This window comes from Netta rufina (genome assembly GCF_964035555.1).
Source record: "Netta rufina genome assembly, chromosome: 12".
Lineage (NCBI taxonomy): Eukaryota > Metazoa > Chordata > Aves > Anseriformes > Anatidae > Netta > Netta rufina.
The window spans coordinates 4113673-4173955 of record NC_140135.1 but is presented as its reverse complement, the minus strand read 5'-3'; the positions used below and the strand labels follow the sequence as shown (position 1 = coordinate 4173955).

General features: G+C 43.5%; 1 protein-coding gene across 4 annotated transcripts; it reads left to right on the top strand.

The window, feature by feature from the left end:
• Positions 1-12992: 12992 nt before the first annotated feature.
• CHRDL1 (chordin like 1) lies at positions 12993-50954 on the top strand (the record flags this gene model as incomplete). Of its 4 annotated transcripts, none has more annotated exons than XM_084293793.1 (11): positions 12993-13110; positions 14612-14724; positions 17790-17883; positions 36753-36898; positions 37876-37969; positions 41459-41526; positions 42815-42989; positions 46267-46461; positions 48204-48371; positions 49514-49603; positions 50824-50954. In XM_084293793.1, exons 1-11 carry the CDS (start codon positions 13014-13016, stop codon positions 50952-50954), a joined length of 1371 nt encoding a protein of 456 aa, XP_084149919.1. In that variant the 5' UTR covers positions 12993-13013. The 4 variants fall into 4 exon arrangements, with proteins under 4 accessions (XP_084149919.1, XP_084149917.1, XP_084149916.1 ...); XM_084293791.1 differs by having other exon boundaries at positions 13013-13110; positions 48207-48371; XM_084293790.1 differs by having other exon boundaries at positions 13013-13110; positions 46267-46473.
• Positions 50955-60283: the final 9329 nt, after the last annotated feature.

Here is a 60283-nt window from a genome sequence, read left to right as displayed (position 1 = left end):
AGTTCCCACTGATAAATATTTGGATGAGCCGGAGTGCGAGACAAGCTGCTGTTGACCTAACCGTGCCTGTGACCAGAAAAGGTCACACATAACTTGGCACCGTCTGTAACACCAGGCCTCCAGTTTCACACAATGGATTCCTCGTATTCAGCCTGAGGACAGTTTGACGCCGTGTATCTGCCCATCCTGACAGAAATGCGGGGGAAAGACAGAAAACCAAAAAAGGAAAACGTCCAGGAAACCACCTGCTCTTTGGTTCAGAGTACCACTGCTGCTGCCCCAAACCATTTCCTCCTGCAGAAGGGAGACGTTGGCCTTGGGAATTAGCCAGCCATCAAAACCTTCCCAGGGAATTCCTCCTCCTGAGAGGCACCCGCAGATCAGAGGAGGAAAGGCTGTCTAAACACACCGAGCCTCCGCTGCCTTGCTGGGTTATTTGCTTTGTCCCTAGGGGAGCTCTGGCCAGGGGAAGCTCCAGCTTTAGCAGAGGGTGGCTTGGTTTCCTCCCTGTTTTTACAGCATGAGCAAGCTACAAAGGCACCCTTTCGACAGCGTCAGCTCTTCAGAGTCAAGTTCTCTGCAGTACTGGAGCATTTTCTACTTCACTTCTGCCTTCGCTGCAGTTTGACTTGGCTCCTGTCTTTCTAGCACAGCTGGCACACCAGTACCCCAATGCAAAATGCACTGAAGGCAAATAGTGAGACATTGCATGACCCTCAGCCTGTGCTCATTGCAAGGGAGCGCTGACATCCCATACAGAATACTGCCTGCGTTCAGCAGGTCAGAGAGGCACCAGCAGTGCTCACTAGAGACCCAGACTGGGCTTTCCAGTGCCCAGAGGGACAGGGAGCCAAAGGAGTAAAGGTTTCACCTCCTGCGAGCTGGGCTCCAGACAGCTGGATGCTGAACTGTCCGCTGCAGTTCAGATGCCATGCCTGAAGGTACTTACAGGGAAATTGTGTGTATCAGCATTAAAGACATCAGAATTGGATTATACTTGGACACATGCTGGCGAAGTATTTGCAGTAGATTTAGAAGAGCTGGGAATTGGCCGCAATCACATAATTTTCCTAAAGTTGGATAAAATTTAACAGCAGTAAATTAGGAAACTTTGCCAACTTCAAAGCACTACCCCAAACTTGGGCCAAAACGATGCACTGGCACTCAAATGCTCTGGAAGGATTTTTTCCTCCTGCCAAATGCTGTTGATCAGATAAGAAGAGCTGGGCTGTGGACCACAGGAATAGGGATGCTGTTGCTGGAGGAGGCTGGGCTCTGGAAAAGAGCCTTTGTGGCGAAAACTAAGGAAGCTGTGATCAAAAACTGAAATACTTGCAGAGTTCTGTGGAAGAGGCAAAGAAGCAGGGCTGCTGCAAGGCTCAGCTGCAGAGGCTCTGGGCAGTGGATGTTGCTCAGGACCTGCTTCTGAGCTCTCCTTACCACCACGCTGTATTCCTCACTGACAAATCTGCAGAGGAGAATGGGAAACTGAGCTGTTATGTACATAAGAAATGTTCCTTACAGAGAGGTATCTGGAGCACCATGGGAGGGGAGAAGGAGGAGAGAGAAAAAATAAACAGCTGTAAAGGGAAGACACAAGCTGATGGCGCCTGTGTCTTTTGTCAGCTCTCAGCCCTAATGCCCGTTGAGCTAAGCAGTGAAATTCACATTTTATCTCCCAGACCTCAGTGAGACTGCTTGTGCACGACAGCGCTCCCCCAAACAACGACACGTTGCCCTGTCTGGCCCGCTGGAAGGAGGGGAGCGACCCCACAAACCCAAAGGCTTGCAGGCAAGCAGCACGGAGCAGGAGCGCAGCCCTGCAGGAACCCTTCCCTCTGCTTCGGGATGATTCAACGCGATACTTAAAAGCTTCTCCCCATCTCCTGGACGCGAAGGGGGGGAGGATCTGTCTGATTGTATCTGTGACCCTGGCAACTCTTCACAAGCAGAGACAGCTGAGTCACTAATATTTAGAAAAATAACATAATTGACTGTATTCAGCCCTGCGGAGGACCCCTGCTGGGTATTCACAGTTGAACATTAGCAACTCGGTCATTTCTGGCAGCCTTTGTGAAGGGTTGCCAGGGCTGTAGATTCAATTAGATGACCTCCGACAAACCGATTTCCCCCGCAAATATCTTTTAAAAAATACATTAAATCCCCAATAAATACAGTGAAATTGGAGGAGACAGCCCTTCCTACCTCATTGAATGGCCCTCGTCACCCTACAGCCCCAGCTAGATGCCTTGCCTGACTGTCATGCATGCACGGGCTCTATTATCACCAGTGCCTAATGTGATTTAGCCCTGTCTGTGGATTGCACTCTTTACATCTGAGAATGTGACACTGTCGCAGTTGGATGCAGATTAGGATATAAAATGATGTTGAAAAGCTAAAAACGTTTGCATGCATCGTGCTTTTATTTTTTTGGGTAGGAGTAACTATTTTTTTACCACTGCTTTTTTATCCTCTGACAGCTTTTTTCCATTACTAGTCCCTGAATTATTTTGATGTAGGAAGCATTAAGATGAATTGCTAGATCCGATGTTTTGTATTATCCGTTATAATACACTGCAGCAGAGCATTGCATCGAGCTGGGATATTTACTTTCTTGCCATAAAATCTATACTAAAAGTGATTAACGCACGACTGAGGCAACTAGAAATGGGATTTTAAAATTCTGCTTTGTGCATAGGTTTTATGATAAGCCCTACAGTAAAACACCTTATGTGGACACTATTTGTTAACACTATCATAATGAAATCAGCTAACACCTTAATTACACCTTGTAACTGCTTCTTACAGCATGTAAGACATTTCTAATTCAGCTTTTAAATACCTCAGTTGTAAAAGCTCTTGTCTGTCCCCTCAGAGTGCCAGATTTCATTTCAGGCAGCATATTGTGCCCTAGTAAATTGGTTCTTAGCTGCTCAACTTCTTTGTTTGGTTCGTTTTATATCCTAAATAATTCTACCAAACCCTCACTTTTCTTGCACACATCAATGTTAGAGGAAAAATAAAGAAGCAGAGCAGTGCTGGATTCTCCGCACGTCCCTCCGGAGAGAAGCTTAACAAAACAATGTTTTAAAATAATACATCCTATTGTGTGGGTTAGAATAAGATAGGAATTTAACATCAAAAAATTATAACTGGATAAGAGCTATTATGAAATGATTATCTAGAGAGCCAGGAAATAACATTTTCTCAAATGGCATTGTCATTATTCTTTGTACGCGGTGCAAAAAAAAAAATGTACTGAGGGTAGTTAGAGAGGGGAAACTTTTCTTTACGTATCGTGTAAATTGGGATATGGAACAGAGACGCTGCATGGAGTTTAGTCCTGATTTTTTTTTCTTGAACGTTCCCTGCTGAGCAGTGCCACAATTAATCAAGCTTTCTAGGTTTTAGTTAATTGCTGGACCCCAATAAATTGGTTTGTACTGGCATCAGTCCAGGTCTGATAATTTCACAGCCTTGGAAACTGCTGCATGTTCACACAAGAACCTTGCAAGCAGGGAGCCAGGATAAAAAGAAAAAAAGAAACTCTTGTTCTGTGAGGTTCTATTAATACTTTAAAAGCCAGCCCACTAGCAACAGTGTCTTCGCTGTTTGTTTATTTTCTCCATGTGTTTTATACTGCTTTTTTTAATGATTAAAGGAAATCCCCCTTTTCCTTCTTTTAAACTCCTTCTGTAGATAATTGTTCTCAAAGAGACATTTCCAATTTCAGCTGTATCCTCTTGGAAATTTCCACTCTACCCATCCTTTGCTGAACACTCATTGTGGCTTTTTGTGAAAGCTCGGCTATTTTTTCCCCCTTTCTGCAACTCTGTTCATGTGAAAGAATCACCATCCTCCGGTGAAGACAGGTTCAAGACCAGCTTTATGCCCTGGACAAGAGAGATGAGGGCTCCCACAGCTCCCACTGGCCTAACTCCCTGCTGGTGAGTACCCCTTGTGGTCAGACGGCTGCTACAAGAGGACACCATGGCTCTTCCCAAGCAGGCAGTTAGAAGCAAGCAGACTGGTGTTGCAGTTTAGTGCAAGTCCGATGCATTAGGGGCTGTTACGAGCGAACACACAATGCTGTTATCGGCGTGGGAGACAGGTTCACAGCTATTAGTTCATTTTACAGCTGGGCTCAGTTACAGGAAGGACTTTGCATCCTCAAGTCTCACTGGTAGCGATGGGATTTGCGAGCGCTGAGCCCCTGGCAGGCTCTGGCTCCATGCTGGCACACATTTGACTTTGTTCTCCTCAGGGAAGGCTCATTTGGCAAAATCAGTTTTACTAATGGGTTTCAAAAGCACTCCCATACCAGCAAGTTTCAGAGGAAAAGAATTACATAATACCCGAGGTGTTCGGTAACCTCCTTGTTATTGTCTTTGGCTCACCAAGGCCAGATTAGCAGCACTAATCACAGCTGTATAAAAGTGTATTTGAATTGCAAATGGAGCCTCGTTCAGTCTGCCTCGACTCCCTCTGTCACGCCTTGGAAAACTGGACCGCAGAGGGCTTTTCTGGTGGATCTCAGCTGTAAAGCAATGCATCAGCAAGTAAAGTTTTATTGTGGTATGATCAATCTGTACGATTTGTTACTGCTTCTCCTACAGACCTCATAGATCCTCAGCGAGTGCAGATCACCAGGATTCTTTGAAATGCCTGCACATTTGTACCAAGTGGGATTCTGGTCAATAATCCCAATGGCATCTGCTGTTTTATGTGAGCTGTACTGCTTTTGGCTGTTTTCAAGACTGAGGTACTGAAAAAACAATCAAGGTGAAGCTCCTCCCAGAACCTCAGAACAATCACTCCCAAGGATTGCTTTATGCTGCTTTTCACTTACTGAAACAGTTGCCGAGACACTACGGCATGCCGTGCAGCATTACACTCTGGGAGAAGCAGGAACGGTCCGCTGTGCAGGCTTCATCCCCGAAATGCTGTCCTTACAAGAGTTATAGCTGGGCGTTTGGGATGAAGAGTTGGACTTGATGTCCAAATCAAGCACAAAGGGGTGTTTCAGCAAACACCCCTTCTAGTTTGCTGAAATACGTGGGATCAGCTAGGGATTTAGAGCTCTGCTTTCAACTGCTTTATCAATGCTATGCCTTCAACATCCATTACAAGATTAAATAATGCAAAAGAAATCCATTACTGTTGTTAATACTAGAAAGTGAGAGAAAGATGAGTCTGACACGACTAACAACTTTCTTAAATAAACAACAAATAAACAAACAAGTAAATTAGATGGATAAGCACACAAAAGAGATGAATCAGAAATCAGTGGTTTCTGTCAAGAGGTTACAATGCACCCCTGACAGAAAGATGTATCTGGTCAAGAATTTCCCAACTTGAATTGGGAAATCTCAAGACAGGACAGACACGAAGACATTCTGGGAATGTCACGAAGATCAGCACTTTCACAATTTAATTGTAGTTCATGTCAATTCCTTGGGCTCATTTGAAAGTTTGAGTAATAATTGCTTCTACATATCTTGGTGATGACACTGAAATTTTTCATTACTATTTCACTCTCAGTAAACCACTGAGTACTGATGCTTTGACGCACTGTGGTGAAGGATATTTTATATGCAGCTCATGAATCTACAAAAAACACGGATTGCAACCAGTTGTCTTGCTGGTTTTCTTTGAAAGGTAAAGGTAGAAGAGAATTACAGGATTATTGTTACAGCTGTGCACACTGCTGTGGTTATAGAAATAGAAATATAGAAATATCTAGGTTGGATTGGATTGGATTGGATTGGATTAGAAACAGCTGCAGGTGAACACTTTGAGACCAATGCAAAATTCAGCCGAGCCTCCTCACCTCTGAGCACACGTCTGTCTGTTCTGTACCCGTACAGTGCTGTTCTCAACACCACACCTAGCAAAGCACCATCTGCTCTAGGACAGGATGAAAAACTGGTGGTTCTCTTCTCCTGCATTTTCATATTGGTTACTGGCAACTGGTGACTCTCTGTGCACCTCTGTATCTGGAAGTGAGATTTAGAAATGCGTATTTTATTAGCATTTTTTGACAGAACATTGAAAGACTTCCACCTACTCTTCAGTCTCAGAGGAACATGTCCGCATCAAGGTAAGGAGGACTGGACAGCAATTTGATGTCTTATGTAATGTTGCTGTTGTTTTTAGCAAACTGCATTCAAGGATCTCAGATTTACTAACTCCATCTGTCTCTGCTAAATAAGTAAATTAATTTCTAGTGTTAGAGGACTGAAACCCCACCACAGATGAAGTCAGTGCAACAGAATGAACAGGAGGGTGGAGAATGCTCATGACCATCCTATGCCATAATCACAAAATCATGCACATCTGAAGTCCTTTTTGTTTAACAGCGTATGTGGAGACTGCTTGATGAACATCCAGATTGTATTCCCAGTATGATAGTTGTAGGGCTGATCCAAACCACAGAAAGTAATTTAGAGATTATTATAAAATCCTGGGAATAATATTTAGCATTTTAAGATACATTTTCCAAAGGGCTCAAAAGAATTTATAGGAATGTAAAAACTAAGACATTCATTAGTTTAAGAACTTCTTTTCACACATATTCAGAATTGAAAAATTGACCGTAGATAATTATTTTTTTCTTGAAAGGAAAGAAAAAAAAGACAGGGAGGTAAATGGAAGTTGTATCACATCTACTGTCTCTCAAAACTCCATATCTAATCCAGTTAAGAGAGCTTTGCATGGTGTATAAACATGTTAGCATTGGCATGAATCTTTTATCTTGCTTTTTTCCCTCACAAGAACTGAGAACTAACAGTAGGATACCCGTGTGCTGTTAAGTCACTGCAAGGCACAGCACGAGGAAATGGACTTCTACTGTCAGGGTCACACTTCATTAGCTGTCCAAGTTCTATTACCTCTAATGAGAATTACATGGCTAAATTGATGTGCTCTTAAAAACGTAGGGCATCCTTGAATCCCTAATGCCCACTGCTGGGAGCAATTCTTCCCTCTCCAATCACGAGGACACTGAGCACATTCAAACAGTGAGCTCTGCCCGACAGCGTGAAGGGTAACAGCTATGTACTTGCTGCTCCTCTGGAGCTCTCCGTGTCCCACGTGTGCAGCAGCCCTCACCTTCAGAAACTTCAGTCCCAGCCCACTGCTGGGCAAGAGCACAGGGCAAAGTGTTTCCTCAGTCGTGGCAGCGCTGTGCTCTGCAGGGAATAAGACAGGCTCCCTGACTCGGGGCTGCATTGGCTGCAACACCCAGCAAAGCAGAGTGGGCAACACACAAAGGGTACCAAATGTAACCGTACTCACTCCTCAGTGGTACTTTGATGGAGCTGGGAAACGAGGAAGGGCGCAGGCATGGGTGCAGCTTTACCCACATCCAGCGGCATCAGCAAGCTCAGCAAGCTCAGCAAGGGTTACTCACCAAGAGGCCACCTGCGATCACTTCATTCCTGCACAACACCCAGCGTGTGTCACACTGCCCTCTGCACTGACAACCGTGGAGATGCATGGCAAGAAGCAGAGGCAGGCTCTGTACCTGCCTGGACCAGGTCAGCACTCAGCTGCCTGCAGGGACGCCCCAGGCACGCTGCCCAGCTCCCCGAGGAGCAGGACCAGGACTAGCGGTGAGCCTGGGCCGCACGGCCATGGGTGGGTTTCCACCGTCTTGCCCACCCACAGAGTCCCCAGTCCCAGGGAAAGGCTCTTTCAGCCAATTCTCTCCAATCTAGGTTTGCCAAAGAGTGGGAGGAGGTCTCCTTTTTGCATAGTTCAGTGTTCAGCAAAGGTCTTACACCTAAATTAGTATCTCCAGAAGCCGCCAGATACCGTCACCTCTGAACCAGCTTCGCAGGATGCAGTGTAAAGTGCTGGCATCTGCAGTGACCTTCACAAGGCACTCTTCAGGCCAAATAAGCAATTTCTCTTCAAAGAACCTCTCTGCAAAAGAGTTCGGGTCACAGACTATAGAAAATATTTGATTTCTCATTACTATTATGCTGACTATGCATAAAGAGTACTACAAGGACTACTGCTGCCCTTATCCATGCACACCGGACTTTGTGCCAGCACGGAGGAGGTCGTGCGGGGGAGGGATGTGGTCTAGGGGAGGCTGAGAGGGGTCGGCAGTGTGGCAGGTAAGTGGGTCTGGAGGATGCCCAGGGAGCAAACCTGAGCTCTGCCAAGCACCAGGCTGTGCCTACCAGTCACACAGATGCCATAAAACCAAACTCTGGAGCCTCTGTACAAGGACCTGTGGATTCCTGCCCACAAAGATCTGCAACCTCTTTTCCTTCCTAGACAGAATTGCAAACTGTGTGTTTGGTCTTAAGTAACACTGAGGACAACAGATACTCACACCCCCCAGGAAGCTTAATGCCTTTTGAAAAGCTCACCATATGAACACTCACTTTGCCTGCTGCCAGCCATAAAGAGAATACAGCTTCTGAGCAGCAACATCGGCAACAGAGCAACAGCCCAGCACAGAGACCCCAGCCCTCACCCGCAGCAGTGACACGGGATTTCAGAAAATCAAAACATCCTACCCGAATTGTGAGAGCCCACGCAATGCCCCTTTTCCATAAAGTAACATCATTTTAATGATGTTACCGAGGGCATTTCAGTGTCTCGTTAACTCCTCTGAAATCTGACGTCTATCAGTTTAGCTCTCTCTACCTAATGCTGGAGGGAATGGATTCTTTTTTGGTTTGGATGGAGAACTACCAGGTGTGGAGTCTCCAGCACAACTTCAGCCTCCTGTGAGGAGTGGGACAAAAGAGCAGAGCTTCAGTTGTAAATGCTGCACTAGATCCAAGAAACAGCTCTGGCGATGCAATCTGGTCTCGATCCAGAGCTGTGAAGGGGTGTTCAGAGCCTACCACATCCTGCTGGCCCACCCCAGGAACAAACTCTTTCCCGTTCACAGCGAGAGCTTTATCTCATTTGACTTTGCTGCCCTTCGGCGTTACACCCTTCACTTTGCCACCTCTTGGTGGGGTGTGAGCCCAGTTTCTGAGACATGATCGGTCTTAAAGGGGTCCTGGATCAGGATTTACCCCGGGGGAGATTTGCTATTACCCCACACCCAGCACCTGGCAGCCAAGGGCAGCTCCTAGGCAAGTCCCCGCACCCGGGGTCAGTGCCAGCGGGAGGACTCGGGCGGGCTCTGGCTCTTTGCAGCATGTGACGGGACTGGCGCCGTCGCAGCTCCCGGTGCACACGCTATCTGCACGCAGTGTACTTTGCCAGCTGAGCCCACGCAGCCCAGCCCGGTGCAGCAGCTCAGTAGCAGCGCTGCTGCAGCCCCACCACGCCGAAGGGGGGTGCGTACACTTCTCCCAGGAGCGTGCTCGTACCTTGGCAGGGCCAGGGCTTGCACAGCCCAGACTCTGCTTTCAAGCGCAAATTACAAGAATATTTCTGATTCACAATAACCACTTTTTTTTTTTTTTTTCCATATGCCCATTCTTATGTCACCAGGGGCTCCTCCAAAACTATCAGCCTGTGGCAGCAGCTTAACTCCAGAATGCAGCTTCTTTTTATTTCCCTTTTTAACATTAAGAGGTATAATATTGCTTTTTGCTAACACACAGCTCTGATTGCTCGTGAAGTCACACCAGATCGCCCTTAGAAAGCCACCTCCTCTCCTCGTGCCAGCACAAGGTTTCACCACGTGCTGTACTTTCGCTGTTTCATTAAAATGGAAGAAATGACAAGTTCTGCTCAGTTTTCAACCGTCTGACCTCCCAGCAGTGCTCCCCAAACACCCCGCTCCCAAACTGGGGGAAACAGGTTGGCGTTTCTTTCTCCGCACGGTGTCTTTTCATCCCTCGCCCTTTTTCTCAGACCATTTGTCGAGGGTTCACCGCTCGCTTCTTATGAGTTACACGGGCTAAAACCAGAGGGAGCGGGGCCGTTTGACCGAGCACGAAACGTCACGAGCCAGGGGGTTCATTCAGCCCCTCCGGGTGACCCCGAAACCTCCCGAGGGAACACCCGACAAGGAGGGGAGAGGGGGGCTCGCCTCTGCGGGCGGCGGGGCTGCACCCGACCAGCCGGGGGGGGGGGCTCGCAGGTGGCGGCCGCGACCCCCCGGCCCCCCGGGCGCCCCCCGGCTCCCCCCCGGAGGAGCAAACTCCACCCCGGGCCGCGGCCCCGGGGCCGGGCGGCGGCAGAGGAGGGGGCCGGGGCGGGAGGCGGATCGCCGGGCCGCTGCCTCCCAGCGCCGCTCCTCCCGCTGCTCCCAGTGCCGCCGCGGCTGCAGCGGGCTGCCGGGGCACGGCCGAGCATCCTCGGGCCGCCGGCAGCGGCAGGAGGCGGCAGGTGGCCCGGGGCTCGGCGTGGTGCGGCCCCAGCTCCTCGTCCCCAGCTCCTGGGGGTCGGGGACCGGCTGCGGGACCCCCCCCGTCCTCCCTCCCCGTCCCGTCCCTTTCCCCGGCAGCCCCGAAAGGGCGGGCGGAGATGCCGGCAACGTGAGCGGGGAGCGGAGCCCCCCGGCCCCAGCCCGGCCCCAGGTGGGTGAGTTCTTGCTTTGCTTCGCTTCGCTTTGCTCTGCTTCGCTTCGCTTTGCTTTGCTTCGCTTCGCTTCTCTTCCCTCGCCGAGCCCCGGAGCCTCGGAGCCGGGGCTGACCCCGCTGCCGGCCCCATCCCCGCCGCGGATGCGCCCCGAAGCACGGCCGGGTGCCCCCAGCCCCGGGGCTCGGGCAGCGAGGTGCCCCCGGCCGGCTCCTCGCAGGGCGAGGCGTGAAAAAGAGGAGCCGGGAGCCTGGGCTCGGCGAGGAGACGCGTCCCTGCGGGTCCCCGCGGTGCCCGTGCTGCGCGGAGAGCACGCCGATGGTGAACAGGTTAATAGAGCGGGGCTGCGCTGAGCCGGGGGGAGTTTTCGGGACGTTGCCCTTTGGGGATGTAAAGGGAGTGTGCTAATAGGGAAAAGTATGCGCTTATATTTGGAGTAACAACAAGACCGAAATTAAAGAGAATTAAGGAAGACATCAAAAGTCCCCGTCCCGTTGCTGCTGTTAACTCCTCCATTTCACTGCCGGGAAGCGCTCCTGAGCGTACGCAACCCCAATTTCCAAACGTTCCTCCTTTGGAAGACGTGACGTGTAAAATGGATGGGTTTCTAAGCTCCTTCTATTCGAGCTAGCCGAGCTAGCCGACAGGTAAAGTGCTGCACAAAGGATTATTGTGCTCCGTTTATAAATATTGTTTGCTTAAGCAACCCCCAAGAAGGCCGAAGTATTTGACCGTTCGTATTTCTGCCAGTCCCGCTGATGTGCTACTGTTGTTCTCAGCGATGTCCTGAGACTAAACTGCAAGGTTTTCATTTTAAACAAGTTTTTAGAAGTTTGTTTGGCTTGAAAGTCTCCTGTGTGATTTGAACATGTTGAAAGGAAAAAGTGACTTAAACCTTTCTTCTGAAATGGGAATATTATTTTCAGCTTCCAAAATAAATGGAAAGTTATATTTTGTTACTGCCATAGGGAGTGTGCTTTGAAAACAGCATTATGTTTTTGAATGCTTTCAGATGCAGTCTGCATTATTTTGAATGACCCCACTGAACACAGAGCTCGCTGAAGACAGACGTGTTAGTTAGGGCACATATCCATTTTGTTGTGGTTGGGGAATATGTAGAGAACCTCCCGACAGTAAAGGTAATAAAAACACTCTGATAAAGGATCCCTTGCTCTTTGTTAGGGTATCCTAGAGCACAATAGTTTTAATAGGAAGATTTTTTTAAGTGGCTGTTAACTTACAGTGCCTTCTCCATTCTTCTTACAACGGTTGATTTCTCTAAGCTCTCCACCACTTAATCTCGAATACACATACCTGAATTATTCTTTCTGCTTTGCTTATCTGTCAGCTGAAACACACTCATGTACAGTTCTAGTATTTACATGAAATCTGAAGAGGTCAAATTAGTTTACGAAGCTGATTGTTTATTTTTCCAATAGTGAATCTTTTTTTTTGAACTTTTATAAAACTGTGAATCCACTTCAAGACTCTTAAAACCAAATCTTTTCTACATTGTAAATTGTGGACAAATGTATGCTGTGAAGATAATGCTTTTGCAGTGAATGTCTGATAAGCAGTAAAGCATCTTCAGATTTCCTAAATTAGAATTTTACATTAGCTATCATCAATAAGTTTTACCTTAGTTATTTACATTTCTCCCTGTTTTATTCATTATAAAATAATTCATCTTTTAAAAGCCAGAAAAAGATAGAGAATGGTGCTTGCAGCAAATACGATCCCATCTCAGCACCTCTCAGAGAATACATTAGGCTTTGCTCCACGTGCAAGACTTTGACACTGAGGATCTACAAGGTGGAAGGGGGCACGTTTCTTCCCCTATTGTACTTACAGATTTCAAGGCAACGAACGGGTTAACACTAGAAAAATTAATTATACCCAATCCCAGAACAATAGTAGTTGGGAGATGGGAGGAGGGGTGAGTTGAATAGTGGTGGGAGCCTGTTAGATTCAGTGAGGAAAACTCCCCTCGCCCAGAGCCTGGCCAGCATTTCACCCAAAGCAGGGATTTCCACGGTGCAGGGCCAATATACCAGGTAAACACAAGGGTAATTTTACAATGAGACAAACATGTTATCACTGACACCTGTATTTCCTAAGTTACACCCAAAAGAGCTGTTCTACAAGAAAATCTCCCAACCTATTTTTCTTGTGTAAGAATTTAGATTGCTTACATGCCCGATTTCTCCCCTTTGGAATCAAACAGGACTTGATGTCCACTAGATGTCCACTTTTCAGCTTTCATGAATGAGAGTGTGGTCCCTTTTCCAAAAACGGGATGATTTGAGGCCAAAGATGTTTCCATGAAATGAAGATCTATGATATTGACAGATTTTTTGCTTCCTGCAGTTTAGGATTGCTGGGTGCTGGCCGAAGGCATGTCAGAGAATTTAAGTTATCTCGCAGGATTCTAGTTTAATTCATTTCATGTTTTCTTCCCGACAGCTGAACATTCTCTACCTTGGAGGCTTTTTCTCTCCCTTTTGTTGATAAAGATGAGAAAAAAGTGGAGATTGGAGGATTTTCATTTTATCTTTTTTGGTGTGGTCTGTCTCCTTTTCGTAGATGGAGGTAAACTAGAACAAGTAAAACGTAAGTAGACTTCTAAACAAAGCCTTCACATTCACTCAAACCTGACATTTTCCTGCTATTTGACAAATGTGGATCAGAAAAGATTTTCAAACAAGAATGTCCTAAACTGCAGGACTGCATTCAAAACCTTCTACCATTCTTCCTCCTCCTAATCCCGCGTTTAGTGGAATCAGGTCACACCCATGTTTGGGGCACATTTTCCTAAAGCTGTACAGGTTTCACTGCTTCATAAAGAACATAACACATCAGTTGGAGAATCTGTTTTATTTCAAATACCCTGAATCAAGAGAGTGCTTAATTCTATTTTAGTGACCTCTGTAAACATCTGACAGATTATCTGGATTTTGTCCCATGTGTAAGACTATTGTGCTGAGGTTTTCAGCTAGTGTAAAGCTCGTCCAAGACTGTTCCGTTCTGTTCCAAAAACAACCTCATATGAACTGGATTAGATACATCCTTTGAGAAAATTAAGAGTCTAAGCACTGTCAAAAACTTGATGAGAAGCATTGAAAAGAATACAAACAAAACACAGGGAATGCTTCTACAAAGCCTGTAGGAGTTACTGCCTGCTACAGCCGTGCCGCTCACAATCTGGAATGCTCTCCCAACCTGTTCAGGCTGCATTTTGGCCTTTTTCTTACAAAGCACATCGCTTGCCCTTAAGAAATTGTTAAAATTTTCAGCCTCACTGTCAGCAGCTTGTGCTTCTACAGATAGAGGAAAAGAGGAGAGGAAAAGAAGAAAGGAGAGGAGAGATTTCAATCCCTTCCTCTTGCTACTTTCTCGTAGCCCCGTAAATGTTAAGAATGTCCTTGCTGAGATTATCTCTTGGAAGGCAGGTATTTTGTTTGATACCCTGAAGCATCAGCTATACAGAGAGTGATGAATCAAATGGAATTCGGACATCATAAAGGTATGGCAAGGATTCCTCTCATGGCAACACAGAGAACCACATCCTTTTACTGAGGAGATTTGAGTTTTCTCTATGAAACTGGAATGTGACAGGGAGAGATGGGGCAGTGATGTCTGTAGGTAGACGGAAATCTGCAAAACTGTACCTGCAAAATTACAAGTATTTAATGAACATAAAGATCTTAATTTGGAAGCTGATGCGTGTATAAATCAGCACAAATTGCTCTGAAATACTAGGACAAGCTTCTTTTTTATCAGGTTCTTACAACGTGGGGATACTCCATGTGCAGTGTAAATGCAACGCATGGATCTTCCTTCTGTAGTCCCCTTGTTCAAAATCTCTGCTGTACAGCTTGAGATTTTCCTGAGTGCAGCCAGTTGCTTTGGTTTTGTAATGAAAAGGTTTAGTATATAAACCTGTCTGAGCAATCAAGCACTTCCATTTTGTTACCTAAATGGGATCTGAGCCTACGCTTTTGAAGCTCAAAGAATAAACACACCCTGTATGAAAGGCATTTTGTCAGCTATTTTCCAAGTATGGAATGGGATTGTTCATTCATAACTCTTTCAATTCTTCTCTGGTTTACAGATTCAGATACATACTGTGTGTTTCAAGACAAGAAGTACCGTGTAGGAGAAAGATGGCATCCTTACCTAGAACCCTATGGACTTGTTTACTGCGTTAATTGTCTCTGCTCAGAGGTAGGACTATCGAGCTATTCTCCCTACGACTTCTATTTGCTTAACTGGCCAGAATCCTCTGCATTGTATCTACAATTTGACAAAGCCCAAACCAGTTTTCACTGGTGGGTCCTGATCATGCTGCAGGAAATAGAGGCAATGAAGGGAAAATGTCCTTGTGAAGGGAAAACATTAACAAAGAAGGCTAACAGTGGCAAAAATGCTTGTACAGTGTAGCCAAAAAAGCTCCTCAACTAGCCAGAAGCTCGGTCAGTGCTGAGCATTACCCCTTGAATAATTAGACCCCACTACTTAAACACAATCCTTGTACTGCTGTCAGTACGGAGGATTATGTTGAACCCAAATTTCATTGTGTTCTGATGTACATACACTGCCCATGTCTTCTTAAAGGCATTTCCATAGTCAAAGCACCTGCTGCCTTAAAGTGTTGAAAAAACAGTGGATAATAACAATAAATGGATAATAACATTTGTAAGACTCTAGGAAGGAACAATGAGATGACAAAAAATGAGGAGTGGGCACAGAGGGCAGAGAGAATTGGCCAGGTTAGGAAAGGACAGGCCCTGGGCTACCATCAGTTGGTGCTTGATACCCAGACACAGCAGTCACAGACTCTCTAAGTATGTTGTACAGTGCTGGGAGGACAGGAGAATGAGAGCAGAATATGTCCCTTGGAGTACTTTATAATGACTAACACATGAGACACTCCAGATGCTGAGTTTTGTCTGCTGTATTTAATGTAGAATACATTTTTCTTGGCTATTTCCTTCCCCTGCAAGTGTAAAATACTGGGCCCCTGTGCAGCATTTGCTCTGGGGGATCTGCTACTACAGCTCTGTGCAGAGATGCACAAACAGTAGTCCTGCAAGGTTGGCTGCCTCTCCCGTCTGTGCATCTGTGAGAGCAAAAGCATTGTGCTACAAAGAAAAAAGTCCCTGTGTAAAACAAAAAGGAGTTGCTGCTCACTTCTGCTGATCTATATGCAAAGTTGTAAACTCCCTCAGAGTCAGTATGTGATAAAACACTCGTTACATTGCTGGAAAGCTGTGTCTTGGGTGGGGATGAAGTTCGCTAGAAACCCTGGAGATCTGGATACAAGTCATTGCTTAATGATTTTTAGGAAGATGTGACAGTGGAGGGATGGGAAAAACAGCAACCTACTCCTGCACACTTCAGAGGAAAGTAAAAACAAGCCCAGGGGTCTACATAACCGGTGTGACCAAAATTTCTTTTGTGGCCTCAAACGTCATGATCCATATGATCTCCACACAAAACAAGTGACACCAGCCAGGCAACAGAGAGAGATTTCTACACAGACACACACTTGAATGTTGAAGAGAAAGTTAAGACACATTAACCAGCTAAACAGAGGCCAAATTATTCAGCCTGAGATTAAAAAAAAAAAAAAAAAAAAAAAAAAAAAAAAAAAAGCATTCCTGGTTTTGTGTATGTAGTATTGTATTTTTACGAGTTATAATTTACATACTTAAACCAGAATAAACGTAAACAGAATTCAGTGTTCTTGCCCCATTCCTCCTTTCCTGCACACGCACTGCCAACCGCCCCCTCCCTGGCCAGAGTCAGATCTGCAGACTTCAGGGGTTAAACCCAACGCTCTCCCCAGGCAGCACCACGCCGCAGCTCAGGAAGAGAGCTGCCTTGTTACACGTCGTGTCGGGCGCAGGAACGCTTTCCATGGCCCTGACTCACGGAGCTTATGTCCCACTTTAGTCAGGAGGGCTTAGATTCCCAACTATCTCTGAAAATCTAGGCGTAAGATCAGTTAAATAGGTTTGCAGAAGCACCAAAAGTACATGTTCACCCAGGAGGTTCTGCAGGACGAGTAAATAAAAAGGGAGAGAGGCCACGGGACAGGCCAAGGAAGCGGCACGGAGCCAGCCTTTCTTTGGCAGCAGTGCTTCACGGGCTCTTGGACCCTGGTCTGCTGGGCAAGGAGCTGTGCAGGCCAACAACAGTCCTCATCCTGCAAAAGCCTGCAGCCTAGGACTTTCTCCCCTTTTATACAATCAGTACATTTAATCTCAATCACCATTGGAAACAGATGGCTATCATTTTAGTGTCTCTTTCTGGAGAAGATGCATAAATGTTCGTGGGTAGTAATGGCCTTACAGCATGGCTCCAGCCTGCGGTCTACAGGTATGGAGGAGTCAGGGGATTGCTTCGAAGGCGACGGCTAGAAAATCCTATACAACGGAAATCTAAGGGAGCCGGCACCTCTGCTGGAAACATTTCAGTGCTCCAGAAGACATATGAAAATGCAGTGGGTTTATTCCCGACACCACCTGAACCGACATAGTCACAGCACAGTCACAGCATAGTATCAATGCTCATGCTGAAAGATCTTTCTTGCTATAAACATGAGCAACTCAGAGCCAAATTAGGAGGATGAATTATAGATGGGAAATGGGAATCTGAAATGGATAGTCTTTTCTGGTTACAGACACTGGAGAAGGAAAATTCCCTGTGTTTTAATTATAAATCAAACTTAGATGTGGTCAAATAGAATATTATGTTAATGACATGAGTAATGAGCACTATTCCCAAGACTTGCTCATATTTCTTAGAAAAATGGCTACTTACCAACTGGTGTTCTTTGTCTACTGGGGAACCCATAAAATGAAAACAAAAGACTCTCCACAGTTTTCAGGAAAAATTACAGACACTATTGTCTCTTGCGGTCTTGAACTAACCCTCAGTAGGGGATATCTCAGAGACCTACCATTCATTATCTGTGTCTTAGTTTTGGAAATGCAATTTCCAAGCACAATCTGCTCAAAAGAAAACACAAATGAAGATTGTTGCAATCCATTTTTAGGCAATTGCTCTGATTTTAAGATTTGCATGGGTTTCTGTTACAATCTGACCCCCAGCTTAAATTCAGAGGCAGTGAAAGTAGTCTGGGCGTACGCTGGTGTGACAGGAACCAGAATGTTGTAAAATGGCATTTGTTTTTAAAATATCCAAACACAGAATAGATAACACAGACACTTGTAAGGTAGCCCGTTTCATTACATGTAAAGTATCGTATTATTTTCTGCCTGCAGAATGGAAATGTACTGTGCAGCAGAATAAGATGCCCGAGCCTACACTGTCCTTCCCCTGTGCATGTACCACAGCTGTGCTGCCCACGATGCCCAGGTAATTTATATTAATGACATTAATTCATATTAATGGCATTTTCCTTTCTGAAACAGCTATTTGATATGCTGAGTAACAGCAAAATGCAATGTCTGTGCTGGAAAACTTCTGTGAAGTAGACATCCTTCCATATCTATTTAGGTCATGAGAAGCTTGTCCTACAGTAATTTAGAGTATTTTCTGTGGTGATTGCTTTTTAGGAAATCAAAAGTATGTATCTGGGGAGGAATCAGGTACACCACCAAGCCCAGTCCCCTGCAGTCCTGGCAGAAGGTAGCAGAAGTTTCACAGATGGGGTCCATGGGCTATCTGCTCCCCACTCCTTCCCTTATCTCTAAACTCCATCACAATAAAACCCTATCCCACAAATTTCCTAGGTTTATGCTTTTGGCCCTTTTCATAAGAGCAGGCTAAAATACACAGCTATTCGCAATGGCTCTCTGTTAATGAGCAATTACAAATTGCTGTGGCAAACGTGCATTTGTATAGTATCACTGTACAACCAGTCTGGTAAATTTTGCCTTCTACATCTCATATCCAGGCATAGCTTCATTAGTAGGGACTGTTGTAAATCATAGAAGCAGTGCTGTGGAAGTTTATGACTATATAAATCCAATTGGATACTGTATAGTAAATTCCTCCAGACTGTACATTTATTATATGCTCATTATTAAGAGCTACTGTATGAAAGAGACTGGGCAGGATCTTTCATGAGGCTGTTACAGCATTCCCGACATGGCCTAATGGCTGGTAGATTTGACTGCAGCTTTTCCCTAAATGTCTGTCTTAGTGGCACCCCTCATTTCTTATAAAAGAGTATTCATGCAGCATCACAGAAAGGGGTTTTATTTGACTTTCTCCAGAGAGAGTTTCATTGTCTGAGGAAAGCAGCTGTTCCCTGACCAAAACCTGGGAGCAGGGGGCAGTTTGCAGTGGTGGACATGAGCACATGAGTCAGTTTGCTGTTCAGCAGGGACTGGAGTGTGCTGGTCACACTTACTGGAGAGTAAATGGCACCCACTGGTAAATTTTCGGTAGGATTAATCTGTCCTGACAATTATACCCATCTGTCTATCAGCTGCCTACATCAATATCTGAGCTAAGTATCTAGAATCCTTCTTTAATCAGAGGGGAGGAGGAGCCTGTGCATAGCTCATCTGATGCCATGACAGAGATCTGAAGCATTTGAGTTGTATCCTGGAACTGCTGCTGTATTTCTGTGAGCTACAGCCAGAATTACAACACTGCTTTGGATACGGACAGCTACACTGTCACCGTATACAACTGAGGGAGATGAGCTCCGTCCTTCCTGAGGTCTGTTCCTGCCTTTGTCCCAGGGTACGAGGAGTCCAGGTACTGTAAGGTACTAACAGCGGTCAGTCCACGAGGCTGGGTTTCACACACACCGCAGCAGCACAGAATCATTAAGGCTGGAAAAGACCTCCAAGGTATCTGGTCCAACCATCCCCCTGCCACCACTATCACCCACTAACCATGTCCCTACGGACACGTGCCTTTAAATACCAGTCATCATTCAAGAGGTGCAGAAGCTTCCCAAACACGATACATTCCTGCTCATCAGTGCAGCACTGTTTTCTCCAAGACATTTCCTAGTGTTCAGTCTTTTTTATAGTTATACCCCAAGCACTGTGTCTTCCCATATACCTCTGTATAGTCAAAGAAAGCAACCTGATCCCATTCACAGAGGAAACAATTGGACGTATACCATAATTACAGTCAGCATGCCTTAATGGCTTTCTGCTCACAGGGGCAGTCTCCCAGCAGTTCTCAGAACAGTTTTCTCCACAGTAGCCTTCTATTGCCATGATGTACCCCAGCAACGAGCCTGAAACCTCAAGTTTGTTTCTCCTGTCATTAGTGGTTTTATTGGTGGCAGCCAAGTCTCAGGAGCAGTCTGCAGGTCCCCAAAAGATTTGAATTAACTTAGGCTGCAGCTAGACTTCACCTTCTTGTCTAGCTTTGACTTATTGGGATACTGGTTGCACTTGGATGTGTTATGGTCAGTTTGACTGTGACTTTGGCATGCTGTCAGCCACCTCTGGCTCAGGATGTTATATTCTCACTTTCAGTTGAGGTAACTATTGGACATTCTTTGGGTATTTTCACTCTTCTTGCGTTGTGGGACAAGATTCATCCCATGCAACTTTAGGTCTAGTATTTCGGCATCTAATTGATAGTAGGGTTTTAGATACGATGGTCTAATACACAGGGAGGAAAGACTGTAAGGGAGTATCTTTTATTTGACCAACTAGTACTGTTAGATAAAATAGTAAGATGCTAGGAACATGAACATCACTTCAGTTTTCAGATCAAAAGGAAGAGTGGTGTGCCCAAAAGCTCATCTGTTTTTCCAACTAATCTAAACTCCATTTGGCAAGGGAATCATCTAGATACCCTTTACAGCTGTTGGAAACACACCGTCCCCAGAGGGTGATTCATCCTGTTATCCAGAATGAAAAGAATTTTTCCCTGGAGATGCCTGTCTCTCTCTGCACTGATTACTGAGGGAGCACAGGCAACTAGCGTATGCTAGATGCTTACTTTTTTGACAGCTAAAGTTAAATCAGAGAAATTCCACTCTCGGTATGTAATTAACAATTGGGGGCAGGACCAGTTGTTTTTTTATGCGTCTCTGTACAGTATTTAATATAGAAACACAAATGCTTCTGGATTGATTGTTTCTGCTTCAAGTGCTCTTTGGCAGCAAACTCAGTGTTTTTTGTTTGTGTTTTTTTTTTTTTTTTTTTCTGTTCATGGGGATGTAAACGTGATACCAGTCAAGATTTTAAAACATTCCTCATTAACCTAGGAAGAGTAAGGAGCTCTGTAAACTCTCCAATCCTATCAAATTAAATTTTTGCCATTTGATGACACGGTCATCAGCTAGATTTTCGTACTGTGTGTTTAAACCAATAAATTCAGAAAATTATCAGAATAAGCCTTTCCCGGATTGTGATCCTTTATCTGCTCTCCACTCCTAGGATCTAAGTATAGTCTACGTGCTATGTATATGATGGGCTGTTGAGCTGCTAGCTGGTGGAAGCTCATTAAAAACAGGATTGCTACTAAGCTTCATTTTTTCCCCTAACTGAATCTGTAATTCACATAGATCTGCACCAATGTTAGGCAAAACAGCACAAGGGATTTCTTGTGATTTCAGGGGTTATTTGCATTCTGCTTTCTGCAGTGAGTATGCGTATCATAGTCAGATGCTCTGTCGTCAGTGGTAAATGTTCATGCCTGATCTAAATAGGAATTTCAAGCATTCCTATACTTCTTATGCCAGCTTTCAATTTCTGTGTGTCCAGCAAACAATGTCTTGTGTGCAGCATCCCATGCTATGGAGTAATGTCATTTCTCTGGTTCCCCTGATTATTTTTTGATGGAAGGTGTCTGAGCTGTGGCCCTCTAGCCATTCATCTAACTGCTTTCGTAAATACTCATGAAGTTATGTCACTTATGTTTCTCCTCCGATTTTCAAGCTACGTTTCAGAAAAGAGTACTGCTAGTCACAGTGACTTTGGGCTCTTCCTCCTGGCTTTTCTGCAGGCCTTGTAGAGCGTAACTGCCCAAATAACTGCCTCCTTATTTAACGAAGCAGAGGTAATGCCAGGAGTCAGCGACTTTCGTTGGAAACTGAACTTCATAACCACCTAAGTGGAGGAGCTGTTGAAGGGATTCCTTTGAGAAAAGTTGGCACTGCTCTCCCTTTGGAATTAATGTCTCCCGCATCCATAGTGACACTGGCCTTGCTGACACAAAGAGATGCAGTGTTTGTATCCTGTCTCCCTGGCACCAGCTACCAAGAATCTTAAGTAGTTGTCAGACATATGTTATGAAGCATCTTCTACTTTTCACCAGCGGTTCATCCCACCAGCTTCTGCCACAGAGTCATTGCTAGCTTTTTCGCATCTTTTCAAAACTTATCCTTCAACTATTTTGTTTTACTATCTGAATTAGATTCTTATCTTCACACACACAGCATCAAAACAAAAAACTAGCTTCGCGTTCCTTGGGACCCTTTTTACACAGATTAGTGAGATCCAAAAGGACATCACATGCTCTGGGACTCCTTCTAGCAACCTCCGGTCAGATTGCTAAACTGGGCTAAAGAGTTATCGGCTCAGCTGGATCCATAATCATACATCTGATCACAGCAGCAGAGCTTGAATTCTTTCCTTCCGCCTCAGGATGCTGCAAGCATCATCAGAGGAGAGGTGCTTTGGGGAGAGAATTTGCCACCATTCTTAGGGCAGGATCAGCTCTAGAGCAGATGAGACCTGCTACCTCCTTTCGTGAAAATAAACTTCACGTACAAGCTCTCAACATTTAGTTGCAGCTGTCTTCTGTGGCACTCCTGTGCACTACCACGGACTACTTCCTTTACAAATGGAACATTTATTCTAAGTTGTTTCATTTCTACATGGAATAATTGCGACTCATAGCATGTAGCGTCTAGTTTTAGGTCAGAAGTTTTTGAGTACACTCTGAAATATGTAAATGGAGGATGCTGATGTCAGAAGTAAAAATGCACACTGCAGGATTGAGAAAGGGTTTCCATATTCCATTTGCTGGTTCGATTTCTCAGCAGATAAGGCTGCATACTGAGGTATGAATCAGCCCATCTGGCTCCAGTATTTTTAAGCTTGCTGCCCCGACTAAACACACTGGCTTCCAGGAACGTTCATGATTAGTAACACATTTGAGTTTAAGCTCTTTTGGTACTATGACTTTTCTGTATCAAATTCAAAGCGCTTTTCTGATGTACTTCTCGTTGTTCTTTAGATATTGAAATAACAAAATGCCAGGTGGTACCTATACAAACAGTTGGACTAAATACATAGACGGACCAAATCAGGTGTCTCACAATAGTGATCTGACAACATCACCTAAAATATGTGAGGCTATGATTGCGTGGTAGGCTGCAGCATGACCTAGTAATACCCATACCTTTGAACTAGCAGCTTCAGACCCTGGAAGCAACCTAGGTAGGACAGTGCAGAACTCACTGCAGTGCAACGCTCTCTCGAGAAGCAGGAAAAATCAGCCTGCGAGGAGCTCAGCACTACCTGCACTTGGTTCCTTCCAGCAGCCGAGCCAGTCCAGGGAACACACTGCATTTGGTAGTGCTGATGGTTGTACAGACTCAGTCTTGAACCATGCTGAGTACATACAACACCTCTAGACCTGATATAGATCATATATGTAAACAGAGAACCATGTGGATAGTACAGTGCATCTTGCACTGAATTACAACCAAAATCTTCAACCTGGGCTGCTGGAAGGCTCTGGTGGAATGGTTTTCCTCTGCAGGATGCACATACAACAAAGCATTTGGAGAATACGTTCTGATTTCTATCCAGCTCACACACAAGGGCTCCCAGGCTCTCAGTTGCAGTTTTCCCACTCCTCTGTTCAGAAAAAAACGATCTACTTCATGAATGTTTGGGGACGGGGGGAGGAGGGCACAGAGCTTTCACATACATGTAGCTCAACTATTGCATCACACCAGCCATTAGGATTGGAGGAGTTCCAACATCAGACCGAAGTGTCACCTACAAGGTCCAATCTGCCAGTGATGGAGTAGTGCACCACAGGTACAGCTGAAAGTCCCTAGAAGTGGCTCCATACAAAACACAGTGCTAAAAAAGTGAGGAAAAAGAAAACTCAGTATGCAGAAAGAGATTTGTGTAGAATTACTGTTGGAATACAAGAGTGGGGAAACATACGGAATAATTGACATCATTGAATCAGCTGCAATACCTGAAAGTCCTGCAGGTTTTATTCTTTCCTCATACAACGTTGTCCACAGGTAGGAAGCAGCTGAATTCTCTGACAGACAACAAAAAAGTTAGACTCCTGAAAATTTTGAACATTTGAAATCCACAGAATATTTATATATTCTGTAAGTGATGTCTGGTATGTGATGGATTCATAGCCACCTTAGCAGTGAGTCCTACTAGGAGTGTTTTGCTGGCACCAAGGAATAGATAACTGGCACTTCAGGAACAGTCAATTGACAGAAATATGATTTGGGCACTACAGGCACACCTCAGATTTTAGAGCTGGCCATGTTCTCAGCATCCTGTCTACTTCTAAGCATCATGTCACATGTCTGACATGAGCTTCAGTTCAGGGGAGAAACACTCCATACTCAGCTCCCCTTCAGTGTTCACCTCTGCCATCCCTTGTTACTTTGCCTCAGAATCCAAATATCTTAAGATCTTTAACCCACACTTTTACACTGCCTGCAGGCCCTGTAGCTCCACCACTGCCTTCACTGCCACCTCTTTTACGGACGATGAAAAAGAAATCAGAAATAACCTGTGACCCAACCGCTCGGCAGCCACACTACAGAAGGCTGCAGAATCTCTATGCCAACATACACAGCAGCTGAGAGCAATAACTGGAGAAATCCATACTATTATCTAGCAATAAGAGCAATTCTCAAGTTTCTCCAGCCTGCATTTGGTTCCTGTGGAGGTACCGGGATATTGCAGAGCCATGCTCGTGGATGGTTCCTTCGCATACACCAACCAGTTGGATGTTCACATCTGGAATTTGAAGGACTCACAGAATGCTGCACAGTGCCAGAGATTAGTGAGATGATCTGGTTTTTGCATGGTCCCACCAGTGGGTAACTGCCAGATAGTTCACATAAACTGCTTATTTGATTTGGAAATATAACGATATAGGCATTCTTGGGAGACGCCTAATTTCTTCCTATTGACCCAGGCTCACGTAACATAGTTTGGTTTGTAATTTCCCTTTGTTAGTAGCTTCATACGGAATGCTTGCTCTAACAGCCAGGTTGAGGTTAGCACTTGTTCCCGTTCTGTTTCTTTGAACATTAAAAATTCAAACAATCTATCTGTAAATCAGCATCAAAAATGCACTGAAAAAAATATGTGTCAGTACACACGGATGACGGGACTAGAACTTCCATTCTTTGGACTGACATGATAGCATAGAGTAGGCTGCTCAAAAGTTTTCCAAGACAACTTCCAAGAGCTTCAAAGATACTTCAGAAAGGATTGTAAGTGCAGCAAAGCTTAATTCCATTTGTTTCCTTGGCTGGGAAAGGGACAGATAGATTCAGATAAGTTCAACCTTAAACCAGGAATTAAAATGGAGCAACTTAGAAAGTGTTTTATGACTCCTTCAGAGTTTTGCTGGGCATTTTTTTTATGCCACTATAAAAGAAAACACAGGAAATTGAGCTGCAGAAAATATATTAAAATAATGTGAAGAGCTTGACTTTAGCCCTAGAAAGCTCAAAAACAACCAACAGCCTTTTGGGGGTTTCAACTCAAACTGCATCTTTGCCTTGAATCTGTATGAAAGTTCATGGTATCTAGATAAGGTGCTACTAGTTCCTTCAAGCAACGAGTTTCATACACTTTCTCCCATCTGATCATATTAAAGACTAGCTGTTGTGATTAACTCTGAATTACCTCGGAGTTTTTAGAGCTTAACACAGTCCTTGAAGTTATTTTAATGTAAAGCATTTTGCGGTATAATATCTTTGTCACCTGCACCTCCGAGAGGCACATATGGATTTTGTTTAGAACTTGTGTTTGCAGTTTTTGGATAGTGAACAACTTTTCAATCCGAATTTATTGTCAGCCTCAGCCACTGCTTTAAAAACATCATCGCTGCTCTGTTTTTGTTGTTTTTTAGAGGGACCTTCACACATCATCTATGTCTCTTTAAATCACAGATTTATAAGAAGTTCCACTGTAACGCATGAGCGAGGGACCAGGCTAAATGCAGATGGACTGCAGGCTGATCCACAGCTCACTGCAGTCAATCAACACTTTTCCATTACATTTGATAGTTTTTGGACTAAGCCTTCTATGAAAACAGATGCAGTTATTGACTGTGATACAGTCCCCTCTCTAGAAATGCTAAGGAGCATGCTAGAAATATGAGACAGAAGATGAAAGAGGAAACTGCCTTTACACTGCGCCACACGGAGTAGGTGTTTGGGCCAGGTTCCAAATCTCTTTAGTTCAATGCACTTCAGATCAGACCTTGAGGTGACACATTCATGGAGAGCGGAAACAAAGGTACAGGGAAGAAATTAAGCAAAGGAATTTTTGATAAGAAAGAAATCAATTTGCTCTCTTCTGCTCTGCTGTAATCCCCTAAGAACCTCTGGCCAGAAAAGATATTTTGTATAGCTAGGTGATAGATGATAGCCCTGCAGTTTTCTCTACCTGAGGTTCCTGAATTCTCATCAGATGATGGGTCAGGATTCAGTTCTGGCGATAAAATAGCTTTACAGTGTTTGTGTTCTTTACCTCTCTTGACATGACAGTGGTACAAACATTTGCTGTGTCAGCGGCTGGTGGTTTTGACCTTGCAGTAGCAGTTTGTCCCACCGCACACTGATGGCACTTGGGGCTCAGGTTAGTTGTCCAGGCCTGAAGCTGCATGAGCAGCAGGTCAGGTAGCTGTAGTGCTGACAGGTTTTGTGCTTTCTGAGGCAAATATATGCAAGAGGCCTCCACAGATGCTGAGGGAAGTTTGGCAAATTTCTGGGGGGAAAAAAGAGCATGCATTATCCTAGGTCACCATGACACTTGTGTTCCACAGCATCCCATGCTGCCCATAATAACAGAATCAGAATCGCAGACTCATCTAGGTTGGAAGAGAGCTCCAAGATCACCGAGTCCAACCTCTGACCTAACACTAACAGTCCCCACTAAACCATTTCCCTAAGCTCTACATCTAAACATCTTTTAAAGACCTCCAGGGATGGTGACTCCACCACTTCCCCGGGCAGCCTGTTCCAATGCCTCACAACCCTTTCAGTAAAGAAGTTCTTCCTAACATCCAACCTAAAACTCCCCTGGCGCAACTTAAGCCTATTCCCCCTCGTCCTGTCACCAGGCACGTGGGAGAACAGACCAACCCCCACCTCTCTACAGCCTCCTTTAAGGTACCTGCAGAGAGCGATAAGGTCGCCCCTGAGCCTCCTCTTCTCCAGGCTGAACAAGCCCAGCTCCCTCAGCCGCTCCTCGTAGGACTTGTTCTCCAGGCCCCTCACCAGCTTCATCGCCCTTCTCTGCACCCGCTCAAGCACCTCCATGTCCTTCTTGTAGCGAGGGGCCCAAAACTGAACACAGTACTCGAGGTGCGGCCTCACCAGAGCTGAGTACAGGGGGACGATCACCTCCCTAGCCCTGCTGGCCACGCTGTTCCTGATACAAGCCAGGATGCCGTTGGCCTTCTTGGCCACCTGAGCACACTGCTGGCTCATATTCAGCCGACTATCCACCATCACTCCCAGGTCCTTCTCTGCCTAGCAGCTCTCCAACCACTCATCTCCCAGCCTGTAGCTCTGCTTGGGGTTATTGCGCCCCAGGTGCAGGACCTGGCACTTGGCCTTGTTGAACAGAGATTCCCGTCTTCTCTGGTTTCTTTCTCCACTCTGCAATTGGCTCTCACTCACCAAGAAGCCACAGTACACGCATGCTAAGGTGGGCAGGATATGACCAGGGAATGTCTCTTGCACTAAAAGCTTTTTTGGGGAAATGATCCGCACTGGAAGAACAAGGACATCCACATTTCCAGCTGTATCTTTCTTTGCACAGGCCTTCCTGGCACAAATGGCTCAGAAGATAAACATTAAGTGGATCTCTGGGTACAAAGCAAACCTACTGTACCTTAGTTTCACTGGGGCTACAGGAAAAAAGACAAGTGCTCTGTGCTATATAAAAGCACTGCTATTTGTGAATGAAATGCACTGCATAAACACAGAGGAATATTATTTATGTGATCTTTTCCCCATATAAACATTAGGATCTTTTTGAAGAGAATATCTTAAAAAATACAGTTTAAAACACACAGCATCAGGGTTAGTCCTATCAACAGAGTTGTTCCAGATTTATTCAACATAACTGTGACTAAAATCTGCCTGTCATTCTAGCAAGCTCTATAATCTCTTTCTGCGGGATGCCTCCCTCACCTCTTCAAGTCTTAGGCTCTGTTCTGAATTTGTAAGGATCAGATTATCAACGCATATTCATTCCTCCAGTCCAAGTATGTGTCTCATACTGAATAGCTGTCTTAAATATAATAACCATATTCCATTGGCTTGTGTGTAGTAGAGGGAAGGGCCTAGCACAGAGGATTTCTGCCTGGAGGCAGGTTTCTTTATCTTCTACTTGGAATGTCACTAGCACTTAGCATCCTTCCAAGCCTGGCAAGAGCTTTGGCTGAACCCCTTGAAACAGACACCAAGGCAGCAGGAGTCGAAGTACTCATTACCGCTTTTTCAGAGCTCTGATTCCTCAGGTGACAGGATGCTGGTTCAGATACTGTGAATCAGAGCAGCTGCAGGGTTGCTGACAGCTATACACGCCTATCCAGCTGTCAGGAAGGCTGTTCAGCCATGAGAAGAGGCATGCATCATTTTAAAGCTGGAGCGAGGAGCTTAGCACAGGTCCCCTCGCAAAGTGACCTTCCAAGTGATTGGATTTTCTCGCTTTGTGTTTCTCCTCCATACATCAGGATGGCAGGGGATTGCAACATGCAGCCATGTACGTGTCCTTGGTGCCATGGAAAGAGAAATCATGTCAGTCAGTGCACAGCAAGCATGCCCAGCTACAAAGAGGGTCAAAACCCACTGCCATCCAGTCTGATCCTAATGTATCACTCACTATTGCTTCCCCGTGTATGAATGCCACAGGGCGTTACTGGTACACCGTCCAGAATGAACTGTACCACCTCATCTTTCAGAACCTTCCTCTTAGCTCAGTTTCTCCTGCATGAGGTGAAACCATTATCTGCCAAAGGGAAATGTTTTGAACCAAAGCACAGCTCATGTGCTTTGAATTAGTTTTCAATATTGCAGCCCCTAAATAGAAATTAAAACGTGACACCTTGTTTGCGTAGAGTCCCCCTCTCCAGAGTTATTCACTGAAGAGAATTCATTGGAGAGGTCACTCCTTGGCTTCACTGGGACCCATTGGAAAGAAACGGGCTAACCCAGGCTGGGGTGGAAAAGGGGCTGCTCACCATGTGCGAGGCGGCACCTTAGGCATGTTAGCACCCTTAAAGCTTTAACACCGCACCAGAAACTCCAAAACAAGATACAAGAACTGTTTTTCCTGCTGCCAGTCCCAGCTCTGCTTTCAGATAAAAGCTGGAAGTCGGCGTGGGGGGCACACCTCCTGCTCTGCGGGTGTCTGGCCCACGACAGAGCTATAGCCACGAGGGACAGTACGCAGGCGAGCTACTTTGGGGACGTATAAAACCAGAGGGCGAAATCCATCCTGAGACAGATAAACAGCCTCTGTGGGTGACAGCCCATGTTAAAAACACATTTCAGTGGTATAGGAAAACACTGCATTTTTTGTACTGTGCGAGGCCTCTGGCTATTGTAACCCATGTTCTGGGAGCAGTGGAAGAGAGCTGGAGAGGTAACAAGGTGTGTAACGTAAAGAAGGCTTCCAATGGCTTATCTGCAACTCTGTCCTCCTTGCACTGATGCTTGTACCTCCTAGCACGAATTGCAGTCAGTGCTAATTGGCTTCTTGTTCCATATCGCTGCCTGGATTTTTTTCAGCACACTTTGTAAGTTGCAACTTCACCTGCAGGACTTGATCCAGAAATGCACTTTTCAGCATGTGAATAATTTATCCCATTACTGTTATTCCAAGCTACTTCAGCGAGTATTTTGGGGCCTCCTAGGATTTGTCCTTCACAGTGGCACCTGGAGACCACTGTGTTAGCCCTTAAAATTGCTATAAAAACCACCAATAAAAAGACTCAATAAACAACAATCATCCTTACATCTCTCTTTCTACTGCCATTTGTGTAAGTTACCCTACAGAACGATTCTGCTTGTAGGGAAATGGCCTGGACTCCATGGAGGTGGAGAATTAACAATAAATTTTTATCAAAGAAGCCTAGGGGTACGTGCAACTCCTACACAAGCAAGCAGTGTTACAAAAACAGATCTAAGGTCATCTAAGTGCCATCCACTGTGTTGGGCAGGGTGTCCAACCTAAGCTGATTCACATTTCATGTATTTTTTAATAAGCAAAACAAGGAGAAGTGCTCTCTCATGCTAGTCCCGCTCCCCTTTGGCATTAGATATGTTTGTGCCCGGCACACTTCCAAGAATTGTTTCATTTTGACTAAGGACCTTCATAATTGTTCTTTGAGTGTTGCTTCTGAATAGTTGTCCTGCAATTATTACGCCAATTTTAAATGTCAAGGCAAGTAATATGTTGCAATTTGGGGTGACTGGTTTCTGTACAGAAGCACCACGTGAGATGACCACATAGCTGGTGTCCAAAGACAGTTTCCTGCACCAAGGTGCATCCTAGAGAGCTGTGAAATACCCTTTTTATCAACTAAACTGACTCTTCCAGTTGAGTTCACTGGGAATGCAAGTGATTATGCAGGAGAGATGTCAATGCAAACAGTTGCTCCTGAATTACAACAGGATAAAATTGCTTGACTAGTGAATAGGGCTCCAGAAAAAGTCCACATTCTCTTGGTCTGTATGTACTTATGCTCCGTGCTGATTCAGAAAGCATGTTTTATAAAATCCACTCTGGATTGAAATTCATAATCTATCATCTGCCTAGTTATAGTGGAGCGGAGAGACTATCTGCAGAACAGTTCCCAGTATGGTAAGTTTCTTAAGGCTTTAAACCTCATGATTAATTTCAGATTGTTTAGCACTTGGTTGTTTTTATAAGGGTGGTTAATAAAACAGACAAACTGCGAAAACCAAGCCAGGCTGAGCGCCTAGCATTTCTGCTTGATGTTAAAAGCCCATCTTTTTCTGTAAATGACACTAGGTGACTCTGAATGTTGCAGTTTAAAAATAGTTTCTAAGTCAGCAAGCCAAAAGCCTGTAGGATTTTTTAAAAATGATCCTTGCCAGATGTTCTGATACTAAAATAAGCAATAGTGAGAGTGTTAAGGAAAGTACTAACAAGAACAGGCAGAATATTGTACAAGAAAGAATCTCATAGAGATGCAATAAAAACCCAGAGACCCTTCCTGGGGTGCTGTGCAGGGTCCTACCGTGCAGAGGCCTTAGTTTTGCCTACACACCTTCCTTGCCTAATTTGTACATCCTCCACTCTGGGAACACACTCAGTTACCACTTTGATCTGTTACTGGTTGCAGATCAGTAAAACTCAGCACAATTTGAAGAAAGCAAAGATTCTTGGTCTCATTGTCCACAATGGCAAAGGCCATCCAAAAAGCAACTGGCTTTTCTGTCTTGAAGGTAGAAATAGCAGAAATAGTTTACTGATTATCATGCCATGACTATGCGGTGGTTTTGCCAGTTTGTTAGCTGGTTTGTTTGCCAGCACATGTACCTTTATGTACAGAAGGATCCACGTTGCACACTTCACTGACTGTAGTAAGGCCTGGATCCTGAAACCTCAAGGAAGTGACCCTACAGGAACATTGCCCAAAAGGCCAGTTTGCCCATCTCCAGTTAGTGTTTCTCACTGTCTACACAGAAATACTTTCAGCGAAGTTGCCACTGATTCAAATAGCAGGAACTCTCAGTGGAATTTGTCTAAGCTATTCAAGGGATTAGCTGCAGATAACTGATGCTCTTCTGCTTCATATCCAAGTAAGGGTAAAGCATCTCAGGAACAAGCTTTTGTAACAATCCAGGAAGAAAAACAGTTGCAAACAGAGGAAGCTAAAGGATGTTGTTTCCAAAACTGACTGTGATCCACGTGACACCGTTCTGTCGCTCCCAGGAGACTGGAGGCTCCGGCAGCCACGAAGCCCCCAGAGTTCTTGGCCAGGGTCTGTGCATGTCGTATGGCTGCCCTCAAAGCTTGTTTCCAGGAAACCCCAAGCCATGGGCATACACTGTGAACGCACGCAGGTTTCCATGAAAAATCTGTGACGAGTAGATTCCGTAGAGCCAGAAGATTTCTGTAAAACACTTGTGGTTTATCAAATTCATATCTAGCTGTTGTGTCAGAGACTGTCAGAAAAGCATTAATACTGCACTTCATGGCAAACTTCAAGCATCCCTTCATGGCAAACTTCTTGCCATACTGTTTCTTCACACTCCTATCAAATGGACACTAGGTTAGAGAACAAGTGAACTATAGCAACATGCAGTTCCAGTTCTGAGTGAACTTCTGTATCAGGCTGTACCATAGATCTGGACTGATAGAAAACCATGGTTTTGTAGATCCACAGTTCCTCCCAGTACAGGCTGCCATCTCCCCAAACATAACCTTAAAAAGCAGAGTTACAGCAAGCACCTAGGCTGGATCCTGAGGAAAATCTTTCTGTTAGCTTCACTGAGGCCAGAACTTACTGTGTGTGTATGGCACACCAGTGAAAAACAGCCTAGGTGGACAACACAAGCTGGAGAGAGCCCCCCGTTTGGAAAAGAGGCGTGCTGGGATATAAGAACTCAAGCATAGTCACTGCAACCTCCAATTGCTTTTTTTAAAGACTTGAATTTTTGAAGCTAATCAATTTTTGATGCAGTTGTATTGTGTTGTCTGCTTGCAAAACCTGAAACCTTCACCCAGATCCAGCCTTTAAAGATACTTACAGGGTAAATTCAAACCCACAGCAAGTCACGTGCTAAGCCTCGGTTGCACATCATAGCTCCTTGCCATTGCCTAATGCTAAAATTGTGATATGTCAGCACTACCCATGTTACTAACTCATGGTCTTATCTCGGTCCCACTAAAATCCTTGTCAGATGCAAGCAGGGCCTGTCAATTTCTGTATTGATGTCAGAGCCCTTAGCAAATAAATAGCAACCCCAGAAACAAAGATACTTCCTTTTCCATTGATGCTATAACACCTTTACCCTGCATGTTTTATATTGCTTCCACTGACACGCTATGAATGCCAGAAAGAAAAGCTCAGATCGAACCCAGTTAATTAGAAGGATTCACACAGATGGTTTGCCTGGTACTTTACAGAGGTGGCTAATTAAAGCAATGTTAGTCAGCACCATTAAAATGCCAGATAAAGCTTTAGGAACAATGCTGATTAGAAAACGAGGTTTACAAATAGGGCTTTGAGCAATGCAGGATGTTTGCAGTTAATTAATCCAGTTCTAACATATCTTTACCGAGGCACAGCGTAATGCATGCTGGTATCAACATTAATGTCAAGATTTTTCCTAGTTCAAACGTGGCAGTTATTAAAGCAATATGAAGTGACTGTAATTTCACATTCTTCAAGAGAAGATGAGGGAGTTTGAGCTCCTCTAATTAGCCGTGATTTAAAGAGCACTGGAAAAGAAACCAAGGCAAGTCCTAGTTGTAGAAAGTTACTCACATGCTGCCTCCTCTCTCCAGCAGTAGATGTAGGCATGCAATAGAAACAAAGCTTCCTTCCAGTTTCTGACAGATGCTGCATTTGGAGGTGATCAGCTGCACTCTTCAATGTGCTGTCTCCAGTATATGATTGTCTGTATTTTTTTGCAGTAAGAGTCATCTGATCTTGATCTGAAAACTTCTTCCAAACTTGTTTTATGCAACCAAATAGTCACTGAATGTGCTAGCAGATAATCCCATACACAGGTTTGTGCAGCAGCATCAGGGACCTAAAACATGGTCTTATTCCCTGTAACTGAAACTGACTTTTCTTATAATTATTACATCAAAATAGCAATAGAATTGCATCCCACATTCCACAGACAGGCAGGCATACATGTGTTTTGGGCTGTCCAGTATGACTCAGTTGTTATAGGCCTAAGTTCCATGATCAACCTTGAAAGAAATACAGATGAACAAAACTACTTACTGCCACCACCTACTACTGTTGGCCAAGCAAGGCTATCGGTAGATCCATTTAAAAGAAAAGCTTTTCTTTACTAGCATCTGCATCACAGTTGAGAAAGGCACAGTCCCTTGATGTCTTGTTACTGGAAGATCTTCCTGGAACAAATAGTTTCATTCCCAGCTAAAGTGAACAATTGCACTGTGTCCCCCCTGGTGCCCTGCTGATCTCAGGTGGCCAGCCCGCCTCATTTTCAGGTACATTTCTAAGAGTCTCTGTTTCCTACCCCGTCTATGTCATACATGCAAGGGCCTCAGAGAGAGAATTACAGTTATTAGGTAATTAGTAATATAGTAATAGTAATTAGTAATATTAGTAATAGTAATTAGAATTACAGATATTATTACATCTACATTCTCTGTAGACCCTAATATTAAGCAAAAAATGCAGCAGCACACCTTGAGCTGCTAGCCCATGCTGGTCCAGAGCAAGCCATCTTATTGCCAGCTGTCTTCTTCCTCCTTGAATAATGCAGTGGTCTAAAGCACCTTCTTCCTAATCTGGTTAGGAGATTTCTTGTGATCATTTAACCTGGCAGTGTTGGAAACCAAGGCAGAAGTCAGAATCAGAGTGAGCGTTGGCTATATAAGAAAATTGTTTTTTTCCCTCTGCTGCTCACCTTCCTTTCCAGTTAGAAAGGCAGCAATGGTTGTCTCACCCAGCATTGTGTCTCTGCAGTCACATGCCAGGGCTGATCTGCTGCTACCCTGTAATCCTATAGGAACCCTACAACAGTTCAACAGTCTCATGGATAAGGAGGTAAATTTAATTATTTAAATAAAAGTTTCCCCATTCTCGTTCCCTTATTGGAAAGCTTTTATTAAAGGCTTTTGGAGATTTCATAGTGATCTGAGCAATGTGGCGTATACAAGGTAAAACCTCAGTAAAATTTGCTGTCTTTATCCAATATGCTGAAGAGTCTGGATGAGTCATTGAAGCCTGAGCCTTTGCAAGCAACAGACCACAAGAACACTGTCTTCGGACAGGCATCCTACCTGGGCACAGCAATGCCCTGCAGAGGCTGCATGAACAGGCCCTCATATCCAGACAAGAACCATCTGCATTCTCCTTTCATTTTCTTTCCAGTTCTACTGCTCTTCCAGTTGCCCCAGGTGCAGGGGCATAACTAAGGGTTTGGTAATCCCTTTTTCTGCTTTCCAGGAGGTCACTCTTGGAAAGGCCAAGAACTGATGGTGACATAACTCGGGGCAGGTGGCACAGTGCTGAAAAGTGCCTCTTTATTTGTGCTTTCTAATATTTGGGCCTGATGGGACAGTAGCTGAATTTGTCACTTGAATCTTTTGCTGATGACTTTTCAAGGCTGTGCCTCAATTGGAACATATACGTTGCTATTCCAGAATGTGCATTACTAGCAAACCACATAGAAAGTGCAGAGTGCACTTCAAAAGAGGAAGTGCAAACACCACGTCTGTCTCATGAAAAGAAATTAAATACCAAGCATGGGACCCTAAATGGGCGCTAAAAGGCTAATTCCTGCCATTCTCTGGCAGAAGGTTCTTTGCTGACCCACTAGATTTTCAAATACTGAAGTATTTGAAACATACCATATGTGTATGTTCCACAGTCAGATTTGATATTTACAGTTCAAAAGGTCATTAAGATTTGATGAAGCCAACATAACAAAGTACATGCTTTTATGGAAAACTCTAAATGTCACTGTTTAATGCCAGTGCATATCACCAGAAAACTGCTCTTTCACTTGAGCTACCTGCTGAGAACAACTGTGTTCTGTGGTGTCATGGTTTCATAAAAAAAATCTGATTGATAATGAAGGGGCCCAAAGCAAAATCTGAATTTTTGGGTCAGGTTTCTTTTACATGAAAGCCCAAACCCACTGCTTGAAATTTCAGCTGCATTCCTAGAAATCTGCAGTGATTCTGGCTCCAGAGAACAAACGCTCCACTGTTACTTCCTTAGAGCTCTTGTTCAAAATGCCTCTTCCCATGCTGGGATGCTAAACTCATGTAAACATAAATGCATTTAGTGCCAGATTTGCTGCCCAATAGGTATCGAGTGACTTAGACTTCATAGGTAAAGCATAATCCCTTTGCACAGTTTGTGTTCAGGAGTTAAACAGTCTAGGGAATATCCTAACATAAGATGTGTTTAACTGTAAGTCTAAGAAGAAAGTTTGAGTGACTTGGTGCAGAATGCCATATGATCTGGAGCGGGAACAGGAGGTTTCAGGGTTGAACTGGCACTGCCAGCTTGTACACTTCATTGTATAAACTCAGTTGTGCAAACAAAACACACTGATTTGCACATCTGCCATTATAATGCATACAAGAGAAACGTCAGCATTTGGGTGCCTTTCGAGGTCTGCCTTTGAAAAGCTTTGCCCATTCTGAATACAACAACAGCAGCAAGGTGCAAGGGCCGCTGGGCACAAACATGCACGTAGTGCCATTATTCTGGGGCTTTTTTGCTCTTGACGGAGTGCCATCAGCGGTGTCACTCCTCCCGTAGGCCAGAAGGGCTGTGCCTGTGCACGGCACGGAAGCAGCATTATGCACGTCCTGCGGTACTCTCTGTACTCTCTGCTAACCTGCAACTGAGATTTCTGTCTGCTACAACACTACAAATCAGTAATAAAACAATGCCAGTCCTAAGAAGGGAGAAGCCATCCTGGAAAGGTGCTAATGCCTTCTATATTAAAGCATGAAAAAGCCATGCAAATGTAACAAGTAGGCACATAACTGCACCTACCCATCCTAACAGCAAGTGCTATAGCACACACGGCAAGAAAAAAAGCAGCAGCACGAGGTATGGCCATCAATGCTGGCACTGATGATCAAATCAAAATCCAAAGATTAACCAGGACAGTCAGCTTGAAGTGTGAATTACAAAAGTTCAGCAAAATAGCAGCGTGAGAACATCACAAATATTTTGCAGCATGACAAAGCTTGTCCTTAATAAGGAGAACTGGGGGAGAAGGGAAGCTTTTCCATCCCTGTATTTGTGATATTGCTCGTTGTTGATAACATCTGCATGAAGTGTTCCTTTCCCATTGCTTCCAGAGGACTCCCTTTTCTCAGTAAGCAGCAAAGTAACTGGGAAATCCTGCGAATACAATGGCACCACCTACCATCACGGAGAAATGTTTGTGGCAGAGGGGCTTTTCCAAAACAGGCAAGCAAACCAGTGTGCCCAGTGCAGCTGCTCAGTAAGTACCGTAATTTGTCAGAGCCTTGCTCTGTCTGTGCTTCATTTTGCCTTTCTAGCAGACGTGACACTGAAATGTATGCAACATGCAGCACACAGCAGAGGCTGGGAATTGGGAATTGATGCTGAAACTCACAAAAGCACTCTGAGCCAGCCCGTGGCACATGGGGAATGCCAGGCTACCTCTTACTCAAACACAGTGGACAAAGCTTACCCTGTCAAGCATCTGCTGTAAGTAAGCTTACAGCAGGCAGGCAGCAGGTAAAATATTGCTACTTGGCGTATGAAAATATTTCACCTCAACCTGACTGGAAAATAGAGCACTAAATCAGGGACTGAACCTGGATTGATTTGGACTGAGCTGCTAAGAGCCTCACAGGCTGGGACTGGGCAGCAATGTAGCCTGAGCCTGGGCCACAGAGCTGTTCTAGGTGTCACCAGCTCAGGTCCAGCATATTTGAGCAGTCCCCGTCTGAAGTACAACATCCCTCTCAATCCAACCAGCTCTTTAGTATCATGACCTTCTCTGATCAAATTATCATCATATTCAACATTAATTACAAATTGAACAGGCGCCAACTACTGAACAAACTTTGTGACTGCAGGTTTCAGTCACTGCTCAGTTCTTCCTCCACCTCAGTGGTAAGACACAACAAAAGGAGAGCAGCAGGAAGAATTTTATGCCAGGTGGCTTTAGTAGCAAGGTCAGATAGATTTTAAGCCTACAATCACTGCAGTTCTTTCCCTCCCCACAATTGCTTTTTTCCCCATTTTTTAAAAGAAAGAAACCTTCCTCTACGTGACAATAAATTTAAGAAATGCTATTCAGACTCTTCATTGGTCTCATATTCTGCGTTTGGCTACTACAGTGGCATTTATGTAAACACCTACACTGGATTTAAATATGTCCATAAAAATGTATATACAGTACCATATGAATTGATGCCTCCTTCTAAATGCTCCTTGTTTTACCGGCAGGAAGGAAATGTGTACTGTGGGCTGAAGACTTGTCCCAAATTAACTTGCTCTTTCCCAGTCTCTGTTCCGGAGTCCTGCTGCCCAGTCTGCAGAGGTAAGTGTTACTCCGCCCACAGGACACGCGTCGGAAAGCACTCCTTCCCCTGTCCGAGCCCTGTCTGTGCACCAGCACTGGGTTCAGGACACCGCAAGTTTCCCATTTACTCACAACCCAAGGCATGTTGGGAAGCGAACCCTCACATTCCAGCAGGGCAGCACTGCTGGCTTTGTTTTCCTGAACTGAAACAGGGAGAGAATGCACTGATGATAAAGCTGCATGCTCATAATGAGGTAAATCAAGGCTTCAAGTGATGAATTGAAATAGCTGCCATTACTTTGGGTAGAAAAGCTTTGAAATAAAAGATGAGCTTCTACCTGACAAGTTACCAGACCTGCTCGAGTTATACAAGACACAAGAATTTCAACTCAGAGGGTAAGACCAATTACTCCAGCTTAAATTAGATGTCGATCTATATTCAGCTAACGTTGGTATTTTACTAGTGATTGCATTTTGGAACATGCACACAGAGAACTTGATTACAAGGAAGCATGCTGCCAGCCTTCCCAGCCTTCCCAAACGTCTAAACCGAAATGTCTGTCTAAAAGCCTGTCTAAATATCTGTATATGTATTTTATCTCACCACTGGCATTTGAATCAGCACTTTTAGGGTATCTAAGCACCTCTGGCGAGCTCTCAGAGATGCGGACAAGCACCTAAGGGTGCCTGAAGTTTTCTGAAGGGCCACTCTATTGTTAGCAGCGATGCCAGGCTGCTTTGAAAACCTTTCCTGCTTGCATCTCTGTCCTTCTGGAATTCTCTTTGTTTGTACTCGGGACTATTGCATGGTGAAAATAAGGAGCGTTGTATTGTCAGTTGCATAGTTTTGCCTATGGTTGTTGAGAAACACAGACTAACAGTCCCCCAGTCCACACAGTCTGCAGCACAGACACTACGGTAGGCATTGAAGGAGCAAGTTCTCAAGCAGAAGCTGTGTAGTCATGTCAGAGCAGCAAGCTGTCTAAACTAGTTAACCTACAAAGTTGCAGTGGTAATTAGCTTAAGTGTGGCACCATGCAGGAACTGACATAATCTCCCGGCAGGGCAATGCTGTGAGCTGCATAAAGACATCCTCTCAGTCAGAGCAAGGGCGAGGATTTCTGTGCAGTACTCCTTTGCCTGAAAATTATTGCTCATTCTCTGCTGCTTTGCTGCGTTACTGCGAGGCACCTTTACAAATCCTGAAATAGTTTGCTGGATAAACTGCTTATGAAGCTTTCTGACCTCAGGAAGGCAAGGTCATGGTCCTAATTTCTCAGGGTGAAATCTAGTGATATATTGGTTTACATTTATTACATTGACAGTTCAATTAAAGCAAGTCCTTGCCATTCGTATGATTCCTGGTGTCTGTTCCCTGGTAATTATTGGATCTGGATTTGAAACCAACCTCTGCCAGCTGCAAAAAAACAAACTGCCTTTCAAAGTACAAAGTATCGGACCTAGGTATGCTCCAGCCTTATGCTGCAGAATCAGTCACTGCAGCCCAAGAGTCACTAGTAAGGCAAAAGCTCTTTAGAATTTCCATATAAGAGGTGAGATTAAATTGGATTATGCAGTAAAGGAGACTCAGTGTCTCCATTTATGCAGAGTTTTTTGTGTATTCCACTGCCTTTGATTCTTATTAAAATGTTAAAATTGCCATTTCTCTCATAATCAACCTTGTCCTTTGCAATATGGGCTAAGCTGTTTTATCTCCCCCCTGTGACTCTCACAAAACGCAAACCTAAACAAAATGTTTGCATCGAGATCTCAGCACAGCTCATGAGGAGGAAACCAAATCAATTTCTGTTCCCTGCCTGGCCAAAAATACTAACATAGTATATTCAAAGTTGCTGATTTTCCTGGTTGTTGCTCTCCTACTGACTAGAGAAGGCTTCAATCACTGTGGTTCAGATGCTGATTTATGTCAGGATTCAACTTCCTCCTAAGTTGAAGTTCTCAAAACGCACAGAGGATAAAATGATAACATCCAGTGCGCCAGAAGGTAGTGGGTCCGTGGTGGATTTGACCAAGTGAAACCCAGCTAAGCCCAGAACTGGAAACACACCTGCATCGGCACCGTGGCTCTCCCAAGGCGGTATCACACACTTCTCTGCTGCAGCAGCTGTCCTGGGGCAAGGACCCAAGGCTGTGTCTGTGCCTGGCCCTGCCGTGAGCCACCCGTGTAGAGCAGCAGGCTCGTGCTGTGGTGGTACTGCACTGCGCTCTGGTCTAATTGCTTGGCACATCCAGAGCTAGGCTTGGAGCCACTAGCAAAACAATTTTATCTGGACCTATATCTGAATTCCAAGGCTGGGATAAATTCCAAGGTCAGCTCCACACTAAATGATTTCTCCTGTTCTTGTACAAGTTTTCCAAGAATCAGATATCAGTTCAAGTTCCATGGCTTGTCCTACCAAGGATCACCTCTAACTATGTCTTTAACAACTTCTTAAAGCCACATTCTCCCCCTAGCCTGAACTGATGTTTCCCTGCTGCAAATTTCACTGTGGCTCACGCTCAGCTATGTATATATTTATGAAGCTTGTCTTTACCCAGAAAACAGCTGGACGCTACTCCTAAATAGAAACTGAGAGTTTCTCCTTTCCAACTTTCCTTTCCATGAATCACGTTTGGCTGTGAGGAGCCAGAGCCTGGCTTTGCGAGCCCCTCACACTGATTCGCAAAAGCATTTGTTACTTCTGCCTTAAATCTACAAATTGCAAGTGCTCTAGCAAAACCCTTTCTGTTCTAAAAGACAAGTCAGAATGCCCTTGCTTTGTTACAAGTGTCATTGGTGTTAGGAGCCTTATTCTGTACTGCTTTTATTGGCCCGATTCAAAAATAACAGTGCTGAATATCTCACACTCTGCCGTAACTTATTGCAGTGTTATTCACAGGCTTCCACATGAATTAACAAATTTTATGAAGTGAAGCATAAATAAGAAGGAAAAAAAAAAAAAGACATGGGGTATGGGGTAGAAAATTTGCAGGACAAAGTCTGGCATATATTTTCCTGATATATATAATAAAATGTTAAAATGTTAATTAATGAATACACTTCAGAGGGGACTACAAAAATGTAATTCAGGCTTCGATTCTCAGGTAAGTTACTGTCAACTGAGCAACAGTAGCTGTGCTTATGCACACAGCAGATGGAAGGTCACACCATTTAGCCTTTCAGAGAGCTAAGCTATATCTCCTTGTCTTGAGTACCCACACTGGTGGGTACTGGAAATCATCTAGCCCATAGCATCTCACTAAGCCACATAAATCTGGTAGTAAATCTTCATCCTGAGCTTGCTAGATATTTGGGAAGTCATCTTCCTTTTGCTCTCTGCAGAATCTAGTGACAAGAAGGTCAGACTACAGACTGACACTTCTACACACTAATGCAACCTCCACCTTAAACGTAGCATTAAAGCTGGGTGAGACTTTTCCCCTAGGTACGTCCCCGAGCGTTGCACAGTTACTCCCCTAACTGATACTACTCTGCTTCGTGTCCAGGAGATGGGGAGTTATCCTGGGAACATGCCGACGGAGACATCTTCCGGCAGCCGGCCAACAGGGAAGCTGTAAGTGTGACCTACAATTTAAAGACACGTTTTCCTGCCGTACATGCCAATGTATCAAGGAAAAATAAGAAAAGGATATTAACAGATCTGGCAAGGTATAGGAATATCTGCTGCAGCAAACTCCTTAATAAACTCAACCTGAATGCATGAGTAACCCTGAATTACAAACTGCCATGAGCTCCTGAGGGCTCTGGATTTGGTCTTCATTGTACATGCTCTACAAGAATAAAATTCCAAAGTGTTTTGTTTGCTATGTAAGCAACACTTTAAAATCATGATGACAAACTCTTTCCCAGTTGACATACATACGTATGTATATTTACGTTAGGGGCTTCACTGCCTCTGGGATTAAGAGTAACCACTAACAACTTGCTCCTCAAGAGAAGCTTTTTATAACAGCACTTGGAGAGAACATTAAGAGCTTTTAAGCATTAGGCACACTACCCAAATACATGAACCAACAGGTCTTTGGATTAGTGAGACGAATCATGCCTCATAAAATAACTGCTGTAACACACACTATTCCTTCATGCCCATGGGTATTTTGGAAAATCATTATCTGAAAACAACCACCGTTTTTGCTCTAGAAAACATACTGCACAGACTGCTTCCCTCTGCAAATCCAATGAGATTTCCCTGTCTGCGAGACAGATTCCAGCAAGGTTCTGCTCAGCCTGTGTGAAGTCGGCCAGCCCTGGCCCTGCAGGAGAGTTCAGAGCAGCTGCAAGCAAACAAGGCTCTGGACGGTCATTGTGCATGTGTGCTCTGCCGCTGCAGCCCGAGGAGAAAGCAGTTGTGATGAGGAAGACTAGACAGGCTCACTTATCCTTATCTAATCTTGAAACAGACATAAGTAACGAATATGTCTAGCCCTGAACTCCATCTCTAATAAACAGAGTGAAATAGGCTCTTCTGCAATGTGATTCATCTCCTCATGATGTAGAGATCCACAACAGGTCAGATGAATCATGTTCTAAAAGTGCTTCCCAGTGCACTGACTAGATCAGGGACTTGAGATGCCCAACTTAGATACAGACACCTAGACCCAATGCAGAGCGCGGTGAGCTGAGTTCCAGCTGTGTACGTGCAGGTGACTTCATTGCCATGTTAACTAGCTGCAAAACCTGTATGGCCTTTATTTGTATGGTGCCACTCAGTACTTTTGAGGCCTGTTTGATGGTGGTGGTGGCAACAACCACTGCCTGCATTAAGCTTCTGGTACGGCTTCTTTCACCACGCTCATTGGCACAAGACATTTACTTGCCTGCCCCTTTGTGTCTCCCAACAGAGACACTCGTACCACCGCTCCCACTACGACCTGTCGCCCGGCTCCGCCAGGCAGGTGGTCAATGTGCCTCGGTTTCCCAGTGCCAGGAGTAACCGCGGAGTCCTGCCAGATCCCCAGCAAGCATCTGGAACAATCGTACAAATTGTCATCAACAACAAGCACAAGCACGGACGAGGTAAAGATGAGTGCTTCTTATGGTATTACCCTGGGTCAGGCACCTCCCTACAGCTCAGAAAGAATCCTCCAAATACACGGCAGAACCTTGGAAATTCGCACTGGTATCAAGAGACTCAATGCAAATCAGAAAGGCAAAAGCAACAAACTATTAAGGATACAAAATCAGCTCTTGACTAAGGTCAGTTGTGCCTGCACATACTACAGTGTATTTCACTCTGCACAGGCACCACGCTGTTGTGCTGCTCTCTGAATCACTTTGTGGGATGGTGCTGCATAGCTCTGAGCACACGTGCTGCTGTGAGCAGCCAAGCGAGCACTTAGAGCCAGAAAGGACACTACGATGCCCTTAGATTTGCTGGGTGGTTCACACGGTGACTTGTCCAGTAGGGAATAGACAGTGGTTATTTTCTTTACATTCTCCTATCTTGTAATTTTACTAGCTGTAAAAAGCACATGTTTTAACTACCCCAGAAATCTCAGACCATAAACCTTTGCCATAGTATCAGGGAATTTTCTGCCTCCAAGGCTTATTAAATTATTCTCAAGAAAGAAAATATCATGACTCCCCCCACCGTAAGGCAGTTGTCTGAGATGCAGGGGGCACTTCTCCCCCGTGTCTAACAGCAGAGACAAAGCAAGCAATTAGCCTAGACTGGATACTGTAACCAGGCAAAGTCAACCAGAGTGAGTCCCTTAGTGCCTTCTGATAATATGAGACACACCACATCATGGGGACAGCAGGACTGCCCATCTGCCAAACTTTATACAAACAGGATGGATTCCTGCTGCATTACAGAACAGACAAAAATAGAGGGAAAATATCAATTCTCCCGTTTGTGGGACAGCAGGTGCTGTGCAGTACAAAGGGTAGGATGCTCATTTCCTGGGGGCGGGGGGTACCTAAGTCACTAGAGGTCTGCAGGGACAGGCCTAAGAAGCCATCAAAGAAATAGCTGGAAATGTACATGTTCAGAAAAGCAGCTATCCACAAATACCAGTCAGTACGCACTCAGAAACTACCCACAAAGAGTTAAAAGCCCTTGTATTAGGGCCAACTAATCTTTTAAGGTATTAACTAACAGAAGGAATGTTGGCCATAGGATCTTTATTATCCACCTGAACAACCATGAAAAAACATTCAGATCATGCCAGTGTTTTATGCTGAATCTAGGAGCAGGAATCTCCACACAGTGCAATATCTTTGACATGTAATTCACACATGAAGACATCATCAAAGAGATTTCTAACCGATTTGTTTCAGCAAATAAAAAGCGTACAGACAAGTAGCATATTTCTGGATGCAGTAGAGTAACTGCCACAGCTTCAGACATTTGCTGCCTAGAGAGTGTCTGAGTGACCCCCATGATGGAAACCGGAATGCTGACCATGTATTTTCTTTTGTTCTTATGTAATTAACAAGTATTTTATTAATTAATGCATATGCCCCTTGAGACATATTTCAACAAGCTAAAAAATAAACACGTAGCAATTACCCTGAAATGAAAATAATGTGAAATAGCATGGGTACAGGTTTATAATTCTGAACATGAAGAGTACTGAAAGCAGGGCACCTGGGAGCTAGAAGTTATGTGCCGTATTTGGGCTTCCACTGGAGGCTTCATCTGCTACCTCAGAGTACTCATTTAACTGTTCTGTGCTAAATAAATCCTTGAAACAGAGAGAATGTATCTACATTCTATCAAGTGGTATCTCTTCCCCTGTCAGGAAATATTTATGTCCATAAAGGATCTGGAGAACTCTTGCAGGGGAAGCAATCTATGTACGCATAGATACAATGAATAATACAGTATTTAAGCATGTAAGGAGCCTGCTGAGTACTTACTAGTTTTATCTCATTTACAGGTTTTTCTCTCATGTTCTCAGTATACAGACAATAGATTATTTGCTTTTATGTGAGAATAAAAACTGTTTTCCACCTCTAAAACAAAACCATGTCTTAAGAAAGAGTTAAAAAGTAGCAAATTATAAACCAAATGATAGCATAACCCCATGAAAGACAATACATTACAAAGAACACTCACCATAAATCTCAGTAACTCAGTAAAAGTATAAGCCAGTTGGTCACATCTGTTACCAGTTAGATGTAAATTTCAGATTACAGATAAAAATTAAATTGCTTTTGAAAGTTACAGGCAAAATAGGAACATATTTTACAAATAAAAGCATTAATAAAAATGATGGCATATTAGAAGAATTGGAAATATTTACAACATAGCCCAGCTTCACTTTAGTTGCTTTTAGAAATCTGGCAGTGCCCTTTCTTTCACCTTGTTAGGATTAGTTTGCATTTTTCTTTGTGTTTATAAAATACTTAAAAAGAAAGAAGTAAGGTTTATAGGACAAATGTAGACATGGTGTAAAGTGATATAATTCCCATTAACTGCAGGGTGACCCAAACCGGCTTCTACCAGGTACGGATTTTTCCACTCTCCTTTTGCAAGCTGTACTTCTCTGTCTTCCAGAGGCACTGATGAAAAATATTCTGAGATGCTTAGATGCTATTTGAATGAAATTTCAGTCCCATGTGCATCCTTTCAAGTTAATGTTTTCTTGTGAATCCCAAAGCCAAACGTCCCTATATACCCATAGACACACACATCTCCACATTGGACTTCAAACTTCATTTTGCAACATTCCCTTGGTCTTGCTCTGTGTTCTGTAGCAGGAAGTCCCACATGAAAGTGAAATAAGGTCCAGGTGGCACTAATCCACCCTGTTAATATCATGGCTCTCCCTGCAAAAGCCACGTTCAGCTAACGCTAAGAGAAGTTGTGCAGATGACTCAGTAGTAAATGTCATGATTTTGCCAGCTGTAGATTCAATTCTAGAAACCAGAGCCAATTTAGCAGGCTGTGTCCTGTGTGTGGACTAAGAGCAGGAGGGGGAAGAACAAATTAGTTTTTTAAGCTGCTTAATGATGCACAACTGAAATGTGTGCAGTGGAGAGGAGCTAGTCTAATAGTTGACCTTCAATGTCCTCCTCCTCAAAAGAGCGATGGACACTGGCATCAGCAGATTTGGAACCAAGGCAAATCTGCTTAGAAATGAGTGATCACAGGCTCAGACACATTTGAAGTGGCAAAACTCCGACTGAAGTTAACAAGCAGTGAAGTGAGCCAGAGACACTAACAAATGATAGAGGGAGACACTGCTTTAAACAAATGTGCATGAATTAAATGAACATTTGTGGAGGAGTAGCCAGTGAACGTACCTTTTCCAGTTGTACTTCTTTTTCCTTTTCTCTTCTTTTGTAGTTTGTGTTTCAAATGGCAAAACATACTCCCATGGTGAATCTTGGCACCCTAACCTCCGGGCCTTTGGAATCGTGGAGTGTGTGTTGTGCACCTGCAACATCACCAAACAAGAATGTAAGAAAATTCATTGTCCAGAACAATATCCCTGCAAATACCCTCAGAAAGTAGAAGGAAAATGCTGTAAAGTCTGTCCAGGTAAAACAAAGAGTTGATCACAGACCACCTTTTTTCTGTGCATGTTAAGGGTCTTGGCTGAAGCCTTCTGGTCACAAGATCTGATGAAAACTGCAATAGCAGTACCCACTGTTCTAACCTGTGTGCAGATATCACAGTGGGACAGGCAGAGCTGCCTGGCCAGCCCTCCTGTTAGCTGCTGTTCCTCAAATGGGGGGGCTTGCTGTGTGGGGCACATACATTCTCATCAGTCACTGCCTTTTTCTCTACTGTTAGTATGACTTCCTGACACTCATTTCCAAAGAGAAAATTATAGAAGCATACACAGACAGTTCATTACTGTCGAAAGACTCTCCAATCCTTCCCCCACTGCAGTATTCTCAGAACATTCGAAGCATTTTCTAGCTTGTGAAATCTGCATGGACCTAATACTGTTTCTCCTTTTCAAAATGTACCAGAAGGACTCAAAAACTCTGACTACAAAATGATTGGTGTCAATTATATAATTTAATCCTTAAAATAAATACTAACGTATCATAAATTTAGCATTAAGTCTCTGTACTGCAGTAATGATTAAACTTACGTTGACGTGCCTACAACTAGTGAAAAATCTGTTAATAGGATGAATCTGTTGGTGGTCTGCCAAATGATCAGGTGTGTTGCATATGATAAAAAGAGTCAAGGAGCATCCAATTCCCTCCTGTGCCTTTGAACTTCTTTTCTAATCTGTATGGCCCATTTCTGTGCTTAGCTGGTGATGCATTGGGTGGAAGTGCTCTAAGGAAATGAGTTGTTCAGTTGCATATGGAAATCCTTCATAGAACACACACTGCACTTCTCTTGCTAGCCCTGCTAGCTGGGAAAAAGCTCAATGCAGTGGCAGTAGGTTGGAAGAAGATGTGTGTTTAGGCTCTTTTGGGTACTTGCGGATCTGAGACACACAGCATTTAACTCATCTGAGATGAGAATAGTCAGCAAAACTAGCTAACAGGCTTCAATGGAAAATGTAAGAGCAAACTGAAAGTTACCGTCTTTAGGAGATTCTATGCACCAATTGTTCAGAAAGCTGAATGTCTTCTGATCTGTCCTCTGAGTTGCATCGTCTCTCTCACATTCCTGTCCAACTTCCAACTGCATCAGAATAATGACAATTTCCACTTATATGCCCTATGACTTTCCCAGGTGGTCATGAGATAACGTGTGCTGTGTCTAGCCAGGCATGCACTGATCTCCTGGCTGGCCACATCCCTGTGTGCTGACCAGCCAGCTGGCTGCTGCTGAGCAAAATGAGTAGGTTCTCCCTGCCCTTTTCCTCAACAAAGCAATATTTTGGGTCTCTTCATTCTCTCTAACCACTGATTTTCGCTGTTATTTAATTATCTCTGAGACTTCTACTGTTATTGAAAAATGGACAACAAGTTCAAAGATCATGAGGAGTCTCACAAACCCGTACAACATATTTTGTTACAAAACTGGATTATAAATACAAATACTGTCTCGCCACCACAGACAGGCAATCAGAACCTAGCAGAACAGAACATTATTGAATGTCTGGGGCTTAGCTGGAGATGGATTTGAAAGACCATACAAGTGAACATATGAGCTGGACCCAGTAATCCTTGTGGGTCTCTTCCAACTTGGGATATTCTATGGTTCTATGAAAATTCTAATTTTAAACTAAACCTGCTTGGCTGTTGGTGCCAAGTAAGTTCTGGAAGACTTGATTACAGCTGTAGAATGTGTTTTGGGCTTTTTTTAAACAGAAGAAGTGCCAAGTCAAAGCTTTGACAACAAAGATTACTTCTGTGGGAAAGAGACATTTCCCGTCTATGAATCCATTTTCACAGAGGAAGGAGAAACCATCAGAAAAATTGCAGTAGAGACTGAAAAGCCACCCCAAATAGAAATACATGTGTGGACAATTAGAAAAGGTGAGTTGAGTGGGTGAGTGGGTTCTTTCTTTAAAACATGTATCGTCTTCCATTAAAATCCCAGAACGATATAAAATCCAAGCATCTTGCAGCTGCTGTTCTTCTAGCTATTTAGGGTATCACTACCATGACCATGTCAAACATACACTTTGCTGAACAAACACCATTAATAACACCCAAAGCTCTACTTCTGCAAACTCCTGGACACAAAACCTAATCAGCTGTCAGTAATGTCCCTGGTAATTTATTGCAGAGGAATGGACAGTAGGGTTTGAAGCAAGTGTTTGGAGGTTCTTGTTTGGATGGACCCACATGCTTGCCACTGAAATCACTGTCTGCCCTATCAGCCTCACCAATATGTACCTACATCCATGATGCTCTAGAATATTGGCAAGAAATGTATTAAGGGTGGAAGCAGTATCTTTTAGTAGATCAATTTGTAAAGCTAGAAGGAAATTGAAAAGTTTTCAGAAGCCCATGCATTTCTGCATATCCTGAACAGCTAGTGTGGTTAAATTATTACCTCCAGCTCCCTCAAAATCCTGTCTACTTTATCCAATTTAAGCAAAAAGCACGTGATCCTCATAGGAAACCCTCATGTAGTGCAGCCCTTACCATGGAGATGATACATATCCAGAACGCACTTCAAAGCACAAAGCCAAACCCCAGCTGTGAGCAGAAAAGAAGTCCCAGGGGGGCTGACGGTTAATAATTACTCTGTGTGTTCAGGAAGCCACAAAGCCTTGTGATGACTTGACAGTGATGTTGTCTGCTAACTCATGACAGGCAAAATGGTATCTGACAACAAAATGATACTGTTTTTATCCAAGACACTGGGATTTTGGCTTCTGTTGCAATCTTACATTTACTCACACTAAGGAAGGTTTCAGCTATGTTGGAAAAGAATCAGCTAATTCTCACACCCCTCAGAAACTCTCTGCAATCATAAATCCACAGAAGATAAACACTGGGGTAGCAAACAGAGTCAAAAAGAATAGGCTGAAAATCCACATTATCGGTAAGGATTATTTCACAATGTGGCTCGACACAGCAGTCATTCCACATAAAGGCTGGGCAGCAACCCAGGCTTAGAACAACAGGCGCGCTTCCAGTAACACGCACTTCTCCTTTCTTTGCTGAAGGGATTCTGCGCCACTTCTACATTGAGAAAGTGTCCAAGAGGGAATTTGAAGAACTTCCCTACTTCAAGCAGATAACAAGGACAACCCCTAGTAAGTAAAATTCTGACCTCGTCAGATTTCTATTGTCCATATAATTACAGCCTTGAAAAACATACCATGTTACTCAACACAGCCAAGCAGATGTACTCATTTTCCTCCAATACATGGCATCAATATGTGTAAAATTAAATAATCAAAATACGGCAATTTAAAATACAAATGCATGTAACAAAAACTCATGTCCAGGCTGTGTTAGTCTCCTAACATTCTGAGAAAATACAAGATTGTCTGTTTTCTGCTTGTGCTGCTATAAGTCTGAAATATGGCTGATGTCAGTAAAACAGCACAACTGGACTTCAATTAAGACAATATATATATACATATATATACACATAAATATATACACATATATATTTATGTTATATTTGAAAGAAGCCTTTCCTACGTTCTTAGTTACATATTTACTATTAAAATCTGTCTTTTGAAAAGTTATGCAATTTATTTATCACTCTTGATTCAATTTCTTTTTTGTATTTCACCCAGCTTGGGATATGACACTTAATGTGACAGTTTAGTTGAGGTATAGACATTTACACTTCCCAGTTCTTTTGCACTAAAAGTTGACATTTTTTCCGAGGTCCAATTATGCAAGGAAGTATTTTATCCAGGAATACTTGGTTCTTGGTAATACAGTCTTAGTTAGAAGTAAGCACCTTTTCATCTAGAAGGTTTCCTAATTTTTTCCTTTCAGCCTTCTCTACACATGTTGTTATCTGTACTATCATATTCTAGTTACCAAGACATCAGGCATTCCTATTAAAATTATCAAAACCGTACAGAAATACTAATATCCAACAAATACAGTTTGTATTATACACAGAGAGACAGAGTTCATATTGCGTGAAAAACTTCGACTTGTTTCCTGACTTTTAAATACTTAGTTTCACCATCAGATTTCAAGTCTCAAATCACTCTGTCATAAAGCAGAGGATCTGTTTTCATAACTGGATGAAATAAACAGGGTCAATTTATAGTACTAGTTGGTTAAAGGAAGCGGTAATATTCAGGTTCTTGTTTATTATTTGTAACAAAGTTATTTTGCATGGAATATGTTACATGATTGTAAGATACTTCAAATATTTTCCGTGGGAGGATTGGACATCCTCTCTTTGACCACTATGAATCAGTTTGTCTGAAGAGTGCTTGTGACTCCAAAGTTCCCTATGCCCTTTCTAAGTCAGTATCTTTCTCCTTTGTATTTTTGTTTTCAGGCCAGTGGAAAATATTTAGCGAGGGAGAAGCTCAGATCAGCCAAATGTGTGAAAGCAGAGTGTGCAGGACTGAGCTCGAGGATTTGGTAAAGGTTTTGTACCTTGAGAAGTCTGAAAAGGGTCACTGTTAAGGGAGACAGCACTGGAGGGAGAAACACAAGAAAACTTATGAAAACTTGGATCTGCAGCTGGACTGCAGGCTTATTTTGCTTAAGTCAACAGTTGCCTTAAAAACCAAAACTATAATGCAGTAATTATTCACATCATGCACAGCAAATCTGCTGCTTTATGTGTAGTGGTCTGTGTCAACCAATTCAAATATCTCCTCCAGAAGACTATGAGTCTCTGTATTACTGGTGGAAGAAGGAGAAAGAGAGACTGTACTTTCCCCGAGTTGCAGTTCTTTACTAGTTAAAAAAAAGAAAACAGAACATTTTTATTATTATTATTTGGCAAGTTATTCAAACTAACGAAAAGAAGGACACCTAATAAATGTGCAGGAGCTATGGAGAGCATTATTTCCTGTGCCGAGTTTATACCATTTCTGGTGTTGAAATGACTCACGGATCTTTTTTAGTTGTGGAAGAAAAATACAAGTGATAAAATACTTGTGTTGGAGACATATAAAACAGATTTAAACTAACAAACTCCTAAGCAGCCTGCCTTTGGGATGATGTCTTGTAGTTGAGCAAACTGAGTCCATAAACTGAACAGCAGGTGTTAGTGACAATCACTATATTTTTGTAGCAACTTGAGCAAACGTTCGCTTTTAAGTGGTTTTCACTGTGTCCACCACCCACTTCTCTCAAAAATGTAAGTATTAGCTCCCTATCACAGCCCTAATAACTTCATTCTTCTGGGCCCTATTAATGCACAGCCTTGGCTGATAAACTGCCTTCTGCAGTGATGTGAAAGAAGGTGGTGAAGTACTTGCAGCACTTTCAAAACTCCTGGAGGGTTAAACCTCCCAATTAATAACTCCTTAGAGTTGCCACAGTGCTTAACTTATTTATTCTCATTTGTTACAAAACTAATCTGCATTTTTCTGATGGTGGCCTCTCAGTTCTCAGGCTTCAAGGACAGACCTCTCCCGTGACAAATATCAAACAGCTACAGCAAGCCTCTAGAACACAGCAGATCTGTGAAAAGTGTTATACTGGTGAAAAAGAAATTTGAGATACTCTTAAATTTAGTGTAGCATGTCTACAGTGTGTTTAAGAAATGTGGCTCCCATCTCTAGAAAGAAAAGAAGTATAAGGTCATTACTTTAAAAACGGTTTTCTCTGAACGTGAGTCACCGAAATGCTGCACTGCCTCATGGCTGCAGTGTTGGATTAATTCCCACAAAGCAAGTGACTCTGCCTGCTTTTGTCCCCTTTTTCTATTCCACAAGAAGGAAGGAATACTGCTGTTCATACACACACTAGGAAACAAAGCTTTATGGAAATGGTTTGAGCCAGGGGCTGTGTCTTCATAGGGATTGAAGTCAATACTGACAGCAAGGATTTTGAGGTTTGTCATCCTGCCAGTGACAGCACTGCAGGGGTGTACCCATTTCTAAAGGGATGGAGGTGTGAGAGAGCTGAGTGCTGAATGCCAGAAGCCAAAGCCTGTTTCAGGCAAAGCTTCGCCACCCTGAGGGGATGCTGGCAGCCTCCCTCTCAGCGCAGGCCTCTCGGGCAGGCTGCTTCATGGCGCCCAGCCTGCCTCTGCCGCGGGCAGCATCGGTAGGAGCGCAGTGCAGGGCTTCTCAGCAAAGGGGAGCAAGTGAGAGGGACAGACAGAAAGTGACAGAAAAGCTGAAGGGAACTAAGAAAATAACACATAGGGTGATCCAGGACATTGTGGCTCTCCAGTCCTCAGCAATCTTGCCTCTATATAACCACCGCATTGTCCCTAGACCTGGTCAGAGCACAGATAACGCATAGGAACATTTCCTTCCCTGCCAAGCATTCAACTCAGCCCACTGTGTAACAGGAAAACATGCTAAAAAGGGAGCATTCAGGTAGATTTGCAGTAATAAAACATTCTTGCCTGCTATCAGTAAGAGCCAAACCTCCTTGAGCCACAGTGTGGAGACCTGCTCCAGCGCGGGCTCCCCTTAGCCCACAGGGAGCTCCGGGCCTGGAGCCTGTCCTGCCCTGCCCTTGGGGCCGTTCCTCACACCACCCCCCTCGCTGCCGGCAGCATTTTGCCCTCTCTGAAATCCACTTTCCCCGAGGTGTTCCCAGGGTCACTGCTGGGCCCAGCTGGGGCCCTGTGGTGGGGCAGCTGGAACCAGCCAGCCCTTACTGTGACAGGCCTGGGGCAGCCCTGGCCTCTCCTCACAACGCCCTGCAGGACACTGGGCATGGACACCAACATCACTGGTTAATGGGCACCTGGCCATTAGAAGGCCCATACCACTGTTCATAACAGGAGAGCTAAGTGAATCATCCCATCAAGTTTCTGTAGGATCCCAGCCTCTGCCTCCATAAATGCTGTGTTGGTGTTTGGGAGGGGTGTAGAGCCTCCTAACCGAGGCCCCGAGACCTCATGCAACGTAATTAACTGTAGAAGCAGCAGCTTGGAATCAGCAACACCCACAGCATGCGGCATCTATTGGGTTGGAATGTGCTGTAGAAGTGCTAAATTTCACTAGAAATCTTCTAACAAGTCATGAATTAATCCTTTGGTGAAGACACTGTAAGGAAGACTTTCTGAGGAACTGTCGCGATCAGGTGGGAAGACCAGCAGTTGTCTTCTCACCTCATGGGCGTAGTCTGCTTGTAGCAGTAGCTGGTGAACAAAGACTAAGTGGAAAGTGTACAGTATTGTGTTTTTTTTTAAGAAGAAGAATAAGAAGGCAACCAGCTTTTTGTATTTCTGACAGGACCAGTGGAGTCCAGATTGTGTATTTATTTTATAATAAACATGTTTAAGAAAAGCAAAAAAAAAAAAAATCATAAGTATCATTTAGTAAAATGCAGTGTTGCATTTTTACAGTTCTGGTCACTTAAGATAATAAAATACAGTGTCATCATGCTTTCAATTCTCTTCGTGGGATGTATGTCTGTTACGGTACTTATTTATGTACTTGTATCACTTTGACCTGGTTTTATAAATTAATAAACTTTAAAGTTGTTAATAAAGCAAGACATTTTGTGCCTGATGTTGCTGGGTCACTGGGTTTCAGTGCTCCTGCCTGCAGCCCTGCTGCTGTCACCTCACAGCAGGCTGGAGCCTCACATGCTCGCAGCGCTGGGTGATGTGCATGGCTGCATGACATGGGATCAGACATTAAGTTACAAAAAACTTAGATTCAAAACTTTGACTGCCAGACAGGGTGCAAAGGAAGGCTTCAGCACTTACCCAGGTCCTTAATGCTTCAAGCATGAGCTTAAACCACAGGGACCAGGTGCACCAGCAGTGCACCTAAGACCCCAGGTTATCAAAAACCTTAGAGAAATTTGGAGGTTAAGAGAGGTTGTGACTTACAGCCCCTTACAAGCCAGGCCTGACAAGCTCTGGGGAGCGCATTCATGGGAGGCCTTCTGAGCTCAGCAAGAGTGCATAGTCCACCACAGACAAGTTAGCTACAATTAATTCATGGCTGCAATATGCTGCAGTGTTTAATCCATAGGAGTGGTAATCTTGCTCCTATTTAAATCTGTTTCAGACCAAGGCAGTAAAAGCTTACTCTTTCAACTAATTCAGTATCAATAGGATCAACATTGAGCCCTGACTGTTCAGTATGTCTGAAAACCAGACAAAGCTTGCAGCAGGACATCTGTGTCCCCAGCACTTCACTAGTTCATTCATCCAGGTCTTCTCTCAGGAATGTCTTCTGCTGACTTTTGCAAATCAACTTACACTAGCACTCATCTCAGCTAAGCTGAAAATCAAGAGAAATAGCACAACCTGGGTAGTGCAAAGAGACAAATGAGAAGGATCAGCCCAATGCTCAAACTATCAGTTCGTTTAAATTGGTTAATCTCAGGAGACATGATTGTTTGCTTTCAGGACTTGTCTGTAAAGCAACAACAGTATGCTGGGGAGAGAGCATAGAACCTTCAACACAGAAATTTTCTGCTCAGAGATATGTTTGACTTTTGGGAAATACGACATTTAGTTTAGCTTTCACCTACCCTCCATGATTAATCTTGAAAATCAAAGCATTGACAACCATACACGCATTCCAACTAAAGAATTCATCAAGCAGTGACAACTGAGAGAACAGTCCAGGGCATATTGCTTTCTGTGCAATATATATTCTGAAGCTCAGAATAATTGATGGAATCGATCTGTGCTAAATACTAAAGAGATGGTCTTAATGAACCTAAGAAAGAAGTGTAAAACATGAACTTACACATGGCTAGTAGTTTAACTAAAACAGAGATAGCAGCCTTGGGAAAGGTGATTGTTCAAAGTGGTTCCACAGTAAATCCCTGTGAATCAGTAAGTACATAAAATCTGAAATTCAAGATGCCTCTGGAAATTCCTCATGAAATTGATTTCTGTGTGTTTTTTTTTCATAACCTGCAAATTCATCTTAGCCACCATTTAACTTTAACAAGGCATCTGTTGCAAGGATCCTTTCCATGAGAACACATTCCAGGCATGCATACCCGCTCTGCTCCAAGCTCCTCTTGTACCAGCTCCCTTTTCCAGGGCTGAGAGGTGTGAGCTGTGGACTGAGAGTCACTACCAGTCAGGATTGCACAGCTGCATTCCTACTGGATGTATTCTCTTGATTTCATAACATCCAAGTGATTTTTAGCACTGCACTAAACAATCATATGTCTCACTTCACTCCTATTTGCCTGTCATGCACTGCAGATCATCTCTGACTCCACAGGACTCTACAGAGCAATGAGGAGTGGCAGGGTACCAAGAGGAGAGCCCTCGTTGGTGCTGTGCTCTTCTGAAATGACTTTTAAACATACCTACACAAGCACAGGAGAAAGAATGTGACAGCCTAAGACTCACATCTTCATACACTCTCCATTAGGAAAAAAAGGTCAAACCATTTCACAATTCAGATGATGAATACTTCCAAAATAATTGATAGCACATGAAGTATTTGCGTAATATTGGTGTGCTCTGGTGCCTATTGTGTTATCCATCTAAGATAAAAGCCAAGATTTTGGAGATTTATTGTGGGAGGGGTGAAAATTGACACAGTTAATCCTTATTTCCATTTATTGCTTTTGTTTGGGGTTTGAGAAATGTCTTCATCTTCTCCACTGAGGTTTTGGACCATTTTACTTCTTGGGTAAAGTACGTCTGCAACCACAGGAGTATATGAACATGAACCCACAACCCTGCCCTTCTCACATAACACCAACCCAACTGTGAGCAGGAATGCAAAGCATCCAAAGCAAAAGCAAGTAATTGAGTTTAACACGAGAAAGCAGATTTTCATGTAGACGCACCGGATGCTAGGTCAGTAAATCCAAAAAAGGCAAGAAGCCTGATTTCACTACAACTCTAAGGAAAAACTTACACTCTGTCCTCAGCTGACCTCAGCTCAAGAGATACATCACCCTAAGCTGTGAGTGCTGCTAACTGCTTCACAAACAGCACCAGTAATTAGTTAATCTCTCCACCAAGATCAATTTTATTACCTACAGAATTATTTCTCCTGTTTCTTTCTCTTCCTGTTTGTTTCAGAATCGCAACACGAAGAAATCAGGTGTGCTCAGGCCAACATAAATTAAAACTGAGTTCTATTGCCACTGAAGTAAATAGTAAAATTCCCAATCCCTATACGAAAGAGTCCCTGAAGAACTTACACTGACACACTATAATGGCATCAACCACATTTTAGTGTGCTGTAGTGTTTCATGTGTACCAAAGGCACATTTTACACTTTTCACCAACAGATTCCCAGCTGCAGTGGTCCTTAGCCAGCACTGTACCTTAATCTGTTCTTCCCCAGCTCCCTTCTCCCCTCTGCCAACAGCTAGGATGGGCAATCAATCAACTTGATTTGGGGCCTCAGCTTAGAGGTTTAAATAGGAGTCAAGTGATGATTAAAGTTTATGTACTGGTCTATCTTTTTGCTCCACATCTCTAAATGGGAAGATTCAGACTTTCCTGTTAAAACCTCTAGATTGAAATCGATATGGTATTTATTTTCATTTCCTCTATTAAAATGGTGTGCAGCATGGCCAAGCTGTACAATGTTAAAGATGCAGTTCAAGTACAAACTTTTTGTAGTGGTCTCAGGATGGAATGGGAAATGACGCAGCAGCATCAAACAAGAGAAGTGAGACCTGGGGACATTTCTTTTTGTTCACAAGTGAAATTATCTGTAGAATTTATAGTCGTGGTTACATAAACATCTCATAAACTAATAGACAGTAGTCATCAATTAATCAGTCGTCACAAAGTTCTTCCTAGAAAAAGGAAGATTTGGTTGTAAATATACTTAAGAAAAAAAATACATATATTATGTACAGCTTCAAGTGAAAATATATTCCAGAAAGCTGTAATTTTGTATCTGAGATCACGTTTTCAATTCTGTGCTATTAGAAAATATTTCCTTTCTGTGAATGCCATATTACCTATTCACATAAGCGAAGTCTCACAAAACCTTTGTGTTTTTTTTTAGATCTAGCCAGACAGTGGCATCCTTTAATAAATGGCCAAATGACAGCATTAAAAAACATTGGGGAATGTTTACAATCAGGAAGGATTATCCACTATATTTAACTTTGCCATTCATTTTAATACAAAACAGTTGTAAAATCATGCAACCAAATCCAACCAGTAGCCTTTCTCACTCACTTCACACCATGTAAGTGACTATAACCAAGTATAAATTAAAAAAAAAAAAAAAAAAAAAAAAAAAAAGTTATTTTGAGCATCAGCAAATGTGCTAAATTTCTGGAAATAAAAACCCTGCTGCTATTTTGTTTGAAAGACTGAGTTTATAAATTATGGATTGTTTTAACAAGCGAGAGGAAAAAATGCAGATTACTTATGAATTCAAAGGAAATTCAGCCTAGAGCCTCTTTTATTTTGCAGTCATAACTAACTGAAAGATTCAATTGACAACACGGGCCAAAGCCTTGCTTTTTATCCAGAGACTTACAAACTTAAAAGAGCTTCTCCCACTCTGTGTTTTCTTCCCAGCCTAAAGTCAGACACTTTTTAAAGCCCTTTGCACTGATGAGTCTCAGCTGAAGAGAGTGGGCTCTTCCCATGACATCAGTTTGCAACGAGCTCCCAGTTTCTTTCTCGTCAGTACGTGTTGGGAATTATTTACTCCATCTGAATGATGCCCATGATGAGATCACTCTTATTAAGAGACAGCTATTATAACTACTGCGCTCATGTTGACCATAGCTGGTATTAATACATGGACTGCCTAACAAAACGTAGCCACCAATAATTCATTTTTCAAGCAGGAAGTTAAGCAAGCCCTAGAGAAACTGAGGAGCAGAGAAACTCCTGACAACTCCGTAACTGCACTTGACTAATCATTGCTCAAAACTGGAGCTCTGCTGTCTGGCCTCTCCATCAAGCAGTGTGTTTCTTAAGAGATGCTCTATCTTTTTGTTAATGATTACAATGTTGAAAGGTGCATTTGCTAGAACAGTACTTCTCAAATGAAGCTCCAGCAAAACTGGTCTGATGGAAGATTCTTAAAGCCAGGAATCCATTAGCAGGCAAATGGGGTTTGCCAGATCTCTGATTGCACAGCTCAAATGTACCAGAACCTCATTACCTGCTACTGCTCCCTTAAAATATATTCTCCATAAATCCACATCAAAGTCATGATAAACTCTGAAGGTTTTTGTGAAACTTGGTAGAAAAGATACCTCAAGTAGGATTTCAAAGTAAGCTATCAGGTCACACTGCAGAAATCAATCTGTTAGCACAGTAGGGGAACATCTGACCAGACAGAGGAATAAACACTCCTATCTGGACAGAAGGCACAATTAAAAAGAAAAATAAATAAATAAAATAAAGAATAAAGATATGTGACATTGTCTGTTTTGAATGTAAGGAGAGCGATGTTTCTCATCTTCACAGTTTCTTCTTAAATTGCAGTTTTCAGGGCCATTGCAAATCATTCATTGCCAGTCCTGCTGAACAACCTGTGAAATCGTGACACGTTTCCAAGCAGAGGCTTCCAGGGGGCTGCTTAGCCCAGAGGATTAAATCTGAAGAGAATACAGCGTAGTCGCCACTCAGTTCTATTTTGGTGCAATGGGATAAACACAGCATTTAAGGTCCAGTCTAGCTTTTATTTCCATCACAAATAACATATCCAAGGACCCTGTTTGTAAATAAAAATCTCTCTGGTCTAATACATGTCAGGCAGTCAAAATAAATCCCAGGATCTCTTCAGGGGTTGCCTCCATAGGCAGCATATCTTAAAGCCACTGCTTTACTGGTCAGTAAAATGTTACTTAACATATATTAACAACGACAACAAAATTCGTCAAAACCAATAGAGACTTCTTCCTTGTATAAAAATGACACAATTTCTATCAAGTGCCTCCTCCCTACCAACTTTCTTCCAGTCCTAGACCTAAGGACACCTTCTTGTACCTATTCTCCTCTCTGAGATTTCCAGTAAAACAAGACTTTGTGAACCAAACCAAAAATAAAACAAAACAAATAAAACACAGGAGAACCAAGCATTGGAGATGCCAAAAATCAGGGAGGAAATGAGAAAATTGGATATAATCCCTGCAGAATGAACTTTTAAGTACAGTAAAATTGATAGATGCGCTTTTCTCCACATCTTGAATTTCACCCTATAGACTAAATACTTTGGTTATAGCTCTTTCCTCCATTATAAGATCTCATTAACTCCTCACTGGAAGCACACCCTCCACTATCTGTCTTGTATTAAACTCATTTTTCAAAAATAATAACAAATAAACTCAGGTGAGAAGAAGTTTAACGCAGTGATTGGACTCTTTTATGAAGTGAATAGGTGCTCCCTGTGCCAATACAATCTGTTTAATCACAGTCTAACATTTTAATTATGTATAGCTAAGGGGACTTGCTTGCATTGGCTTAATTATTCTGCATGATAATATGAACAAAGGGCCTCTGTTAAAGTAATCAACAAAAATTTTAGCTGGCTGAGTTTCCTCAAATGTTCCAAGACCAATGAAAGATCTGATCATTAAGCATTTACTGCCTCTGAGAGCTATTTTAAACCTGTTCCCTTCATATCACAGCTGTCCCTTTGAGTAGCCTCGAATTCTTTTTATCTGAAAGCCTTAGTAAGGCGGAACAAAAGAATGTCTCTCGTTTGGAGTGAGCTGTCTGTGTCATCTGTGTGATGTTCACTAGCAGGAGATGTCTATGTTAATGAGCTTTTGGCCAGAAACAGCGCTGCCACTTTCTAACTTTTGTCCAGTTCACAGGACTCCTGATGCAGGGTGCAGTGGATGTGTTAGAATTGTAAATGAGCCCCAGCAATTGCATGTTTCATAAGGATCCCACAATAACA